This window comes from Callorhinus ursinus, unplaced genomic scaffold (genome assembly GCF_003265705.2).
Source record: "Callorhinus ursinus isolate GAN/ISIS: 27379988/994484 unplaced genomic scaffold, GSC_fseal_2.0 scaffold29, whole genome shotgun sequence".
Lineage (NCBI taxonomy): Eukaryota > Metazoa > Chordata > Mammalia > Carnivora > Otariidae > Callorhinus > Callorhinus ursinus.
The window spans coordinates 567687-638617 of record NW_027397091.1 but is presented as its reverse complement, the minus strand read 5'-3'; the positions used below and the strand labels follow the sequence as shown (position 1 = coordinate 638617).

At 47.0% G+C, this 70931-nt stretch overlaps 3 protein-coding genes across 4 annotated transcripts in view; 2 read left to right on the top strand and 1 right to left on the bottom strand.

Moving 5' to 3' along the window:
* Nucleotides 1-21978, bottom strand: part of TMC2 (transmembrane channel like 2) — a 54994-nt gene extending 33016 nt beyond the window's left edge. Inside the window, exons 1-7 of the mRNA XM_025875713.2 lie at nucleotides 21957-21978; nucleotides 20335-20653; nucleotides 17118-17270; nucleotides 5890-5980; nucleotides 2583-2664; nucleotides 2130-2236; nucleotides 1-36 (exon numbers count right to left, since the gene is read on the bottom strand). The exon at nucleotides 1-36 is cut by the window's left edge and continues 63 nt beyond it. Of these exons, the coding sequence (XP_025731498.1) occupies nucleotides 1-36; nucleotides 2130-2236; nucleotides 2583-2664; nucleotides 5890-5980; nucleotides 17118-17270; nucleotides 20335-20653; nucleotides 21957-21978 (810 nt within the window). The remainder of the gene's footprint in view (nucleotides 37-2129; nucleotides 2237-2582; nucleotides 2665-5889; nucleotides 5981-17117; nucleotides 17271-20334; nucleotides 20654-21956) is intronic.
* Nucleotides 21979-32084: 10106 nt separating this feature from the next.
* LOC112827298 (uncharacterized) lies at nucleotides 32085-59148 on the top strand. The gene is given in 3 exon segments (XM_073878471.1): nucleotides 32085-32235; nucleotides 57745-58338; nucleotides 58433-59148. Coding segments are annotated over 3 exon segments (1296 nt in total). The 3' UTR covers nucleotides 58984-59148.
* A 5327-nt stretch (nucleotides 59149-64475) lies between these two features.
* SNRPB (small nuclear ribonucleoprotein polypeptides B and B1) overlaps nucleotides 64476-70931 on the top strand; it is a 9076-nt gene continuing 2620 nt past the window's right edge. For both annotated transcript variants that reach the window (XM_073878294.1, XM_025876628.2), the window contains exons 1-3: nucleotides 64476-64612; nucleotides 66887-67038; nucleotides 69227-69338. In XM_073878294.1, the coding sequence (XP_073734395.1) occupies nucleotides 64610-64612; nucleotides 66887-67038; nucleotides 69227-69338 (267 nt within the window). In that variant the 5' untranslated portion in view covers nucleotides 64476-64609. The remainder of the gene's footprint in view (nucleotides 64613-66886; nucleotides 67039-69226; nucleotides 69339-70931) is intronic.

The following is a 70931-nucleotide window of genomic DNA, read 5'->3' as shown; positions in this document are numbered from 1 at the left end:
TCTGGGAATACTCCCATAGGGCACGCCCATCAGTACCTTGTGTAGGGACAGGACAAGATGAAGCATGCAGAAAATACGAACACACGGAGACATTCATATACTGGGTGAAACATTTCCCTTCTCAGAGCAGGAAATACCTCCTTTCTTCTTTAGATAACATTAATCACTTTCCTGGTTTTAGAACGATCACATACTCGTTGTAGAAAATGTGAAAAAGTACAGAAGAACATTTGAAAAATTCCCCATCATTTGAGTGTCTGGGTGGCACAGTCAGTCAAGCATCTGACTCTTGGTTTTGGCTCAGGTCAGGATCTCAGGGCCATGAGATGGAGCCCCAAATCCAGCTCTGCGCTCATCACAGAGTCTGCTTGAGATTCTCTCTCCCTATCCCTCTGCCCCTCCTGCTGTGCTCTCTCTCAAATAAATAAATAGTAAATAAATCTTAAAAAAAATTCCCTATCACCTCCATATCCCAAAGATAATGACTGTTAGATATTCATATGTTTCCTTACGGTTGTTTCTGAGTTTTATATATATTTTAGTCTGGTTATTTAGCTTAATAGAATTTTATGACCAATTCTTTATGGCCTATGGTATGTCTCAAAATAAAATGACTTCAAAATATTTATTCCCATATATCTATCATAAATTTACTTAACAAATCACCTGTTGTTGGACATTAGAATATCGCTAGTTCTTCACATGTACATAGTTCTGTTATTAATAACCTAATACATATGCCTGTATTTGCATCCTTAATTCTAAAAAAAAATCAGAATTGTGTGAAGTTTACATATTGATTTAGGAAGGATTGACTTCTTTTTTTTAAGATATTAAGTTTTCCCTTCCAAGAATACATCCTCCTGTGTATTCAGTTGTATTTTGGTCCTGTAATGCTTGATGGTGTTCCTCACAGAAATCTTCTAATTTGTCAGATTTCCCTTGGAAAAGATCCCAGGCCAATACTCTGGAGACCTGTGATCTCATTCACTGCAAACTTACTGTGTGACTTTGCACAAGTTGCTTGCTTATTCCTTTTCTGTCTCTCAATTACTCACCTAGAGGTAGGGATGCACCTACATCCGTAATAAGATTATATCTGGGGGAATAGTGAGGAATACTATTTAAATACAAGGTTCTTTTTTTAAAGATTTTATTTATTTATTTGAGAGAGAGACAGAGCACAGAGGCAGAGGGAGAAGCAGACTCCCTGCTGAGCAGGGAGCCCGACGTGGGGCTCGATCCCGGGACCCTGGGATCATGACCTGAGCTGAAGGCAGATGTTTAACCGACTGAGCCACCGAGGCGTCCCTAAATCCAGGATTCTTAAAAAAAAATAAATTATGATACAATGCATTCTATTTCTTCCTTTTTTCAGGGTAAAGAAAAAAACTTACTAAGATGTTAATTCTCCACTGATCTTAAAGTAAAACAAAAGATAGAAAAATGTAGGATCCACTTCTTAATTTAGAAACACAAATATTTTGAGCACCCCCCCTCCTGTTTGTTTGGCTGGATTGGCCTAGGGGATTGGAGGTGCCCCTCCCCACCCATGGGGCACAGGGGCCACCTGAGACCCTGCGTGGGCCACCGGGCTGCATGGCTGAGCAGGTGACCTCTCTGGGGAAGAACTGGCATCAGCCTTTTGGGAAGTGTGAGAAATGTGGAAAGACTCTGATGTCAGGGGGCCATGCTGAGCATGAAGGCAAACCCTACTGCAATCATTCCTGCCATGCTGCCATGTCTGGGCCCAAAGGCTTTGGGTGGGGTGGAGCTGAGAGTCCCACTTTCAGGAAAACCCAGGTCGTGGAAACGCTATCCCTGGTTGCCCATTGGGCCACTGCCCTTCCAGGCTGATTCCAGGCCTTATCCCCAGGCACCCAGGGCTCCCCTCTAGACTCCCATGCCCTCAAAAAAGCTGAACACTCCGAAAAAAGGGGAAAAAAAAGGAACACAATTATTTTGGTTCCATTCTTTGCCCTGAACTATCTGGGCAATGGATAGGAGTAGAGAACTTAAAATGAATGACTAATTCTTTGTAAAACAGAGAGTATTTGATTAATGTAAATGAGGATGGTGGTCATGATAAGCCTCAACACTACCTAAAGATCTAGGAAGCTCTTTCTTACCTCTGGGATGATAACTAGACCAAATATTAAGCCAAAAAGGACGAGGTTAACTCCATACATCCATCGGAGAAAGATGAAATATGATGCCACAGAAGAACCAAAGTGACCTGGCATAAGAAAACGCAGCAGGGTTTACATGTTGTGGGTGGAGGAAGGTAGCACGACCAAGCACTTTGTGAGTGTGATGGATTCAGTTTGCACATCAGTCTGTGGAACGGATAGTCCAGATAAATAACCTGAGGCTGTGTGGGGCTAACCAATCTACCTATGTTCCCGCAATCAGAAAATGAAGAAACACGATTTAAATCTTGGCCTGACTAGCTCAAAGCCCATTCTGTTTTCTAACACCACAGGACCTGTGAAATAATCTGATCAGTGGGTCAAGGACACAATCCAAGCCCTTGGAAAACTCTTTAGTAAACCAGCTAAACACAGCTACGCCAAAATACTCACTTTCAATGTCCTTGATCTTCATTTCCCAGGGTATACATTGAGTCTTGAAATTATCAAAGTCTCTCTTAAACTTGACCCACTTCTGAAATTAAACAGGTAATATACTCAGTTCACTAACATGTTGCCTTGGGGCCTGGAGGGACACACGGGAGGGACATGTTGTTGCTGACGTGTCAACACCAAAGTCAGGAGCAGGGTGAGAGAGAAGCCAGCACAGCATAATGCCTTGTGTTTGTCTGTAGTGCTGATAAAATTTCACGTTTGGACGGTGTATATATGAACTTAGGAATTCTGTATATACTTTTGGCTTGGGGGATCAAATTGGGTTAGCAACCTCTGATGCAACTTTTTTTTTTTAATCTCAAACATTCAAGGGGGGAAAGAAATCTCACAACTCTCACATCCACATTTGGCAGACAGCCAAGTGCCTAAATCTGATAGGAATTGTTGCTCAAGCCCAGCAGTGTTGGAATTGGTAGAACCTCAGCCCATGGCTTCCATTCTTCTCCTGGTGAGAACAGCCTGTTTTTTTTGTTCTTGTTCTTGTTTTTGTTTTTCCGAAAGGAGTTAGGAAGGCATTTTGCTTCTTTCCATGGTCCCTTCCCAGCTCCAACACTCAGAGTTTGTACCAGTTGGAAACCTGAGTAGCTGTCTGCTGATTGGGTGAAAATTTGTCAGTCTCAAGGGGCTTGCTCTCCAAAAACCCTACTCCTTGGAAATACATCTATTTGGAACTTAAATTAAAAAAACTCATAGAAAACAGTGGACAAAGAGGTAGTGGGGAGAAGATCCTAAGATCAGTTTCTATTACTACAAAGGTCTAAGAACTTGCTCATGAAGGAAGTGAGGTTTCCCGTGTAAATTCACTAAAGGCTCAAAAGGAAAATTTATCTGAAGGGATCAGATACGTTTCCAGACCTGCAGGCTTTGAACGTATCCTGATGGGATGATTGCTATACAAGGAAGGAAGGCACCTGTCGAAAAGGACTGTGGTCAGAGGTGCAGTAGAGAAGAGGAGCCTGGTGGATAACAATAGCAAAGCTATCCCTCAAACAGGAAGGGGTGTGGAAATTAACAGATGGCGGGCATCAGGCATTCCAGTCCCACTGCTTTATCTACCTTCCCTAGCTCTGATTCCACGCTCAAAATTCATCTTTGGTGGCTTATTTGGTTTTCTATGTAAGTCTGTCTATAAAGAAAGCATTGCCTATCACCTGGGCTGTGAGTATTTTGGTTTCTATGGTAGTGATTTGTGGTTGCAAGTTAACCGATTGGAATTGGGATTATGGTCTAGCTACCCACATAAAGTAATTCTACTATCAAAAATAAAAGGTGCAGCTGATGTGAACTCCTCACATTTCCAGTTCTCTCATGGTTATTTCTCCTTGTAAATTAATAATCCAGCACCTGGTTTTACCTATCAGTCTCAGAAGCTTTATTAATATGAGTCTTCCCCTGAGGGATGGATCCCCTGTCAGCGTGCTGATAAAATCAGTACAGAATATAGACTTGCAAGAGCGAGGGCCAAGAGGGATAATGAACATTGTCAAAGGAGGCCCCTGGGGACAGCCTGCCAGTTAGTTGATCACTTGGCAACCATCTGACAGCCCCTCGAGGCTGTGGGCATCTTGGCCTGAAAAGTGATGCCCTGGAGGTGGGGCAGAGGCCAAGAAAGTCTCAGAGAAGCTCAGCATTGAAGCTCTTATCCTTCAATGGTTTAGAGAATCAGAAAACTGGGATGGAGTGTGGCCAGAAGAAGACCCCAGCTCCCTTCCTCAGAGCCACGTGAGATGGTAGCTGCAGTCCCGGGACTGGGCTGTTAAATGTGCAAGTTGTCTTGGTCTCCAGCTCTATATAGAAAAAGGATTTCAGATAGTGGGTGACCAAGACGCGGGCAGGCTACGCATTCTGTGAATGAAATCCAGATCTGAATGACTGAGACACCCAGTGAGGTCTGAGCAATAGTGTCGCAGAACAAGGAAAAGGGGACAAGACTCTGCAATTTTTGAAAAGCACGTAGGCTACATAACTAATTTTGAGAAATGATTCACTATTCTTACTGGGATACAAGAAATAGGGTTTCTAAGTAAAAGATAATTTGGGATTTTAAAAAGAACATAAGTGAAGTGTGGAAGGATTATAAGGTAGCTAAAAGCTCAGTAATCGGGGCGCCTGGGTGGCTCAGTCGGTTAAGCGACTGCCTTCGGCTCAGGTCATGATCCTGGAGTCCCTGGATCGAGTCCCACATCGGGCTCCCTGCTCAGCGGGGAGTCTGCTTCTCCCTCTGACCCTCCTCCCTCTCGTGCTCTCTATCTCTCATTCTCTCTCTCTCAAATAAATAAATAAAATCTTAAAAAAAAATAAAATAAAAGCTCAGTAATCGAAGGAAAATAAGCATTAGATGTAATAAAGACTATAATTGAAACAGAAGGAAATGGATTCAATGATACTGGGAACAAAACTGAGAAATTTCTGAGAATGCAAAGAGAGAAAACAAAGAATTTAAAACAACGAAGGAAGGTAAACACAGACAGGATTGATAGCCATCCTTTTCCTAGGGAAGAAGCTAGAACTATTTGCTAAACAGAATTATTTATTGAAGGTATATTTGAAGAGCACGTTCCTCAGTTGGAGAAAAAGAAGATGTAAGCATGCAGTTAAGTGGTTAATAGTTTCTAGATAAAATTAATAAAATGACCCATGGATAGTCATCAGGCAAAAAAACTGAAAAAAGGAGAAAAAAAATAGTATTAGGAATAAAAAAGACCCAAACCCAACATATACAGAAAGTAATTCCAAAAATTATGGGACCACCATCTTCAACTTTTTGGTAATACATATGAAGATCTTAATGGAATAAATGGGTTTTTGGAAGAATATGAAATATCCAAACGTCCCCCAAGAAAAAGATAAAGCTCAAATGCACCAATGAACAAAGAATACACGAAAAAACTATCCAGGTGTTATATAAAAATGGACGATTTATCAAACAATGTGTCTGGGTTTGGAGCTTGAGAAATAAGATCTCAGTGCTTTAACCTCATCAGTTTTGTGAGTTTACAGTTCTTCACTGGAGAAGAAACGAATCTCAGATACACTGAAGTCCTCGCAGATAAATGTAGAAAAATTGACAGGAGACAGTTTCTATTCCTGGACAAATCAGCTGGTTGGCTGGACCTCACACTGAGGATTCTGGGGGAGCTGAACAGAAATGGAGAGCCTGGGCAGGTGCCTGTGATGGTCACCTGGGTTCAGAGGCTGAGCAAGCCCTTCCGAGGGTTTGGCTTGCTGCCTCTGCACCACCCACCTTAGCCACCAGCATCCTATAGGCATACAGTCGCTTGCCTTTCCCCTTTCCCAAGACTCCTTCGTACTTCTTCACAAATTCTTGGGCCTCCCTGGTTAGGAAAAAAAAGGGGGGGGTGGTAGAGGCAGAACTTCAATTAACACCAAACGAAAAGAAATCTGAACTATGAGAGAGCATATGTATATGTGGCTGAAAGCCTGAAGTGTTTTTATACCCCTAGTTAGAATGTAAGCTCCGTGAAGGCAGGGTATTTTGTCTGTCTCGTTCACGGAAGTTTCCCAAATGCTAAGAAGAGTGCTTAATACATGATAGGCACCTGTAGGCAGAATTTTGGCCCCCACGACTTTCGCCCCCTGGTGGCACACCCATGAATGGCAAAAGGGACTTGGCAGATGGAATTAAAATTCCGGAATTTAAAATTGGGAGATTATCCTGGATTCTCTGAAAGGGCCCAGAGGAATCACATGAGCCCTTAAACCCAGAAGAAGAGAGAGAGTCAGAGAGAGACGTGGCAGAGGGGGAAGTCGGACAAATCAGAAGCAAGAAAATTCTCCACCCTCTGTTGCTGGGTCCCTCGAGAGGAAGCCACATGGAAAGCAAGAGAAGGAAGCAAATTCTGCCAAAACCCAGCGAGCTTGGAAGAAGACCTCTAGCCCCACATGGGAACCTCAGCCCTGCTGATACCTTGATTTTATAGGGGTGAGACCCTGCGCAGGGAATCCAACCATGCCACAGCTGGATTTTTGACCAGCAGCACTGTGAGCTGGTAGCTAAAGGAGTATCGTCTTAAACAGTTATATTTGTGGCCCATTTGTTGCAGCAGCAATAGAAACAGACACAGCAAAACAGGTGAGGGGGACGAAGGGGTCAAAAATTCCAGTTATAAAATAAGTAAGTCATGGGGATGTAAAGTACAGCCTAGGGAATATAGCCAATAATATTGTAATAACGTTGAATGGTGACAGATGGTAGCTAGACTTATCGTGGTGAGCACTGCCTGATGTATACACACGTGGAATCACGCTCTTGCGCACCTAAAACGAATATAATACTGTATGTCAACTCTACTTCAGTGAAGAAAGGGAAAATGAATACAGTATTCAGTAGACATTTGTGGGACTGCATGAATGTTGAATGAGGGAGTGACTATATCCCGGGAAGGCTGGATGAGAAACACATGGATCAGTTTGTCCATTTCGTATCCGGGGTGGTGTGCTGGGGCTGGTGAGAACGGGCTCCCGAGTACCCAGTGTTAAATATTCAGGAACTTGGCCACCCAGCTGTTAAACTGTTGGTAGCTTGAAATTGGCCTGGGTGGGAGTATTTAGACCATGGAAATCAGCAAAGGCTGCAAATCAGGCCCCCTTCATCGCAGCCCCCAGAGAGCCAGTTTTTCAGCAGTCCCTGGATAGAGCCGCACAATTGGAGGAGGATTCCTTTCAGGATGGCCAGGAGAGGGCGCTGTGGAGCTGCGTGTCGGCTGCTACGGCTACAGCCCCCACTGTTTGCTACACGATCCCTAACCCACCTCCAAAGTCTATGTGCAGGCAGAGCAAGCGTCAAAGTCACATTCTAACCTCAGGTTAATCTTGAAGCTGGTTTTATTCCGATGTCTCCCTATTAATGAGGCTGACTGTCTAGCTCCCGAGCCCCCGAGGTCAAAAGCTGGTCTGTAGGGGATTAAGCCTCCTTAATGGGATCAGCTCCCTGTTTCCCCCCCAAGGCAGGACATGTCCTGGCAGTTAGTTATCTGTGGCTACCAACACAGCCATGCCACGAAAAAAAAGTTTTCATGAAATTTGTATTTTTGTTCTCTTCCTGTATTTTACAAGTGAGCAGAGGCTCCTAAGCCCTTGGAGTTTGTGAGTTTAAATGCACCAGCTTTTGGGGCACCTGGGTGGCTCAGTCAGTTGAGCGTCCGACTCTTTGTTTCGGCTCAGGTTATGATCTCCTGGGCCGTGGGATCGAGCCCCACCTTGTCGGGCTCTGCGCTCAGTGGGGAGTCTGCTTGGAGAGTCTCTCCCTCTGCCCCTCTCCCCAGTCTCTCTCTGTCTAGAATAAATAAACAAATCTTTAAATGTGCCAGCTTTTAAGATTTGGGGACTTCAAGTGAGAATTCTCCAAAAAGCCAGCTCATCTTCCTGAGCCATTGGGCCCGGCAGCAAATGTTTCTCTTTTTGATATCCAGACTCTGTGTCTAGACCCCCAGAGAGCCCTCAGGAGAACAGAGGGCCGTGCCCAGCACTGGGTACAAACTCTGAGGACCATTCACTATGAAAAGCCCACCTGGTTTAAGAATTTTGGAGGACACAGAAAGCTTTTCTGGATACAGGGAAGATATGGAAATAGTAACAACTAACTTTTTGCAGCAAACTCCTTTTTAAACATGTTACCTATAATCCAGACTGTCCCATTATTCCTTACCAGAGAGTATTTGGTTTATGGAAACATTGGCTCCTGCCCTGTACTTCCCGATTGTTGCAAATCTTACTTCTGTAAGGTGCTTCTGTCCCCTCCTTGTCACCAAGTGTCCTTTGAAAAGGGAACTTCCCGCAAACTGGCCTCTCTTTTTTCCTCAAACCTGATGGTGTGTGGTAAATGCAGTGAAAAGGCAAGAGAGGAGGCATCCTGTTTTGAGGAAGCTTTTAGGGGTGTGGATCTCAAGGTCACCTTTGGCAGGTGATGATTAACCCCTCAGGCCCCTCCAGCACTCAGCAGAGGAGGAAGTTACTGGAGAAGAGGCTTTCAGGCGCAGACACAACTCAGACCACACTTCAGAATCCCCCCCCGTTTGCCTCCTGGAAGACCCTCCTTGTGAGTAAAGTGAACACAAACCAGTTGGGAAAACACGCTTAGGATGGCCAGTGATGGGGGCACCTGGGTGGCTCAGTCGTTAATCGTCTGCCTTCGGCTCCGGTCATGTTCCCAGCGTCCTGGGATCGAGCCCCGCATCGGGCTCCCTGCTCAGAGGGAAGCCTGCTTCTCCCTCTCCCACTCCCCCTGCTTGCGTTCCCTCTCTCACTGTGTCTCTCTCTGTCAAAGAAATAAATAAAATCTTGAAAAAAAAAAAAAAGGCTAGTCAGTGATGGCTGCTGGGAGGGGAGGAGATGTACTGTGTGGTTTTTAGTGCCAGAGCCCCAGGCAGGATTCTGTGCCTCGCAGGGTGGCAGTTTTCCTCTAGAAATGAGGATAATGATACGAGAATCAGGTGCATGAAGGCACGCACTGTGAACATAGCGATTTCATTCGGCAGGCTTCTGAGGAAGCGGTAGCTCCTAGGGTGGACAGCTGGTCAGACTCTGTTAGCTCAGGGGGCTGGCGTGAGGGGCCCCTGCTCCCCCAGGTGCCTGGACCAGGGGCTTGGTAACGTGGCCTCCCACAATGGGAACACTCTGAAGCTGACCTATGGCATTTCTCAGAGACATTATATACCTCCCCAAACTCCTCCCTGGTGAAAGCGCTCAGGTTCAAAATCACACTTAACTTCGAGATGCAGAGGTAAAAACAGACACAGGGCAGCTCTGTGTTCCTCACAGAACGTGGCTGTCCCATATGGAACACTGGGAGAAAGTAGGAGCCAGCCTAAAATCTAGAAGATGCCTGGAGGTAGGAAGGAAACAATGATGGTCCAAAGGAGGTGGCTAGGGGTTGGTACATAAAGGGTATTGTGACTTCCTTTTCAAATACATCCTCTTCTGAGGGAAGCCAGTTGCCATGTCATGAGGACATTCAAGCAGCTTATGGAGAGAAACTGAGGCCTCTTTCTTTTTTTTTTTTTAATTTTTTTCTTTTTCTTTTTTAAAGATTTTATTCATTTATTTGAGAGAGAGAATGAGATAGAGAGAGCATGAGAGGGGGGAGGGTCAGAGGGAGAAGCAGACTCCCTGCTCAGCAGGGAGCCCGATGCGGGACTCGATCCCAGGACTCCAGGATCATGACCTGAGCCAAAGGCAGTCGCCCAACCAACTGAGCTACCCAGGCGCCCTAAATTTTTTTTTCTTTTTAGATTTCATTTATTTGTTTGAGAGAGAGAGAGACAGAGATAGTGAGAGAGAGCACAAGTGGGGAGGAGAGGGAGAAGCAGGCTCCCCGCAGAGCAAGGAGCCCGATGCGGGGCTCGATCCCAGGACCTCGGGATCATGACCTGAGCCGAAGGCAGTCGCTTAACCGACTGAGCCACCCAGGTGCCCCCTGAGGCCTCTTTCTAACAACCAGCACCAACTTGTCATGCATGTGAGTGAGCCACCTCGGAAGTGGATTCACCAGCCCCATTCAAGCCTTCAGATGACTGCAGCCCTGTCCAACATCTTGACCCAATCTTATGAAAGACTCCAAGTCAGAACTGCCCAGCTAAGCTGCTCTGGACTTCTGATCCATAGAAGATAGTAAATGTTCATTATTGTTTTAAACTACTAAGTTTTGGGATAATTTATTACACATCCCTAGATAATACACTGTAGAACCCAAACCACTTGGTGCTGACACATTTAGGTTTGTTATGTCTTCCTCTTGGTGGATTGACACTTTTATCATTCTGTAATGTTCCTTTCTGTCCCTCTTAATTTCCTTTACTCTGAAGTTGACTTATTTGGTATTTCCATAGCTTCTTCTACTACTTTATTTTGGTTAATGTTTGCATGGTGTATATATTTTTCCCATCTTTATACTCTCAACCTACATATATCATCATATTTAAAGTGAGTTTCTAATGGACTGTATGCACTTAAGTCATTTTTAAAATTACTCTCCTGGTCTGTCTTTTAATTGGTGTATTTAGACCACTTACACTTAATGTAATTACTGATATGTTAACATTTAAACCTACCACTTTACTTTTTGTTTTCTGTTTATTCTTTCTGTTTTTCATCTCTGTATTCCTTTTTCCTGTAGGTTACTTGAATATTTTTTAGGATTCCATTTTGGTTTATCTATGACGCTTTTTAGTGTTATCTCTTTCTATGGTCTTTTCAGTAGTTGCTCTAAGTATTACTGTATATTACCATATAATGTAATATGTAATGTAAGGTGTGTGTGTGTGTGTGTGTGTGTGTGTGTGTGTGTGTGTGTGTGTATGTATTCAATATCTACTGGTGCTGACATTTTACTAGGTAAAGTATAGAAGTGTTACCTCCCTTTATGTCCCTTTGCCCTCCCATTTATAATTGTCTTAAATATTTTCTCTATATTCATTGAGAACCACATTAGATGGTGTTATAATTTTTCTTCAACTGTCAAACATAATTTTAAATACTCAAGAGGAGGGCGCCTGGGTGGCTCAGTTGGTTAAGCGACTGACTTCGGCTCAGGTCATGATCCTGGAGTCCGGGATCGAGTCCGGCATCGGGCTCCCTGCTCGGCAGGGAGTCTGCTTCTCCCTCTGACCCTCTTCCCTCTCGTGCTCTCTATCTCTCATTCTCTCTCTCTCTCAAATAAATAAATAAAAAATCTTAAAAAAAATAAATACTCAAGAGGAGAAGGAAAATCTATGACAGTTTCCAATATTTTTGCTCTTACCATATTCTTCCTTCCTGATGTTCCAAGATTCTTTTATCATTTCCTTTTTATTTAGAGAATTTACTTTAGCCATTCTTTTAGGGTAAATCTGCTGGTAATGAATTCTTCTAGGTTTCCTTCATCTGAGAATGTCTTGATTTCTTCTTATTCTTTTTTTTTTAAGATTTTATTTCTTTGAGAGAGAGCGAGCACGCGTGCACACACATGCACATGAGCAGGGGGAAGGGCAGGACCCTAAGATCATGACTTGAGCTGGTCAGACGCTTAACGGACCGAGCCACCCAGGTTTCCCAATTTCTTCTTCTTCTTCAAAGATAGTTTTGCTGGCTATAGAATTCTGGGCTGACAATTCTTTTATTCAGCACTTGAAAAATTGTGCCACCTTCCTTTGTCCTCTAGGGCTTCTAATAAGAAATTTGCTGTCATTCTAACTGTTTCCCCTTATAGGTAATGCATCATTTCTCTCTGACTGCTGGTAAAAAGTTTGACTATGATGTGTCTTGACATGGATTACTTTGGGTTCATCCTGTGTAGGGTTTATTTAGTTTTCTTGAGCCTGTAAGTTTTGCCAAATTTGAGAAATTTTTAGTCATTATTTCTTTGAAGACTTTTTCAACCCTACCCTCTTTCTTCTCTTTTCTAGGACTCCTCCCCCTACCCTCTCATGTCCAGGATGAGGGACGTGGAAGAAACACTAATGTTTGAGCATTTATTATAGTCCCACATGTCCCTGAGATTCTGCTCATTTTTTTTCCTCCCAGACTATTTTCTCTCTATTGTTCAGATTGGGTAATTTCTCTTACTCTGCCTTCAATTTCATTGATTGTTTGCCTTCTCCATTCTGCTGCTGAGCCCACTAATCCAGGTTTTTATAATTTCACTTGTATTTTTTTACTTCTAAAACTTCTAGTCTTTCTTTACATCTTCTATTTCTTTTCTTAGGCTTTCTATTTCTTCATTAGTTTCATGTGTTCATAATTGCTAGTGAAGCACTTTTATGATAGTTTCTTTAAAATCTTTGCTACGGGGCACGTGGGTGACTCAGTCGTTAAGCGTCTTCCTTCAGCTCAGGTCATGATCCCAGGGTCCTGGGATCGAGCCCCGCATCGGTCTCCCTGCTCAGCGGGAAGCCTGCTTCTCCCTCTCCCACTCCCCCTGCTTGTGTTCCCTCTGTTGCTGTGTCTCTGTCAAATAAATGAATAAAATCTTTAAAAAAATAATAAAATCTTTGCCAGCTAATTCCAGCACATATGTCATCTTGGTGTTAGCATCTTCAGTTGTCTTTTATCATTCAGCTTGGGATCTTCCTCGTTCTTGGTAGGATGAGTGATTTTCAGTTGAAGCCTGGACGCTTTGGATATTATAAGACTCGGGATCTTGTTGAAATCTTCTGCTTTAGCAGGCATCCTCTGCCACTGCTTCAGTGAGTGAAAGGGATGCTGTCTGGTTGCTTCCAGGTGGAAGTCCATGCTCCTCACTTGGCCCACTTTGGCATCCAAGGCTGGGTAGGAGCTCTTCATTACTGCTGAGCAAGGATGGGAGTTCAGGCTTCCAACCAGTTTCTCCTCACATCTTCCTGGCTAGGAGGGATGCCTTGTTACTGCCAGGTGGTGGTGAAAGTCCAGACTTGCCTTGTGGCTTGCACAGACACCAGAGGGAGAGGGACGGTTCCTTACTGCCCGGTGGGGAGGAAAGTCCCTGCTCCCTACTCAGCCTCCTCTGATACCACTCTGGTGGGGGCACTGGGGGCACCAGTTATAACCTGGCAAGGGAGGAAATCTAGGCTTCCCCACTTGGCCTTTGCTGCCAGGGGCAAGGATGGGGCTGCTGTTCCGTTTGTGGGGCTTGGCTAGAGTAGGACTGTTATTGCCTAAGAGTTTTCTGTCTTGCCAGACTGTCCCTTTCCTGGTCCTTTGACTAGAGAGAGCAGATTTTTCTTGAGGTGTTTTTTTGTCTGTGCGTGTCCGTCCATGTTTCTGGGTTGCCAGCTTCTCTAATATCCAGTCTGGGAAATAGAGGGCAAGAAGAAAATCCCAGGGCACCTGGGTGGCTCAGTTGGTTAAGCAGCTGCCTTCGGCTCAGGTCATGATCCTGGAGTCCCGGGATTGAGTCCCACATCAGGCTCCCTGCTTGGCAGGGAGTCTGCTTCTCCCTCTGACCCTCTTCCCTCTCGTGCTCTCTATCTCTCATTCTCTCTCTCAAATAAATAAATAAAATCTTAAAAAAAAAAAAAAGAAGGAAATCCCAGAACTCAATGCCCGATCAATCCTTTGGTCCTGAGGTCCTTAACCAGACCGTCTTCTTCTGTCCACCTTTCTGAGTCTTCTTATGTTTGCTTTACAGATAATGTCCAGGGTTTTAGCTGTACTTAGTGGGAAAAATAGGCAGAAGAATATCTACCCCATCTTCCTGGAAGTGGAATTCTTCAGATCTCTCTGAAGAACGCAAGCAGCTTGGGTAATTTTCTAAGATATCAGGCTTCTGATAAAGTTGAGAAACACACCTGATTAATTCTCTGGTTAAAGCAAACATCCCTGACTCATGGGCCTTAGCAGCTCTTTTGCCAACATCATGGCCTATCTTAGGTTCTTAATAATACCTTTTGCAATATCTTCTCTGATCCATCTTTGTTCCCCTCCTCATCTCCTCTCCACAGAGTCTGCCACAGAAGATGGTCAAGCCTTAATAATGGCAAGAACTACCATTTACCAATTGTACACCGCGTGCTGGACACTTAACATAAATATTTTGAATTGGTCCGAACAACTCTACAAGGTAGATAGTAATTATTATTCCCATTTGTAAATGAGGAAGGTGAGGCCCAGAGGGCTTCTTAAGGGAAGGAAATCATCCTGAGGGCCACTGACTAGCCAGCCAAAGCCACCTGGATGCAGCAGGGGTGGGAGCGCAGGTTTGCCCCAGTTCACCACTGGTGTTCTTCATGTGTTACAGTCCTTCCTTGGTTGTCCCAATAACTATGCCCACGTCAGCCAGCCGCCTGAGTGGGCCAGAGACTGGGGTCTCCACACCATTGCTTCTGAAAAAAAAGATGTAGGGGTGCCTGAGTGGCTCAGTCAGTTAAGCGTCTGCCTCTTGATTTTGGCTCAGGTCATGATGTCAGGGTCATGAGATCGAGCCCCGGGTCGGGCTCTGCGTTCAGTGTGAGTTTTCTTGGGATTCTCTCTCTCCTTCTCCCTCTGCCTCTCCCCCAGCTCTCTCTAAATAAATAAATAAAATCTTAAAAAATAAAAATAATAAAAGAAGACGTAGTCTGGTAATGCTACTTGCAACGGAAGACCTCACTGCCAGAAGAGGAAATCATAGAGGATGCAAAGGGATACATTCTAGAACGTTTAGTAACTCTAGAGAGATGGTTACCAATGGAGAGTGCAGGCACCAGAGCCAGAATCCCTGAGTTCAAATGCTAACTGAGCCACTTAACTCACCTTGCGAACCAGGGGCAAATGACTTGATTGCTCTGTGTCTCAATTTGCTCATCAGTACATGGGGGACAATAAGAATAGTCCCTGTATCACAGGGTGGCTGTAAGGATCAAGTGGGCTGTGACACACACCAGCACTCAGAACAGTGTCTGGGACACAGGAAGCCCTCAGCAAGTGGAGGCAATTTATCAGAAAGAAAGAATCGTGAAAGGTGAATGAGACACAGCTCTGCAGAGCAGAGCATCCCGTCAAGTGAGGACACAGTACCTTGGGGATCAGAGGGACCATAAATAACTCAGCCTGAAAGCAGGGAGGGCACTGGGGAGCTTCCCTGAAGAGGGGACATTGGCCTGAGTCAATGTCAAGCAGCTTTCTGCTGCTGGCAGAAAGCAAAGATCTAGGCAGAGGCGCCAGCTTGCTTCGAGAGAGGCAGAGGCTCCCTGGCCTTAGACTTTGAGTCCGAGAGGAGGAGTCTTGGGAGAGGGAAGAGGAAGGAGGGAGGCCTGCAAGGGAGAGGCCAGTGTTGGCTGAGGATCCCTGCCCCAGGGACAGATGCATGGGTCAGTTCAGCTTCCCAGGCTTTAGCCACTTCCCACTCACCCCAAGAGCAGAAGCTCTGCCCTCGGGCTGGAGGAGATGTCAGACTTCTCCTCTGGGCAGCTAGACAGCCCTCAGGAACTTTCCCAGTCCCTGCAACTTCCAGCTGGCTGGAGATCTCATTTCCATAAGCACTTCGGTCGCTCTTTTTCCACTGTTAATAAAAGATGTGTTCAGGTGACACCTGAGTGGGGGTGAGGCTCTGCGAGGGTGACAGATGGCTGTTCTGCGCCCCCTGACAGGAAAAAGAACCTGGCTCCGAGGGACTAGGGAGAAGGGTCTCGGAAAAAGGGGCTGAGAAGGCAGACAGCCACTGCCTAGAGCTGTCCCTGCCACCCGAACTGTAGCCGCCAGCCGCATGGGATGATTTAATTGAAACAAATTATTATTATTAACATTATTAGTATTATTTTAATAAAACCCAAACCATCTGTGCCTTGGTCACATTCACTACTCTTCAAGCGTTTACTGGCCACGTGCGGCTATTGGCTGCAGTGTTAGTTCGGATTTAGAGTACTCCCATCATCCCCAGCGCTTGTGGGTCCGCACTGGCCGGTGGGTACCACAGGGACGCATTTCTTCCTGTGGCTGTGTAGGACACGATATAATAATTTGCTGGCATGGAGTAAGCTCTGTTTACCAGAACCCTGTCCCGTGTTCGTACAGCCAGCATCTTGGCGGCGCCTCTCGGGGGCAAACCGTGAGGCCCAATGTGTCAAAACACAGCTGCCAAATTGTTCGACGTAATAGAGGGTGAGGCATTTGACTTGAGCGATGGGAAACTCATGTGTGAGAGGAGCCAGGGAAAAGGGCTTCATGAAGAGGGAAGGGGAGAGGGAGTGCCCCCTCCAACCCTGTGGCAGAAAAGCCAGGGGGGAACCTGGGGGGAAATGGTAATGTTGGATGGGTTTTGTTTTAGTTTTTTTTTTTTTTAAGTAGAAAATCAGAAGTTAAGCAATGTGACTCTCACAGCAGGGACGTGAGACTCATAAAATGCTTGGTGGGCCGGCCTTTCATATGGAAGCCGGAGCTGAAAACAGGAGTCAGGGCCTTGGGTGTGAGGCCTGAACAATATTCATGGAGCATCATGGCAGGCTTGGTCCGGGGTCAGGCACTCAGGCCACGACAGTAGCTGAGACAGACCCACTCCCTGCTCCCCCCCGCCCCAATACACACAGGTGAGTGTGCTACACAGGGAGCCGTTCTGGGTGCCTAAAGAACACAGAGGGAGTTCTGAACTTGTCGAGGTGGGGGGGGTGTCACAGAATGCCCCCCAAGGAAGGTATGTCTGTGTTGGGTTGTGAGGGAGGCACAGAAGCCACGGGATGAAGGGGAAGGGGTGTGGGACCGAGGGAAGTCAGGCAGCGTGGAAAGGTCGGCTCTAGGCCAGACCGCCGTGATCCTCTGTCTCTCCCGCCAGACCCTGTTCGGCGCTGGCCAACCGCAGGGCCTCCATCAACAGCCTCCCACTCAGGCTTGTCTGGGCTCTAACAGCCCCCCACTCATGCACTGTGCTTGTGCTGGGGAGCGAGGGTACCAAAGCAGAGCGGGAGGGTGAATCCCCCTTCCTGTCAAGTCTTCTTGGGGCCGAGAAGGGGAAGGGGCTCTGGGGCCATCGGAAGGACCTGAGGCTTTTGGACATCAAAAGGCCCTGGTGGACCACCACCCACTCACCTGAGCTCCCTAAGCTTTTTCGTCATGGGCCAGGGCTTGTTCCGCATGGTGGCAATGAGCTTCTTCGAGTCTTCCACCTGCTCCAGGATCCGGGCCCGTTCCTCCTCTGACAGACACTCTGGTCCAGAAGCGCTGGAGGCCAAGGACGGTGGTCTGGAGGCAGGGCCAGGGCAGAGCAAGGGAGAGTGAAAAGCTGGCAAGTGTCTTCAGGTGCTCTGTGGAATGCAGAGAAGCCCACAGGCAAGGCGAGTGGGCTGTGTTCCCTGGCCCTCCCAGCCCTGACCACCCCTCAGAGGCCCGTGCCTGCCCAGAAGCCCTCAGTGACTCCCCCTGCCTGTCAGAAGAAGCCACCCCTCTGTCCTGTAGCCCAAAGCACCGGGACAGTTGCCTCCTCCGACTCCATTTCTCTGAGTCCTCCCCACCCACCACATTTGAGCACAATTCTCTGCTCAGTAGAAATAACCCGAGGGCGCCTGGGTGGCTCAGTCGTTGAGCGTCTGCCTTCGGCTCAGGTCGTGATCCCGGGATCCTGGGATCGAGCCCCGCATCGGGCTCCCCGCTCCGCGGGGAGCCTGCTTCTCCCTCTCCCACTCCCCCTGCTTGTGTTCCCGCTCTCGCTGTCTCTCTCTCTCTGTTGAAAAATAAATAAAATCTTAAAAATATTTATAAAAAAAAAAAGACATATAACCCGACCCACATGTTGCAATTTAAAATTTTGTAGTAACCACATTAAAATGACAAAAGGAGATGGCCAAGTTAATTTTAATGATACATCTCACTGAATCCAATGTGTCAAAAATTGTCATTTTAACATGTAACCCATATAAAAATTATTAATGGGATATTTTATATTCTTCTTGTACTGTCTTCAAAATCTGGTGCTCATCCCACAACCACTGTGCATGTCAAATCAGACATTAAATTTTCCTCGAACATATTTGATCTGTATCTGGGATTTCATAAAATTTGTAGTTGAAATGGTAGATTCACATACCCAGGTTGTTTTAGACATACTTAAAAGTTTCCCAACAGGGCACCTGGGTGGCTCAGTTGGTTAAGCAACTGCCTTCGGCTCAGGTCATGATCCTGGAGTCCCAGGATCGCGTCCCGCATGGGGCTCCCTGCGAAGCAGGGAGTCTACTTCTCCCTCTGACCCTCTTCCCTCTCATGCTCTCTCTCTACCATTCTCTCTCAATAAATAAATAAAAATCTTAAAAAAAAAAAAAAGTTTCCCAACAAATGAGTCAAGTAGCAAAAGGTCATTTCCCTTTGACATTTGCTTCTGCATTGACAAAAGCAGTTTGCCTTTTATTTTTAAGAGGAAATGCACTGGCTTCAAAGTTAAATTGATTTCAAAGCTATAGCTGTCTGTCCGAGTTAAGTAAATTCACAAACTCTTGTGTCAACCCCCTAGTATTAACACTGCATTAAAAAGAAAGGAAATTAGAAATTCAGTGCCTTGGTCGAGTTGGCCACAGTCCAAGGGTTCAGCACGCCGGCTGGTGGGGACGGTACTGGACGGCACAGGAGCAGGCAGCTTCCAGCTAGAACCCCTCTCCCCACGTGAGGAGCCTCAGCATCTCACAGACAAGACGATGCATTCGCCTTCCACAAAATCCTCGTTCGTGTGTGCGCTCCTTACAGCATCCTTCACTCCCAGACTCAGTGACTCTGGGAGGGACACCAGCCCCCCGAGGTGAGGGGGGGTGCAGGAAAAGGCCAGGCCCCAGCTGCCTTCTTAGCAAATTCCATAAACGGAAACACCAGGATGTGGGCTTGGGTTAGAGAACAATCTACAGCAGTGCCTGTGAGTCTTAATTTCTGAGGAATTCAAAGAGGACAGAGGTGAGAGGCGGGGTCCCAACCCTTCACTGCTGGGAACCCTTGGGCACATCCCATGATGGTTGCCTTTGAGTCTTTCCACGGGGGTTCCCTCAGTCTGGGGCTGGGGAGCATTCAGTCATTGCTTGTTCAAATGCCACCTGTACTTTGAGGACCGGCTGGAACGCTTACCTTCTCCGTGGAGGAATCCTGATGTCCCAGCGCCCCCCCAAGAAGGCATTTCGTTAAATCCTTTCTCAGATACATATTGCTTTCTGCCTTGTCTTGTGATGACTGATGCCCATGGCCTATCTCCGCTGCTAGACTGTCAGCTGCTGGGAACAGGACTGAGTCTTCTCTGTCTCTTTGTGCCCTGCCCCTGCACTCAGCTGACTTTGCATCTGCCATCCAGATATCTGCGGTCTGTTTGCGGGGGGGGGGGGGGGGGCAGCCTCCCTCTAAAGTTCAGGACGCTCCAGGGCCCAATCAACGTGCATTCAAGTTCTCTTTAAATTGCTAAGGGCACCATGCTTTCTTTACCCCCTCAGCTGATGTCCAAGGACAATCAGACAGTAGACAAAAGCCCCAACCAAGCCAGGAATGGTTGGCATGGGTGACAGAAGAAATCAGTGGGCCCTTTTGAGGGCCCCAGTTCCCTCTGTAAAGGTGGAGAGGTCCGGTGGAAGAGCCTAGAACCCTGTGGGAAGGAACATCATCTTCACCGTGACACCAATTCCTTCAACTATTTCAAAACCCTCCCCAGCCATTATCAACGGGAATTCTTAAAACATCCCAAGAAGTGAGTAAAGCCAAGATTAATTAAAAAAAAAAAAAAAAAGCCAAGGTTCATTAAAAGCAGGAGTAAAAAAGCCGAGGGAGGCCAAGAGAAGCTGACGTTCCATCAAAATTTGTAGCCAAGGATGGAACTGATTGGAATCCCTGAAGGTCCTCTAGATCGAAGCCACGTATCACAGAAGAGGACACAGGTCCGGATTGGGGAAATGGTGTGCTTAAGTTCTATGGTGACGGCTAAATCCAATTCTGTTCGTCTCTCTCAGTGCCTCTTCCAGAGCTGTGGTGAGCCACCAGCTGAAATTCAGGAGACTTGGGATCTTATCCCACCTGGCTGCCATGTCACCTCCTGCCAGACAGGGGGCACTGGCCCTGAGAGTACCCAGGGGCCAGTCGGCCTGGGATGACCAAGATCCTCATCCCATTTCTGCCGCAGATGGGGAAGCCAGGGTCGTGGACAGGGCAGGGACAAACAGAAGCAGATGAGAGCGGGGTCACCTCTACCAGGGGAGGGGACCTCAGCCCTTCATCAGGGGAGGGAGCGGGGCCACGGGAGAGGAGGGTGCCCATCGAAAAACGCACCTGAACCAGAATCACAACATACCTGTGTTTCTTCGGCCGCTTCCACATCTCCTCCTGCCTTGACACCTCCTTTTCCGTCTTTGGGGGAGCTCTCTGCTTCTTGAGGGAAGCCCTCCCGTCTCTCTTCCTCCTCCCCTTGGACGTCCTCTCTGCGGAGCTCCGCCCCCGCTCCCCCAGCGGCTCCAGGTGTCTCCTGCACTCCGCCTGCTTCCTCCGGGGAGACCCTGGCCTTGGGCTGCCCCCGGCCTGCTCCTTCTGGCCAGGCTGAGCTCCGCGCCTGCCCGCCGCACCTTCGGCTCGGGCAGCCTGCTTCCGTGAGGGTCTCCTCCCGGACCTGTCACCTGCAGGAACAGGAAAGGGACAGTTCTGGCCTCGCTGGCCTCCACCCCAGGAAAATGTCCCCGGCTGTGAGGAATCAGATGTCCAAGATGCTTCCTGGAGCTTGTTGGCCCCAAAGGCCACTTCTTTGGAGACTCTGGTTTGGGATGAGAATTAATGTCTCCCTCCTCTGACTACTTGGCATTACCAGGCTCTTGCCTAAACCTCAGGTAGAAATCTAGGCACATGCCTTTCCTCTTCTTGGGTGTGTAGTTCCTTGGGGTCAGAACTGAGTCATCTCCTGAGCCCCAGGGCCAGCCAAGCATGGGTCTCTGTTTGGCAAGCCTGGACCACTAGCGAGGAAGGGCTGGGCAGGTTCCTTTCCCCAGGAGCTCCTGCCTGACGTGTCCCTGCCTTTGAGTGTGTGTGTATGTTTGTAAGCCATGACTTCGCGGCATTGGCCAATGGCCTGGTTGGACAGAATGGACAGTATGAAATTTCCTCAACAGTTTGCCCAACAGCTACACTAAGTACAACCCTTCGTATAAGCCTTTACGAATTAAATGCAGGGAAATTATCATGCAGTTCTGGTATTAATAACCAACGTCTCCACCACTTACTAGTTGGGTGTCTTTGAACAGGTCACTTGACTGCTCTGAGTCTCAGCTCATCTCTAACATGGGGGATGTTCATCTTACTCCATTAGCTTGTTAATGAACGCAGAACAGTGACTAGAACAGTGACTGACATCTGAGAATGGATGTCATTACCCTAATACTTTTACCCCGAAATAAGATATTTTTTGCTTATAGGAAAAGCACAGGTTTCGAGCTAGACTGCTTTGCCTGAAAAGATCATTTCTATCATTTCTTATCTCTGTGACCACAGATAAATTACTTTTCTTCACCTCAGCTTCTTCATCTGTAAAATGGCTCTAGTATCTCCCATTTCCTTATGTGGCTGAGGGGCGGGGAGGGTTAATTAAAAGCAGGAGTAAAAGGTCCAGCCGGTGAGAAGTACTCAACAAAGGCCCCCTCCCCTCCTGTCTCCAGCCTGCCTTGCCACTGTTGCACTCTGAGCCCCCACATCCGAGTGGGCAGTGCCTGGAAACAGTATTGTGCAGGGCACTTGTTCTCATTGCCCACACGGGCCCCCATCCAGGCTTTTCTGCCAAGGGCAGGGAGATTTTCCCAGCTGCATTGCCAAAGCCCCAACTTTGGGCAAAGCAGAGGAGAAGTTTGCCACCTGCCATTCCCAGCAACAGTGATAGAGTCTGGGATGTGGAGTCCCAGGTTCCCAAATTCTCACCTCTACCCTCCTCCTTACCCAGCCTCTCACGGTTGTGCATGTAATATGGTGGCCCCAGAGGGATTTCCTCTCCGCTTCCCTGACCCTTGAGATTTTACACTCTGAGAAGCAAGCCACCCTGTCAAACAGCAACCAGAACTAGCCAAGGATAAGTGGGGCTGGGTTTGGGCAGACTGAGCCGGGGATTCAGAGTCTGGCTTTCTGGGCTTGAAGTCTGGTTCTGATGGCTGTTGTCTGGGTAGCTCTGGGCAAGTTGCTTATTCTTTCTGAGTCAGCTTCCTTGTAGATACTCCAGTCAGTGCTGGTGGTGGTCTACCCAGATCCCCATCACCTGGCCACTCCATCCTCCCCTAGCTGCCGTGTGTGGTGGCTCTAATAGTGCACAGGTTCTCCCTTCTTGGTTGATGGGAACCATCTTGCTGGGAAATGTCCGGAAATTTACATCCCTTTCCTCTCTTTGAGTCAGCCCATAGCCACATCCTTGCTTCTCTTGCCCTTCTCTTGCCCTGCCCTGCTTCCCTCACTCCACACCTCCTGAGATCCGCCCTTGATAAATTGCATGCTCAAGAATCCCTATCTCAGGGGCACCTGGGTGGCTCAGTCATTAAGCATCTGCCTTCGGCTCAGGTCATGATCCCAGGGTCCTGGGATGGAGCCCTGCATCGGGCTCCCTGCTCAGTGGGAAGCCTGCTTCTCCCCCTCCCACTCCCCCTGCTTCTGTTCCCTCTCTCGCTGTGTCTCTCCCTGTCAAATAAATAATAAATAAATAAGACGCTTAACCTACTGAAAAAAAAAAAATCCCTATCTCAGGCTCTGCTTCCAGGGAACCTGACCGATCTATAGACACCTATCTCAAAGTGTGGTAGGGAAATCCAACCAAGACAATATCTGTCCAAGTGTGATGGAAGCTGGAGCATGCTAGATTTGTGAATGGAATTTGCACTGAGGTTCAGAGAGAAACTGCTCCAAGTTCTCTTTTTGGGTTTCAAACTAGGATATTGGTGGCATTTTCAAATGGACAAGGTGCCCGCCTGCCTGGCCAGCTGAGTTGGCCAAGAACTCAAAGGTCTTTTATTCACTAATTCACTCACCCATACCAAAACATTTATTGATCATTGACTAAATACTACACAGGCTACAGCAGCAAATAAGACTAACAAGATTCTGTCCCTCAGCACGTTCTGAGTTAGTGAAAGAGACAGTGTGATCAGTTCTATGATTCAAGAAGCACAGGGGTGGGCTTCACCCAGACTTCAAGCAAGGCAGGGGGAGGGACAGTGGGAGAGGGAGAGAGAGAATCTTAAGCAGGATCCACACCCAATGCAGCGGGGCTTGATCCCACAACCCTGAGATCATGACCCAAGCTGAAATCAAATGTCAGATGCTTGACCAGCTGAGCCACCCAGGCGCCCCAGAAGGAAGAAACTTCTAAACTGAGATCTGAGATCTTCTTCTTTTTTTTTTAAAGATATTTATTTATTTATTTATTTATTTAACAGAGAGAGAGAGTGCACAAGGGGGGTGGGGTAGCAGGCAGAGGGAGAAGCAAGCTCCCCACTGCCCAAGGAGCCTGATTGTGGGACTCGATCCCAGGACCCTGGGATCATGACCCAAGCTGAAGGCAGACGCTTAACAGACTGAGCCACCCAGGCGTCCTGAGATCTTATTCTTAACTGATCCAGAGAGTTTGTTTAAAATAATGCTAGCAACAATGTATTGGATGACTGTAGCTTATGGATAAGTGAAATGAATGGCAGCAGCGTTCAAGGGACAGGAAGGAGGAACTGGGAACACTCTGTTATAAGGTACCTGCACTACCCATGAAGTGGTATGGTGTTATTTGGAAGCAGACTAGGATGAACTACAAACGGATATTGCAAACTCTAGTAAAACCACGAAGAAAAGTTTAAACATCTTTTTTTTATAAAGATTTTTATTTATTTATTGAGAGAGAGAGAGAATGGTAGAGAGAGAGCATGAGATGGAGGAAGGTCAGAGGGAGAAGCAGACTCCCTGCTGAGCAGGGAGCCTGATGCAGGACTCGATCCCGGGACCCCAGGATCATGACCTGAGCTGAAGGCAGTCGCTTAACCAACTGAGCCACCCAGGCACCCCACGAAGAAAAGTTTAAAAAAAAGAAGTATAACTGATATGCTAAAAAAAGGAGAGAAGCTGGAATCATATGAAATGCTCAGTCAAAACCACAAAAGGTAGGCGAGTGGAAGACAAAAACAGGAACAAAGAACAGGGGCAATGGATAGAAAACAGCAACTATGGCAAATATCAATCCAGCTATATCAACAATCCCCTTAACAACAATGGTCTAAATACACCAATTAAAGAAAGAGATTGTCAGAGCCGATAGTAAAAAAGGCCCAACGAGAAACTGTGTAGAAGTCCACTTTAAACATAAAGACCAATACAGATTACAAGGAAAAGGTTGTAGGAAAATATGCCATGCTAGCACTAGCCCAAAGAAAGCTAGAGTAACTGTACTAATCTCAGACAAAGCAGATTTTAGAGCAGGGAAAACTACCAGGGAAAAAGTAGAGCATTATATTACATAATGTTAAAGAGATCAGTTCTCCAGGGGCGCCTGGGTGGCTCAGGCGGTTAAGTGCCTGCCTTCGGCTCAGGTCATGATCCCAGGGTCCTGGGATCGAGCCCCGCATCGGGCTCCCTGCTCAGCGGAGAGCCTGCTTCTTCCTCTCCCTCTGCCTGCTGTTTTGCCTACTTGTGCATGCTCTCTCTCTCTGTCAAATAAATAAATAAAATCTTAAAAAAAAAAAAAAAGAGATCAGTTCTCCAAAAAGACATAACAATTTTTTTTAAAGATTTTATTTATTTATTCATGAGAGACAGAGACAGAGGGAGAGAGAGAGAGAGAGAGAAGCAGAGGGAGAAGCAGGCTCCCACGGAGCAGGGAGCCCGATGCAGGACTCGATCCCAGGACCCTGGGATCATGACCTGAGCCAAAGGCAGACGTTTAACCATCTGAGCCACCCAGGCGCCCAAGCCATAACAATTCTTAACATGTATATGCCTAACAACAGAACACCAAAAACTGATAGAACTGCAAGGAGAAATAGGCAAATCCATGATTATAGTTGGAGGGTCCAGCCCCTTTGTCAGCAATCAAGAGATCCAACAGACACAAAGTCAATAAGGACATAGTTAAACTGAACAGCACCGTCGATCAACTGGCTCAAACTGATGTTTATAGAACACTTAATCCAACAACAGCAGAATACACATTCTTCTTGAGCCCACATGGAACATTCACCGAGAGAGACTACATTCTGGCCCATAAAATAAATGAGTAGTCAGATATTGTTTCTAAGACACCCACGATCCTATCTTAAGTGTTCAAATCTGACAACTTTTGATTTCTTTTTTTCTAAGACTGACTCCTAAGTGTAAAAGGAAGTAAAATAACTTTCAGAATAACTTTTGTACCTAAAACTGTCTTTGAGATTTCCCAGAAGGTCCTGGAAAAATCACAAAAACTTATTCTTCCACCTTACGAAAAAGAGAGGTACCAGAAACAATAAGGATTATTTGATATGTTATGTTGGAGTTTCATGAGAAAAGTTATCAAATCAGAAGAGATTCTTAGCCTTTTCTAGGTTAAACTGGTGTAGGTCGAATGTTTAAATGTTTCAGCAACTGTATGCTCTATGACAGTTCCTAGAGATTTGTCATTGCCCTTGCTGTCCATGACCTGTTTCCATAATCAGAGTCTTGAAAGTGCTTTGCCTGATGTTAGGCAACAGTATGATAATCAGGCATAATTCAGGTGTCATTTAAAATGTTTATTTGGTATCAAGTCTTTAATTTGAATCTGGCATCTTTTAAGCCAGTGCTTTTTTTTTTTTTAAGATTTTATTTATTTACTTGAGAGAGAGAATGAGAGAGAGAGAGAGAGAGAGAGAGAGAGAGCACATGAGAGGGGGGAGGGTCAGAGGGAGAAACAGACTCCCCGCTGAGCAGGGAGCCTGTTGCTGGACTCGATCCCGGGACTCCAGGATCACGACCTGAGCCGAAGGCAGTCGCTTAACCAACTGAGCCACCCAGGCGCCCTAGGCCAGGGCTTTTCAACTGGAGATACATATCAGATTTACCTGTGGAGCCTTATTTAAATACACATGCTTAGGGGCACCTGGGTGTCTCAGTTGGTTAAGCATCTGACTTTTTGATTTTGGCTCAGGTCATGATCTCGGGGTCCTGGGATTGAGCCCCATGCCAGGCTCTGTGCTGTCTCTCTCTCTCTCCTTCTGCCCCTCCCCCCACTCACTCACATGCTTAGGACTTACTCTGGACTCGCTGAATCTCTTAATATTCTTGATATCTTTTTCTTATAAGCTTGATATATTCTTGTTATGTTGTATGTATGTCTTTATCTAATTATACATTATACCTCAAGATATTTTCTCTGTAAAGATTATGTTTAACCACCTTTATAAGTCAGAGATAATGTTCCTTGTCTGTAAAAACATGCTTAATCATTATAAACATTTTGCCCAAAACTTTTTGATTGCCTTACTGCGTTTGTTTTGCATCCTATAGGAACGACCAAATTTCCTGGTCAGTTTCATTATTGCTATGAAATATTTCACTTTTGAAAGTTATCAGTAATAAGTTAACCATAGCCATTTTAAGTTTCTGTCACTTACAGATACCACCTGTTTTACCCTGAAAGTTCCTTGAAACCTCAACTGTAGGCTAGAGTTTTTGATTTCAACCAAAAGGACTTTCTCAGAACCCTGATTAGAAGGACTTCAGCGCATACTGCTAACAACTAGCACAGTAGTGAAACTCTCAAGGGATTGATTCTTGGATTCATGTCCTTCATCTGAAGAGACATCCCCATCCTCAAATTACTGAAGACCATCCCTACTGGTGACCTCGGGCTGAGGGTTAAAGCCGACAGTCTCTGGATATAGACAGCTGTGCCCAAGATTCATGGAACAAGACCACAGATTGTCACTTTGTAACCTGTATTCCTCTGTTTTCTATTCCTTAATCTAATTCTATCCTGTGCTAACTTAAGGCTATTTTTGATTGGGTTACTAATAAGCCTCTATTTCTAATATTGTTGTTTGCATCCTTAATCACTCCTTGGAATGAATCCAATACCCAGCCAGTTACAATTCACCCATGAACTGGCTAAAGTACATATTTCCCTTGGGAACCACTCAGCTTTCTTTGGTCCCAGCTCCTTGTAAGAAATCAGTTCCCTGGCTCCCTGGGTAACTGGACTCAACCACTGGGCGATGTATTAGGTGGTAAATTCCACAACGGGCCAGGTGGTGAGAAATCCCAACCCCCATCGCATCTTAGGAGGGCCTTGACTCTGTTGAAACAATATTTCCAGACCTTTTGTGACAGTTTATCTTTGTCACAACTTTGAACTTTCACTGAAATAGAATTTGGAAGGAGATCAGGGAACAGGTGGTGTATTTTTGGAGACTGCCTACTTTCACAGATCTACAAGTAAGACATGTTACTCTTCTTTTTCTTTAGTTCCACCTAATGATCTCGATACTACAAAATTCACCACCCGACACCAAACTACTCTTGATGAACAGTGCCAAAAGATTACAGCGTTATTTCACAATCCCATAGGAGTATTTGGGCCAAAACCAGATCACTATGTGGTCCCCAGTGACTGGTATCGGATCTGGTACAGAAGCCCACTATTACTCTTACAAATCAGACAGGAACTTGTTACTTTGATAGACTAATACCTATTCTCAGGATTGCCTGTGACATCTCCCAGGATCCATTTTAGCCCATTAGTTTGTCTTATAGGAAAACAAGATTAGTAGACAGTTTCACTGAAGAAGGAGAAAAATTGGGCCCTGATTCAAGAACTGACCCTAACTATTCTAGGAGAATTGTGAAATTCAGGACTTTCATTTCCATACTTTACAAGAGGTCTGGATAGTGAAGTGAATCTTATATGTTATGATTAAGAAAATAGCAGGTGAGTAGACAATGCCACCAAGAACCCAACTCCTGAGAGGTTTATGAAATTGGACAGGTGATGATTTAGAACAGAGCTGCCTTATTTTTTATTTTTTTTTAAGTTTTATTTATTTAAGTAATCTCTACACCCAATGTGGGGCTCAAACTCATGACCCCAAGATCAAGAGTCACATGCTCCTCCAACTGAGCCAGCCAGGCGACCCTAGAACAGAGCTGCTTTTGATATATTTTGGCCTTTCTAGGGGAATGTGCAATGTTTCAGGAGAGGAATGTTGTGCTTGCATTCCTGAAGACTTCTCGGAGATCTTTAATATTACTAAAAAGATCCGGGAAGTAAACAAAGATATCAGGAAACTGGGAACTTTGATTAATGATCCCATATTTGGTTCTATGGACTTTTCCGATTGGGCAGGAGATTTGTTCTTTTATTTAGTCTGGGCATTCTTGGCTCCTGGCTGAAAAGTGAACTATACAAACTCTGGTCATAATCCTTCCTCTTCTCATTTGTCTGTATACCAGGGTTCAGTTGGGTGATCCCCAGAGTTTCAAACGCTGTTGTACAGCTGTTGTGTGTCAAATGATTCAGCGAAGGGCCATCCAGAAGAAAGAGCTGGAGAACCTCATATACAGGTTGAAACAATTACCCTCAGAAATTTGGAGGTCCAAACAGCTATCCACAGATAATTGACATGCAATTAGGATTCCTCAAACAGTGGTGAAGATCTGGATTGACGTTCTTCAGTTTGGGCTGAATAATGACCAGAAAGACCAGCTGAGAACTGAAACCCACACTCATCCCAGACACCGAGAACCCAAACTATACCTTAGTGTCTGCACTAAGATGACTTTGTGCTATACCTCTGTCTTCATTAGCATGACTTTATTTTTCCAGGAGTCCCCTGCCCAGGCAAACGGCTTGATTGGTCATTGTAAGATTTCCCCAAAGACTCATGAGCTCTTCAATGGAAGGCATCACAGACAATTTGCACCCTAAGTTTCTTTGAATGCTTTGCCTCAAAATCCTGGCCTTGCTCTTTATTGTGGACTGTTGTACTGTAATTCTTACCCAATCCCAATCAAGCCCCCCACTTCGGAAGTCCTGCCTTAAATCAAACTTTCAATTCTCAAGAAATTCTGACCTTACCTTCCCTTTTCTGAGACCCTGCCAAAGCTTTGCCTGCTGTAAGCCATAAAGCAGCTTTGTCTTATTGATAGGTTGCATTGGTGATATTTAGGAAGCCAGTTTTTGACAATAACTCAAATAAACAAATTTTTGTTTTTAAAAAGAAGGAACAAATGGTGGATTAAAAAAAGCCATGGAAATACAGAGAGTGTGACAAAGTATAATTGGGACTGATGCTTACTCTGATTCTTGAAGGATGGATAGGATTTTGCCAAGAGCAGAAGGGGAGGGGTGGCGGTGCTAGCGAGGTGAGGGGATTCTAGGCAGAGGAAACAGGGCATTGAGGGGCCCCAGTGGAAATGCGAGAGGTCTGAGGTAGGGGTGACAAAGGCAGAGCTGAGTCTCCGGTGGGATCCAGTTGCTGGGGGTGGGGAGTGTGCTAAGGGGAGGTAGCCCAGACAGCTGTACCCATGGGGTAGCGGGGTTGAAATCTGGAGGGTGAGGGTGTGATACTGGAGCCTGTTTTGGAGGATGTGGTCTGCATCCAAGTATCATGTTAGCCGCACTGCAGAGGCTGTTGTGGAGTATGGACACTGGCTCCCAGTCACTGCACACAAAAAGGCACCAAGCAAGGGTCTGACTCTACCATTAACAATCTTTGGGACGCGGTTTCTAATTGGGGCAATTACCGCATGAGCTAACTGGTTGTAAGCACATTGAAAAGCAGTGGGTGCTGTTTACAGATGCAAAGCTAGGTGATTGTAGGTGCCGTGGGACAGGTTTTCTTGGCCCACTCCGGCCCTAATCTTGGTCAGAAAATGTAAAGCAGGATTATTTAAGTGTAATGAGAACTCATCCAAGTTAGGAAGCGGATCAGTATAAGCCAGTGAGAAATGGGTTTGTCCTGTAGATGTTCTTCCCCATGGCTCTGGAAGGCTTTGGCTGCCATCTTGGAGGAGGGATGGAGCCATAAACAAATCCACTCCCTCCAAAGACCTGGGAGTGAGTGTGAGAAAGTGTGTGTCACTGCTGCTGTGACCCCTAGGAGAGTTTTAGAACTGAGAGAGAGAATAGAAGGGCAGAGAGTGTGTGCAAGGGGTGAAGGAGAAGGGTCTCCTGGACCTGCATCCCCTCCTGGCACTATATTGCTTGGAAGAACTGGGTAAGAATGTCAGTATCTGTCTGAATCTTCTTCTGAGCTCTGTGTGTCCTCAGTCAGCTACCAAATGGTCTTCTTTTTGGTAATGAGCTGTACCAAGCATTCATTCAAACACTGTAGATAGAAGTTGGGGGTTCATGCATTTTTTACAGGCTATAATGCCTGTTGTTATCTTATTTCCCAACTGAACGCAATTCATATGGAATGTGGAAAGCAAGCCCGAATTTGTTCTTCAATCTTCCCTAAGCCTCTTCTACACAGAAAATGAGCTGCTTTTTAAATTTTTTTCTTTACAGCCAGTTTTCCATGGACTCCACATAATGAATAATTTAGGAGCCAGGAAAGCAGCTGCTACATTAGGAAGACCTCCAAGTCTAGCACGCTCTCCTTCACATGTCACAGGCCTCCTTGTGTGTACGCACCTGAACCAAGGTGAAAATAGGCTGAGGAGAAGCTGGAAGGCCCAGTGGGTCTGGCTCACCCTCCAACTTGGTGATTTTAACCTGTTAAGTACATTTAGCAAATGATCTGGAAGGAGGAAGAGTCCTAACCCTCCTTGTCAACTAGTGTAATAACAAATTATAATTACTTTGAGAAAATAACTTTGTATTCTCAGACACTTTTTTTTTCTCCTTGTAGACTATAAGCTGAAGGACTAGGCTATCAGGTCCCCTCAGAGGTGACTCCAGAGGAGATTTAAAATGAAAATCTTTATGTAATTGGGTTTCAGTTCATTTAGTGGATTCCCAATATTTAACTTTGTTGTATTCCTTGACCATCTGGACCCCTGAAATGAAAATTCTGACCCATTTCTTCTTTCTTTATGGGGGAAAGAAAGATGGCAAGAGGGATGGGGTGTGAGTGGCATATTTCAGGAAGAAAAGGTTTGCATTTTAGGCAAAATGACTTTCCATTTCAATCCTGCTTAAGGACCATGTGCCTACAGGTGACCCCCAAGCCCAGTGTCTTTGGCTGGGGCAGAGGGGAGCCAGGTTGGGTGCAGAAGGGACAGCAACTGGAAGACTGCAAGGAGAATGGAATGTGGAGAACCAGATCCGAGCATCCTACATCTAGACAACTGTCACCATGAACACTGACCCTCCCATGAGGAAAGCGTTTCTCATCCAGTCACGCTCAGGCACACTTTCGAACACTTGTCCCCATTTCTGGAGGGAAGGAATGATGGGATGGTGGGGGGGGTAGGGAGGACAGACATGGCCAAGGGGCAGCTCTGGGTGCAGGAAGGGGTGTTGAGATGCCAATGCCCCTCCCTCCTGCCCAGGACCCTGGCTTTTCCACAAGTCTTGCTCCTGGGTCTCCCCCTTTGTCATGGAGCTGCCTCAGCAAGGACTCAGGCTCCTGGTGGTGGGGGAGCAGTGGATGACAGGAGGGAAGGGCTTGGCAGAGAAGACAAAGGAGGTGGACCCTGGCCAGCACGTCCAATGTACCTACAGTGTGCCTGAGTGAGAGCAGGACAAGTCCCTCCCCCTTGGAATTGTCCAGGGGGACTCTCTTCCATCCCCCACCCCCAGAAGTCCATTCTTTCCTGAGATTCTGCTTCCTCACTTACTGAAGGGTGCGCAGGCCCCACCTGCGATTCAAGGAGAAAATGGCGTCATGTCTCCAACACGTCTAAGACCTGAAGTGTAGGATGCCTGACCTGTGGCTCCTGCCCTCCTCACGGCAGTGGAAGGTCTTGTCTCCTGCCTATACTTCCTCTGGCTCCTCCCGCAGCAGGTGGCCCCACTCCCGGGAAAGCCCTCTCTGGCTCACAGAAGAGCTGTGGCCACATTCCTAATGGGAAGGTGGCCTAGCACCTGCCCCCAGGGCGCTTTACATAAGAGGGAGGGAGGGGTAGAAGAAGGGAGGAAGGACGATGGACGAGAACTCTCGATGGGGGCTGGACCGGGAATACATCGCCCCATCTCACACACACCCCACCTCACGCATCATCCCGCCTCACCTGTGCCCTGAGAGCCGCTCCTCGCCCGCCCTCTCGCTCCAGGGCCTGTTGGAAGAGATGGCGCGTGACGGATGGCTGACCTCTGGGAGTCCCCCTCCCTGGGTCACCCCCCGTCTCACGGTGGGAACCATCAGCTGGTGACAGCTGCCTCAGACCAGGACCTGGCTCCGATTATTTCACCAACAAGCATCCCCGGTCCTGACATATCTCCGACACCCTGGAGCAGACATGAGGTCAGAACATCCCGCACCCCGCTGCCCCAGACAGACAGACAGAGAGAGACAGACAGAGAAGTCTGCTGAGGGGATTGCTGGGGAGAGGCGATTTTAACCAGGAGAGCAGGAGGCTGAAGGCCCCGGTGGGCTCTGAGGGCCGCCACTGCTCAACACCAGCAAGGGGCGGTGCACGGCATTTTCATCCCCCCAACGGCCCTGCCAGGAAGCAATGTGCCTTCATTTCCTAGAAGAGGCCAGGAGAGGCTGGGTAACCAGACTGGGGTCACTCAGAGAGCAAGTGGCAGGCCCTGGACTCATGCCCGGGCCCTGTGCCTCGAGAGCCCCCCTCTGCTCGTCTGGTCTCCCACTGCTGCTCAGGAACCCCGTGGGTGGGCCCCTCCGAGATGAGGACCACTCACCTTCCTCCCCCCGGCCCTTTAGCCGGTGGCTCATGGTCGGCGGGGCTCCTCAGCCCCCACGCTGGCTCACTCGGCTTGCTGGTCTACACACACCTTCCGCCGGGGATACCTTTCCTCCCTCATGGTAGCTGGGCTTTCTTTCTGGGCCCCGCCAGCAGCCGGGGCTCCTTGGCTTGTTAGAGATTGAACTGGAGGTAGGTGAAGGTTGGGAGAGAGGTGGGTGGGAGGCGGGGAGGTCCCAGCCCTTCAATCCAGCCACACACTCCACCGCTCAGGTTCCCCAGCAAAGAAGAAGCGTGGCCTCACGTTTCAGGCATCACTTACACACGAAGGGGCCCTGGAGGGGCCAGGAGCTGACAGCTCACCTCCCAGCTGTGAGCCACCTGCCCTGGGGGGATGTGAGGAGCGGTCCCGGCTCTTTCCCTCTGCCTTGAGTCTCTGGTCGGGACAAGGCACCAGGGAAGTCCTAGGATGTTGGTGAAAATCAATCACCGGGGCTTCTGTTTAAAATGCAGATTCCCAGGACTGGCATTGGGCATTCCAATCAGTAGGTCTGGGCAGCGCCCAAGGAATCCTGATGCCGAGTCCTGGGTCCCCTCTGATGAGCTGCTCCCCCTCCTGCTGCCTGTCACTTACTCCACAGCTCTTCCCACTGCTGCCCGTCTTCCAAAAGGGCAAATCTGGCTGCTTTAGAAACCAGAGGTTCAGAGTCGGTCCTCTGGAAGGCAGTCACAGGCACTAGGGGGTGGGGTTCTTCACCTGGGGTCCCTGTGAGCAGAAAGTTGGGGGGGAAACATAACAGTTTCATTTTTCTTAGTCTTTGAACTGACATTCAGCATTTCCCTCAAAAATGTGTGTGTCCCCAGGAGAAGTCACAGACATTTTCTCAGCCCATTAAACCGTGGGGGGTTTCTCAAAGTATCATTTATGCTTATATTGCTACTTTGAAAGTATGATAGTTATAAACTTGCTCCTAGACCTTGTTATTTACTTATCAGGAGGGCCCGTGGCCTGGCCACCTTGGTCAAGGGAAGGGGAATAAGAACCATTCCATACGGTAGGTAGCCGCTGAAATGCACACGGTTCAGCGCAGGCTTTAAAACTTTCCTTTTTTTTTTTTTTTTAAGATTTTATTTATTTGACAGAGAGAGAGAGAGAGGGACAGCGAGAGAGGGAACACAAGCAGGGGGAGTGGGAGAGGGAGAAGCGGGCTCCCCGCCGAGCAGGGAGCCCGATGTGGGGCTTGATCCCAGGACCCTGGGATCATGACCTGAGCCGAAGGCAGACGCCCAATGACTGAGCCACCCAGGCGCCCCTAAAACTTTCCTTTTGCCGCCTGGCCTCTCTCATCCTGATGGTTCCTGCAGCACCACCCCAGCCCCAGGGTTCCCAGGGCAGTGAGGGGACTCTGCTGCATTCTGTGGCTTCCATGCTATAGCACTGGGGGGGTTCTAGTGTGCCTGCAGCCAGAGCGAACCCCTGCAGGGTCCCCTGTGCCCACTGCAGCAACCCGCCGTCTCCCCTCCCCTAGCTGAGAGCGCTCCCAGCTCGCCTGCCTGCCTCCCCTGACAAGTGAGGACCCTCCCAGCCCTTCCCACTTCTCTGTTGTCTGAGGAGGAAGGCTTTCTACATCACCTTCATCGCTGGAGGGAAATGCCGTCACATGCCAGCACCTGGCCTGTCTACACCAGGGAACACACCACTTGTCTGCTTCCCACAGAGAATGGCGAGAGCTCACTAGGGCTCGACTCAGTTCTAGGCACAGGGGAACCATCAGTGACTAAAGCAGAGACCCTTGCCTTCGGGGGCTCTTTCTGCTGTTCCTGCTGCTTGGGAGGGGGCTTGGCATCTCAAGGGGCAAGCTGGGAATCCAGAAATATCTTCTCTCTCACAACAAAGCCTATGACAACTATTGCTAGAGAATTCAAAGTCCAAGTTTGGGAGTCAAACTGAACACAGAGTATTTTGCTTTATTGGTTGCACACCACTCACATCAATACTCCTGAGGTGAACACACCCTCGGGTGTCACCCTGCCCTGAGGAAGGGAGGAAGGAGAGTCTGTACTCATCCCCAAGCTCCCAGCCCCCCTCAGGGTTCCTGGGAAGCAGCAGCAGGGGACAGGGGAAGCCAGGGCTTGTGAGGCACAGGGACCTGGGTTTGAGCCACTCGCTCAAGGAGAGACAAAAAGAGATGTCATTAATATTTTATAACTCTTATTCACATTGCACGTGTGTTGCATGGTGCCGTGTGCTCTGTCCTAGCCCGAGCTCTCTGAAAGATCTCTCTTTTCCTTTCTGCCAGGCACTTGCCAAGCCTTTTAAACGACTTATCACCCCAACCATCTGAGGCTGATAGTCTCATTTTCTCCTTCTCTTCCTCCTCCTTCTTTTTTTTTAACAAATGAGGAACCTGAGGTTAAGATCAGTAATGTGTCCCCACAGTCCCCGGGGAACAGGGACCAGCCCTGGTGACTTCTCTCACTCCTAGGCCAGGCTTCTAGCCTCAGCACGCTTCACCTCTCAGGAAAAATCTGGACCACACCACATCCTTCCTTCCAAAGGTCCCTGCATTTGCCTTCCACCTGGCACCGGGCTTCTGGTCCTGCCCCTTCTGTCTCTCTCCTGCACGGTAGCCGGGGGAGCCCCCAAAGCAGAAGTCTGACCACATCTTGACCCTGCTTTAACACCCTGCCTCAGAACTCCCCCCTCCCCAGCCTCAGACTCCCTATCGTGCCAGTTAAGGCCCCCCGAGAGCTCTGGGCCCCTCGGGCTCCCCTCTGCCTCTGCATATCAGTCCCAGTCCAACCTACTAATGCACCTTGCTCTCGGGACGGGACTATGCTTTTCCTTTGCTTTTGCTTCTACTGTCTTTCTGCCTGGAGCACAACTCTGAAGGTTATTGCTCTCAGGATTTGTGACAAGGCCTTGGGCACACTGGTCATTCGACATTTAAAAATATGACTCGGAAAAAAAAAATATGACTTGGAATGACGTTTTCCAATAGACTTCTCTGGCTTTAGCTACTTAAGACTTGAGTTGCATTTATTGGACATTCGACTCAACATAAATATTGTTCTGAAGAGCCATAATGTTGGAGTGGTGTGCTCTCAATGTTTCACCGGGACGGTGACCAATTCTCTTGCTTGGGATGAGCATGGTAAGCTCTGTCATCATTCTCTTTCATTGGGTGCGGCTTGATCCGAGAAATAAAATCCTTAATCCAATATGACAACCACAGAAATAACGTAAGATTTCAACTAAAATTTGCAGGGCATCTAAATGCAGTGGTGCTTTTGTCTCAAAAACCTTTGTTAATGGGGAAGCTTCTTGTGCCATTGTTGATTTCTTTCTCCCATTAAAAAAATATATATATATGATATATAGTTGGCTCTGGGTATCTGCTTACAAAACCACCAGTGTTGCTCACAGGACTCTGTAAAGCAGCACAATGCAGAGACTCCGGTGACAGGCCATAATGACCTAGCTGGATAGTGTGAGCTGACATTGCAACCGGGCGCAGCCCTCCACCTGCTAACCTGCAGCAAAGACCGACTGCTGGGCTTGCTTATGGTGCCGGGGAGCACAGAAGCCATGGAAGATCTGGCCAGTGGCCACATGTCCCGCCCCCCTCCCCAAGATTTGGGGGTGTGTATTATGAACAGAGTATTTCTCAGTTCCTGGACTTTTCTCATTTAGGATTTGAAGGTGGGGCAGAAGGGTCTGGTCTGCAAGGAACTGGGAGAGTTGTCTCTGCCATTTTGGGCTCTTAGTCTGGAAAGGAGACTCACACCCAGGTGTTTGTAATCTGAGGGACAGCAGTCCCAGGGCAGGGGCAATTCCTGCCAGATTAAAGCCAGACAGACCAAGAGCCCTGGCTAGTCACCTCCTACACAGCCCATGAGGAAAAAGCTGCAGCCAGATGGCGTCTATGGGCCACAGATTCTCTGTGTCTGCTTCTTCCTGCCTCCACCCCAGGAAGCAGAGTCAGGGAAAGAGAGCTGGGAGCAGGGATTCCGAGGCTCTGTTACTTCTGCCTGTAGCAGTAAGGGTGATTAACAACTGGAAAACTCTCACAAAAGCAAATGCGTTAAATGAGAAAAGTCAAACCCCATTTACAGGCGGTGATAAATCCTCCTTCAGCCCTCCACTAAGTGTAGGTCATAAACAAGATACTGAAGATTTCTACACCCTCTTTTTCTTCATCTGTTGGATGGAGGTAATTCGGCTACAACCCCTACAAGGGTCCTTTGGGCATAGAGGGAGACAACATGGCTATAAACAGAACACCTCGAAGCGCCCCGAGGAGTTCAGCGGGGTCTCTGGAATGCCTGCCCACTGTCAGTTGGCTCACAGCTGCAGGGCGTGGACCTGTGGTGAATGGCAGGCCCCACTTTTATCAGGCACAGACTGGCCCCTTTTCCTCAGTTCCTCTGTGCACCTGCCACAAAGCCCTTTATGGTGTGCAAGTGCTTCGCAGAGGTGTGGCCACAGTGGCAGAAGGGTCAAACTCACCCTATTACGGCCCCATCTCTCTCTGCCCCTGCCGTGCTCCCTCCAGCTTGTCTGGCTCTGCAGGGGAGCAGTTTCTACTCCATTCCACGGAGCAGCGCTAAGTCCAGGCTGTGGTGTGCAACCACTCTTCATCCACAGGCTGCTGGTCACTGGTTGAGGTTATAGCAAAGCCCAGGGCAGGAAACCCTAAACCGGAAGGCTTTAACAGCTTGAAGATCCTTGGCCACTTGTACCACGGGAATCCCCCCGCCCCATGCCCCATTCCGCAGATGTTTTCTTCTGCCACTTTGTTTCTAGAGCTCCCTCTTCTAGCGAGACAGGGCTCATCTGATAAACTAGAACAGCAGGGTAATTATGCACAGGTTGAGGTGAAGAAAAAGTCCTTATACTGAGCAGGAAATTCTCCCTTTTAAGACTCCCCCGGGAAACCACTAGACCAGTTGGTTGAAATGCTGCCTGACCAGCATGGACCACAGCAAAGAAAGCTGGAAAGGACGCAGAGGGACTTCACGTGAGATGCCTATGTTTGTCAGGGACATCATTTATCTCTCTTAGTCACTTGGGTAAGCGCTCATAAGTCCTCACTTTTTTTGATGTTTGTTTTTATTGTCTGGAGGGCTTTGATTTTAGTCTCTGGAGCCAAAGGTGGGGACTTTGACCATGGTTAAAAATTCCGGATTAGCCTTTGGGGTGAACAGTTCGGAACTCCTGAGGAAACCGTGGGGCCATGGCCCCTTAAGGGAGAGGGGAGGCTAAGCCCTGGGAGTGGTCGGCGGGATTCAGGCAGACTTTGAGCAAGGGACTCAGCTTCTGAATGGAGAATGGGGAAGTTGGCCTCCCGGGTCTGCTGTAAGGAAGGTCCCCCCTAAAAGTCCTCCCCGCACCCCCGCGCTCCTCCCATGTCCCCGCCTTAGACCTCGGGCCAGGTAGGGGAGGGCGCTGTGGGCCAGTGGGGGAGCCGGGTGGGGTCTCGCGTCGCCCGGCACATGCGGCTTCTCCCATCCGCCCGCTTGCGACGTGAGAAGTGGCCCGGGAAGCTGTTGGCCTGCCCGAGTCCTGGCTAGTCCGTCGGGCGCCCCCTGTCGACCAAAGCCGGGCGATTGCGCAGACCGCAGGGCTCAGGGGCAGGGGCGCGCAGTGGGAACCGACCCGGGAGCCAGGACCAGAACCAGCCTCCGCAGAGGTCTGGGGAGACGGGCGAGCTGCAGCACTGGTAGGTACTAACCGGCATGTGTGAAAACAGCCTCAAAATCACACAATTCTTTGCCAAGGTCAGCATTTCTTGTTAGAGCAACTGTAGATGCCTCTGAGCGGTATAATTTAAAAGAGGCTCAGATCTTGGATCTCAAAAGTAGCTTTTAATTTTTATTTATTTTCAAGTTTTTATTAAGTAATCCCTACACCCAACATGGAGCTCAAACTCATGGTCCTGAGATAAAGGGTTGCATGCTCTTCCGACTGAGCTAGCCAGGCACCCCTATTTTTTTTATTCTTAACATTAGAATTTCTCAAGATAAGAGAATAATAGGCTTTAATATTGGCTGCTGTAGTCAATGATTATTTATTTCGGCTGATGATTTCTGGGCTAGGTTATTAGGTATTCCCAAAGAAATTCAGTTGCCAAATATATTTTCCTTAGAATTCATAGGAAAACAAAAGGAAGAACCTGAAACAGTAACAAATTATGTGGATGACTGAAATCAACTTTCTAGGGGCACCTCGGTGGCTCAGTCGGTCGTGTCTGACGCTTGATCTCAGCTCAGGTCTCGATCTCAAGGTAGTGAGTTCAAGCCCCATGCTGGGCTCCACGCTGGGAGCCTACTTAAAAATAAATAAATAAATACATAAATAAATACAATAACGTTCTGATGAGGTTTTGAAATATAGGTGAGGTTCAGTGGGGTGGAGTCCGGAGCTGTCAACCAAGAAAATTCTTGAGACGTCTTTGGTGCAAAATGGTGGTTTATTAAAGAACGGGGACGAAACCCCTGGGCAGAAAGAGCTGCTGCCTTGGGGTTGTGAGGGTTGGCTGATTATATACCATGGGGTGGGGGTGGGGGTGGGGGGTAAGGAAAAGGGAGGTTTTCAAAAGGATTTTCATATGTTAAAGAAGAACTCACAGGATACCGGAGGCCTTGCCATTGTCAAGTTAAGGTTGTTCACCCCTCTAGTAAGGCATTAACATTAAGATAGTTGGGAACTTCCTGGAGGAACATTACACTCTGCCCACTTCAAGTATCTGTCGATGGGCTGCAGGTTATAAAGACATTTAATTGTATCTACATTCCCTTCTGGGAGCTATTGCCAAGGCTTTTGTAAGTAAACTGAGGGAGGCTCGGGTCTTGCAAGATTGTGGTCTCTACAAGTTAACTATTTGTTTTTCCTTTAGGGCAGCCAGGAGTGCCCGAGGAATGTCACATATATCCCATGGTTGGGGGGGGGTTACGGGGTGTCAGCTTCTGCTTTGTCCTCAGCTTGCCTTCTGTTCTCTCATCAGTTCTACTATGGCTTTGGTTGTGACATAAGAACCCAGGACAGGCTTTCACTAGGAAGTTGGAAGTCTAATGCAGACTAGCAGAACTATGTTTTGTTTTTATGGTAAAAGTCACTTCTCAGGGTGCCCGGGTGGTTCAGCTAGTTGAGTGGCTGCCTTCAGCTCAGGTCATGATCCTGGGGGTTCCCCACTGGGCTCCTTGCTCAGCGGGGAGCCTGCTTCTCCCTCTGCCTGCCACTTCCCCTGCTTGTGCTCTCTCTCTCTCTCTCTCTGATTAAAAAAAAAAAAAGTCACTTCTTACTCTGTGTTCAAGCAAATATAAATGTAATTAAGCAGTTAACTAAGCTATATGGACTTCTTATCAGGAGCTAGAGCACATCAGTTCAGAAAGGCAAATTAACAAATTAGCTCAGAAATACACATCTCAAAATAAGTATCTTATTGCAAGTTAAAACAAATTAAGATAAATCTAAGTAGCATTCCTAAACCTAACTTCCTATGGGAAATTAGAACACATTGCATCTCTGTGAAATTGATGAGGGAACAGAAGGCAAGCTGAGGACAAAGCAGAAGCTGACACCCCACAACCCCCCCCCCCAGGATGTATGTGACATTCCTTAGGCACTCCTGGCTGCCCTAAAGCGAAGGAAAGGAAAACAAATAGTTAACTTGTAGAGACCACAATCCTCCAAGACACGACTACTCCCTCAGTTTACAAATGTCTTATCCATTTACAAGAACAAAGCATTTCTATCAATAACCTGGCTTCCAGAAGGAAATGTAGATACAATTAAATGTCTTTATAACCTGCGGCCCATGGACAGATACTTGAAGTGGGCAGCATGCAATGTTCCTCCAGGAAGTTCCCAACTTTCTTAATGTTAATGCCTTACTAGAGGGGCAAACCTTAACTTGACAATGGCAAGGCCTCCGGTATCCTGTGAGTCTTCTTTAGCATATGAAAGTTCTCTTGAAACCTCCCTTTTCCTTACCGCCCCCAACCCCATAGTATATAATCAGCCACCCCTCACAACCCTAGGGCAGCAGCTCCGCCATTTTGCATCAAACATGTCTCAAGAATTCTTTCTTAGTCCTCAGCTCCGGACTCCACCCCACTGAACCTCACCTATATTCCAAAACCCCATCAAAATCAGGCTCAAAATCACGCATTTGTGATCAAATGTATGAGCTTTTTAAAGTGCTATGTAAAAATTTCTACATGTGCAAATAAGCTCAGAAACACACCGTCACCTCCAAAGTTCTTAGTGCAAATTGGAGCAAATTAAGTAGGTTAAGTAAAAACAGCGTCACAAGTAAAAACAGTTTCACATCACACAGTTATATGTAAAGTAAGTCAAAAGTAACACGTTGAGTTAGTGAAAATAAAGTGAAACTGAACTATGCGTATAAGCGAGCAATATGTCTGTAAACAAGCTAAGAATCTGACATTTCCCTCTAAGGAAACGTCTAATGGCGAGAAAGAAAAAAATGAGTCAAAATCAATTTAGATAAATCTAAGCAGTATTAGGGAATATGTCATTATTCCTTGATCTACCTTGTTAGGAGGAATTAGAGTAAATAGATTCAATACGAAGCACTTTTGGTGAAATCAAGGTCCAAATCACTCATTCATTTCAAATGAAACTTCTTACTGCCCCTTAAAGATAATTCATATGTAAAAGTTAATGTTAACACAAGCCCCACTCAAGCGTTCTTGAAAGGGCATTCTTAGAGTAATTTAGAGTGTATCTAAGAGTTTATGTGACATCAAGCTCAAAACCACTCATTCATTTCAAACAAATCTTATAAGCTTCGTAAGTTCTTTGTAAACTTCACCCATGCAAACAAACTCAGAAGCACATTCATCTCAGAATTTTCTGCTTCTCTCACTCGCTAGGGGGAGCTCTTCAGGTCTGGCATAAAGGCCCCTCTTTTCCCCAGACAGAAGCCGTTTTTATTGAGACCACCAGCACCTACGTCCCTGCTTCCCCCCTCCAGAGACTGAGTCCAGATTTCAGCTTCAGAAACTAAGTCCCCATCTCCCATTTGAGGAACGAAGGTCCCACTCCTCACACCAGAGCCTAAGACCCTACTTTTCCATACAGAGGCAAAGACCGCACCACAGGCCCTGCTGGCTAGGTCCACACTTCCCCTTTCAGAGTCTGAGTCTCAATTTGGGCTGTAGCGGTCACCTGTTACCCCAGAGGCTACATCCCCCTTCCTGAACCGAAGTGCTTTCATAGCTAAGGTAACTTCCTATGGTGACTGAGCTAAAACCCATATGAAAATAAGCAGAATAATTGAAAACAGGCAGAAAACCACACCTTCAGTTAAGGTCCAGGTTCAGGTCCAGGAACATTTCAGATGAAATTTCTTATTGTGAGTTAGAGCGTGTTTAGACCCAGACCCTGACCCTAACTTGCACACTAAACCTGACTCTTGACTTGGACCCTGACAGTCACTTTCAGTCACTATTAAATGTCCTTATCACCTGCAGCCCATTGACTGATGCTGTCCCGACTATCTTACTGGTAATGCCTTGCTAGAGAGAAAAAAACCACCTTAACTTGACAATGGCAAGGCCTCTGATATCCTGTTGAGTCTTCTTTAACATACGAAGATCCTTTTGAAAACCTCCCTTTTCCTCCCCCACCCCCACCCCATAGTATATCATCAGCCCCCCCCTCACAACCCCAAGGCAGCCTCTCTTTCTGCCCACGGGTCCTATCCCCGGGCTTTAATAAACCACCATTTTGCACCAAAGACTTCTCAAGAATTCTTTCTTGCTCCTGGGCTCCGGGCCCCACCCCAGCCAACCTCACCTATATTCCAAAACCCCATCACCTGAGACAGGCGGAGTGTGATATTCCTCAAGGAATTTACAACTGCCTTAATGTTAATGCTTTGGAGAGGCAAAAAGCAACCTTAGTTTTGATGTGGTTATGGAATTCTGAGAAGTATAGTTCTGGCGAGGACCGGCCAGGGCCAAGGGCTGGCTGGGCGGACCCCGCCGCGGGCGGTGAGCGAGGCGTGCCAGTGGGGCCAGGAGGGTGGGCAAAGGGCGGGCCAAGGGTTAGGGACCCGGCTAGGGGGGGGCTTCGCGGGCCGGCGGGGGGGGGGGGGGGGTCCCTGTTGGGAGGAGGGGGCGCGCGTTTGGGGCGAGGGAACCCAGTGACCCTCAGCCAGCCTGGAATCCCTGAATTGCGAGGCGCTGCGCGGAACTCCCTTCCCCGGCTGGGGCGAGTGACTTGGAACTCCATAACTTTATTTTTGAAGGGGGTGGACATATTCTGGGCCAAACAATTTCCGAATGGGGGGGCCCCAGCGTGCATTCTCACGGTTTATTTGAGCGTGGGGATGAGTTCAGCCAGGGTCAGATAGCAAACATCCCCCGTGGTGGGGTGGAGGCGAGGCTCGGGCCTTAAAGGCCCAGGTGTGTTTGGGCTAGGGAGCATTTCCTTGGGTCTTCAGCTCTGTGAGTTGTGGAAACCTAGGACTGATGGTGAATGTCAAGTTTTGGGTTGGTTGCTTTTGGTGGGGCTTACTATTCCCGGCCCGTAATCGGGGTGTGTGCGGAGCGTCTCAGGCTCCACTGTGCCTTGGTTTGTTGGGGGGTGGGTGGAGGTGAGCTTGGTGTGGGTGATATACACTTAGGAGGTTATGGGGGAGTGTCTGGAGTCCCTGGGGGCTTTTAGGGGGTGGGGGAGGTTTTGGCCTGGGATGAACATCCTCCAGTGATGGTGCGGTGCACTGCACTGCTGGGGCTTGGCATCTAAGCAGTTTTTGGAGTGGGGACAGGTCTGCTTCTCTGGGACCTGTTGTCCCAAGGTTTTTCTTGGCATGCTGCCTTGTGGCAAAGATCTCGGGTTTGGTTGTAATTTGAATGGCCATTTTGGCGGATCACCCCTTTTTTGCTTTCCCCTTGTGTGTTGGGGGTCAAACCACTGGCATGGAACTTAGTGGGATTAGGTAGGGCGGGGAACTTTGGGGGCTGTTGGCCGACTATCCAAATCACTTCTGGCATCTGACTGGGTTCAGATGTCAGGACTTTAATTTTATTTTAGGTTTTTTGGTAAGGACAAATTGTAAACCTACCGGTAGAATATAGTACAAGGAACCCTCGTGGACCTATCATTATATTCAACATTTATTAATTGGCAGCCAGTCTTGTTTCGTAGGACATCCCCTCAACCCTGTGTGTGGATAACACTTGTTACATCCCACAGGGCTAGACTAGACCACTGCTGACATTACCACTGACCCAAATGGCCTGGCACTCTACAGCTAGAGTTCAAATCTAGGAACTTTCTAGCTTTGTCAACTTGAACAAGATTTATAACTGCCTCAATGTATCACAAGACCTAGCTTATGGAGTCTTCAACAGGTAAAATTTGTACAGTGCCTGGAATTGTCTCTGGTATATAGTAAGGGTTTAGTGAATATTAACTATTTCTGATAATATTACAACTTGAGGCCGAGAGGCATTAAAAAAGATTAATTCCCTATTTAACAGGAGCATATCAGGGCAGGTTGTAGTCTGATGCCCACATCTGACTATGTCCCTTAGAAGCTGTTTACATTCTTCTCTGAGAGATCTGAGCCTTTCTTTTTTCTTTGAAGGAAGAGAAGCATCCCTCATTTAAACTTGGGGATTTCTAGCCTGGCATCTGGGGGCCAGGAGACAGTCCTGAAACTCACACTGCCTCTTTCATCCTCACCACCTGCTTATATATCCCTGTTTGCACAGAGAGGACTGGGTGGAGAAAGAGGACTTCCGGGCTCCTGACAGCTCACTTTCAGGCGCAGACCACCCACCTTTTGCATTCCTACGGTGCTTTCTGAGCTCCAAACCACAGACAAATTTCCTTTGCTTATTCTGACCTCTTGTGTGCTGCAATGTCCCAGTTGAGACTCCGAGGCCTTGCTTGGTTCCCTAGGATCCCAACACTGATATAAGGGCAGGGCCTTTACGGAGACTATTACCCCAGACCAGTTGCCGCCATCCTTGCCCCAGCAACATTTCTCTGTAAGTTTCTTCCTATGCATCTGTGGTTCTTGATGCTTTTGGAAATGCTTTTTAAATATAAGTTTCCAGGGGCATCTGGGTGCCTCGGTTGGTTAAGTTTATCTGACTTTTGATTTTGGCATAGGTCATGATCTCTGGGGACGTAAGATCGAGCCCGGAATCAGTCTCCATGCTTAGCATGGAGTCCGCTTGAGATTCTCTCCCTTTTCCTCCGCCCTCCCCCCAACTCGTGTGCGCACGTGCGCTCTCTCAAATAAATAAAATCTTTTAAAAAAATAAATGTAAGTTTCCAATTGTTTCTATCAGTATTTGTAAGCATAATTGATGTCTGTAGGTTGACCCTTTACATCCTGCCACCTTGCTAAATTTAAATTCATTTTTTTAAGTTTTGTTTTGGTTTTTTGGATTCTAGGACACATTCATGCCAATGTAAATAAAGACAGGTTTATTTCCCATAGGTAATCAGTTTTATTAATTTTCTATGTATCCTTCCAGTATTTTGTTTTTATGAAAAGACTCAAAGATTAAACACATACATACATGTTTATGCCACCCCACCTCTCCTAAAGGTGTCTTTGGTTAAATTGAAGTATTTAATCCATATGTAGTCAGATTTATCCACTTCTTCCTTAATGGCTTCTGGATTTCATATATATATATTTTTTCTTTCTGAAGATCTTTGGTCTTTCCCCAAGGTCCTCCGTATATTCTCCTATATGTTTCTAAATGTTTATATTTTTTGTTTCTGATCTTTAGCTCTTACAATACTTGGAATTTATTTTTATGTAAGGTGTGACCTAGGAATCTAACTTCCAATCAGATAGCAGCTTGTCTCAACTCTGGGAAGAGGCTGTCCTTTCTTGGCTGTGTGAGATACTGTGTTCACCAAACATTAACCCCCAAATACACATGGACTCTCTGTTCTGTTCCATTTACTGTCTGTTACTGCCCTAACACCACAGGTTTATTTTTTGTGCCATTATATGTTTTCTTTTTTATTATAAAATGCAACACAGGGGGGTGCCTGGGTGGCTCAGTTGGTTAAGTGACCGATTTCGGCTCAGGTCATGATCCTGGAGTCCCGGGATCGAGTCCCGCATGGGGATCCAGTCCTGCATGGGGATCCAGTCCCCCATCGGGATTGAGTCCCGCATCGGGCTCCCTGCTCAGCAGGGAGTCTGCTTCTCCCTCTGACCCTCCCCCCTCTCATGTGCTCTCTTTCTCTCTCCCTCTCTCATTCTCTCTCTCTCAAATAAATAAATAAAAGCTTTAAAAAATAAGTAAATAAAATAAAATGCAACACAGGAAACAAAGCCACACAAAAGAGTATAGAATGAGAAGAAAGTGAACACCCAGGGCAAAAAGGTGAACTTTGTTGGTCTCCCCAGATGTTCCTCCCATTTGTTTCATTCCAGTCACAACTTTGTCCCTTCCTTCCAAAAGTAAGCTTTTCCTGAGTTTCACTAAGGTCAGACACCTAAGTATGCACCTCTAAACCTTATGGTTTAGCTTTTTTATCTTAAAAACAAAACAAAACAAAAAACCCGACCTAATTATGATTTTTTAAAAGTGTCTTTTATTTATTTATTTATTTTAAAGATTTTATTTATTTGAGAGTGTGAGAGAGCACCAGCAGGGGGAGGGGCAGAGGGAGAGGGAGAAGCAGGCTCCCCGCTGAGCAGGGAGCCCCACAACGCGGCTGGATCCTAGGAGCCTGAGATCATGACCTGAGCTGAAACAGAGTTAGACGCTGAAACAGAGTTAGACGCCGAACGAAACAGAGTTAGACGCTGAACTGGCTGAGCTGCTCAGGTGCCCCCAAATGTTTGTATTTTTATAAGGAAATAGATTTGTTACAGTGGACTTGGCAAACAGAAAAGGACAGTGAAATGAATCTGGATGCACAGTATATAAATTGTATCATTTGCCATCTCTGAGACACCTGTTAACAATCAAATGGCACTGCCCGAGGATCCGAGGATCCTGTCCGTGTGATAGTGTTGAGGTGTAGGTTTTTGTGACACAAGTTGTGCCTACAAATGTTTGTTTTCTGCAGATTTCATGTTATACTGTCTTTATAGCCATAGATAAATTCTCATTCCTGAGGTCTCTTATAATGGAGTAAGAGAGATTTATTTACTGTTGGGAAAATAAGATAGTGAAAATAATTAAATTGATTTCTCTGGGAAATAGCAATAGGCAGATTGAAGTTGGTTTTTTACAGTCATTTATATATATTGTAAATATTTAAGTCTTTTTGGATCCTATCTTTTCCCCAACATTTTCTTATGACATTTTACATGCATGCAGAGAAGTTGAAAGGTTTGCTACACCGAGTGTCCGTGTACCCACCTTTGTGGATGGATAGATGTGATGAAGCCAGTCCAGCAAAATGTTAACAGTTGGGTCACATGTGAATAAGGAGATTCTCAGGTAGAAATATTTTACCAAAGGTTTATACAGATATTTCGGCACACATGTCTACACACACACACACAGTAGGTTTTCTGATGTTAAACTGTCTTGTCCATTCCTGGGATAAAGTCTGCTTGGTAATGATGTATTATTATTTCTTTAAGGTACAGCTGGATTCAGATTGCTGATGTTTATTTAGGATTTTTGCACCTAGTTTTTTTTTTTTTTTTAAGATCTTGTTTATTTATTTGACAGAGAGAGGGAGAGAGAGACAGCGAGAGAGGGAACACAAGCAGGGGGAGTGGGAGAGGGAGAAACAGGCTTCCCGCTGAGCAGGGAGCCCGATGCGGGGCTCGATCCCAGGACCCTGGGATCATGACCTGAGCCGAAGGCAGACGCTCAGTGACTGAGCCACCCGGGTTAAGATTTATAGTTTTATAAGTAGAATTGATCTCTGTTTTTTTTTTCCTGTAGTGCCCTTGCTTACTTTTGGTGTCCTTGATGAATGAGTTAGGAAACATGTTTTAATGCTTTGGGGCTCTTAATCTTTATTACAGAGTGACCTGTTCCTCAAAGTTTTACTAGAATTGCCCAGTTTAATTGTCTGGGACCAAGGCCTTTGGGAGAGGTCTTTGTCTTTTCGTTTTCTTTTTTGGTTAACAATTTTTCCTTTTTTTTTTTTTTTTACTTGATTTTAGGCTATTTCTATTCTTCTAGGAAATCACCCATTTCTTCTGGTCTTTTCTGTCTCTCCTTCTCCCCGCTCCCTCCCTCTCTCACTTGATCCCACTGTCCCCTTTGCCTACAGTGTTGCTTCTTGGCTGGATGCTCAGACTTCACCTTAGGCTCTGAAGAGCAGCATTGTCTTCATTGCTTTAGATCCCCCATGATAGAGTCCTGGTCTTTCTAAGCTGAGTTAGGTTTTTCTTAGTCAGTATTGCTGCTTGTTCTTAATGGTGCGGCAGGTGTAGGGACCGGCACGTGTCCTTTAGTTTTATGGCCGGGGCCCGGCCCCAGATCCTAACACACTGAAGTCCCAGTCGACAGCCGGACCGGGGCTAGGGGAGAGTCAGTTTATGGCCTTTTGACCTTGTAGTAGTGTCATTTGGTCATTGGCTCTCCTAGCATCCCTCCTGTGTGGCCACTCCCTGTAGGTATATGCCCCTACCCTATTGAACCCAGAAGTGACCACGGGACTTGATTTGCTAATGAGCTGTGGTCCAAGGTATCGCTTCGGGTCAAATTTGTAAGTATGATTCTCCATCTTTCATTTGCCTCTATCACTCCTACTGACCATGTTCCAAACAGAGGCTGCAGGAACAGCCTTGGTCCCAGAGTGAAGACGGCTTTTTTTTTTAAGATTTTTATTTATGTACTTGTCAGAGAGAGAGAGAGAGAGCGCACAAGCAGGGGGAGCAGTAGAGGGAGAGGGAGAAGCAGGCTCCTCATCGAGCAAGGAGCCCGACGCAGGACTCGATCCCAGGACCCCGGGACCATGACCCGAGCCGAAGGCAGACGCTTAACGACTGAGCCACCCAGGCGTCCCAAGACGGCTTTGAGCACAGTTACAGATGGCACATGGTGGACGGGGAGCCGGAGTGAGAAAGAAACTTTTGTTACTTTAAGTTACGGAGATTGTGGAGGGAGTATTCATCATTACAGAAGACCTCGACCCATCCTGACTGATACAGACCTCCCCTCCCCTTCACCGTGAGGGTCCTGTCTTCTTCAGGGTGAACTCTGAACCCTGTGGACATCTGCTTACTCTTGGCGTTTTCATTTAGTCCTTTGTTTGCTGGGCATTATTGTAGACAATGGTGAAGGGGATGGGCTTTGAAACGAGAATTCTGGATTCAGGCTTGGCTCTAATACTTCATAGCTACAATCTTAAGGACACATCAACCGACCTCTTAGTGCCTTAGTTTCCTTCTCTGTGGGATGGAAAGAATAGCAGTGTCTTCCCCTTGGCTGTGTTGTGAAGAAGATTCATAAACTCTGGACAGTACTCGTTTTATAGATGTTAGTATTCCTAGGAGCGGAGATTTATAGAGATTTATTAGCTTAGGCCAAGTTGTCCTGCAGGAACACATGACCCCCCCGGATCTCGGTGGCCCACACAGCAATCTAACTTTAACCCCAGTCTTATTACTCCTCCTTTGTAGGTTGCTTTGGAGTTCTGCACTGTGACCTTGCACAGTTGACCAACACCCCTCTTGGGGACATGCTTCTCTCAGAACAAGGTAGCTGGTGGAATCATGTAGTGCTTAGAAGTAGCACTGTCCCTTTCAGTCACATACCATCACCCAAGGCAAATCACAAGACCAAGCCTGATATCAGCGGCCGGGAAGTATAGTCTTTTTATAGAGAAATAAATAATTGGGAACAATGGTAAAATCTACCACAAAGGCCTACTCATTAGGATTAGCAAAATGACTGAGATGTGTTTCTTCTTACCAGAAGCTCTTAATCTGGTAAAGATAGACAAATAAAGAGAAAAATTGCAACATAGTATGAGTAAGGTGAGATGCCCAGGTTGGATCTATCTGAGAGAGTGACCATCTCTGCCTGTGGAATTAGGGGATGAACCTAGTCAGCCTCCAAAGGGTATCTGGCAACAGTATGACTGCAGTCCTTGGGGCTGAGATCCTGGACAGGGTGTCTGAGGTGCTTCTGAAGGTGGTTCAGCTCCAACATCACCTGCCTCGTTTGGGGCCACGTGGGTGGAAGACTCTCACTTGGGTTCATCTGGAGACACCAGTGCACAGTTCTGATAAGGCCATGTGGGTAGGAAGGTGGGGGTTACCTTCACAGAGTCCTCGTGAAGCCTGGAGACTGACCTAAAGGAAGAAGGACTCCGTTGAGACCCCAAGTCCTCCAGAGTACAGGGACACGGGATAGAACACAGGTGGAACCTCGGGCCAGGGGAGTCAGGAGCTGAGTTCTGCATGCCCAGATTGGTCTGGAAGGAGACATTCTGAGCCTCTTTCTCCACAGGCGTTACGCCATGTCTTCACTGTGACTCAGGCTTCACCATACCACACATGGAGTTTGAATCTGAGGGTGAGGGTGGGAAGTAATTGTACATTTCGACAGATAAGGAAGAGTGGCAGGGGACAGACTTGAGGGTATACAGGCTGGAAAGGGTGACGGAAAGAAATCCAAGGAGGCCCTGGAGCTCGAGACGCCATGTTGAACGAGGAGGTATGAGAGGACAGGGCCCCTGCGGAGGAGGCATGGGCTCAGGGCCCACAGCAAAGCTCCTGGCAATGAACAGCTTCTCCATCGCCCATGTCCTGGCTTCACGGAAGCAAGATGGGCTTTCACAAGTAAGGCTCCAAGGAGTCCCCCCAGTGCGGCAGAAGTTGATCTTGAGGGGAAGTAACTTACACCTGGCCCTCTAGCAGAATGTCACCGCAGACACCGGGCTGACTCTGGGGCCATAACATTGCCTGATCCTTCCGCCCGCCGAGAGCAGGGCCGGGGGCAGGTTTTGCCTCTGGAGGGAGGATGGGCAAGACACGGAGACCAGGAAGGACCGGACTCAAGTTCACCCAGCAGAAGGTGAGAGTTGGTCTGGGTCTAGAGAGGCACTGGGGCTGGGGGCAGGGCTTGGGTTCAGTGAGCACGGCTGTGCCCAGGAGCCCCTTCCTCCCCGACAGGCCTAGAGGAGGTGCTCGGGGAGCAGCCTGGGTGGCCCGGCCCCTCAGAGCTGCTGCTTCTTCCCCCAGGTTTGCCTTCTCGCCCTATTGACTGGCTCCAAAGAACGGAGGACCAGCCCCGAATGCTGGTGAGCTGGCTTACTTTTACTTTTTTTTTCTTTTCCCTGAAATGCTGGCTTGTGTCCCAGAAAATAAGCGGATATTCTCTTTCTTGAAAAGGGGAAAGGCAGTTGCTCATGTCTGTGTCCGGCACTGTCTTGGTCATCTGTGTGTTGGGTTTTCTTTGTTGAAAAATATACCCGAGATTAATATGAAGAGTCCAGGAAACTCTTGAACATAAGTGGTATTTTTGAAAAACAGATTATTAAAAATTTTAAGTGTACTATTGAGTTTTACTCCGTATCTGCCCTAGCTAAGGATACTGTGCACTGGACATCTTGTTACCTTTTTATCACTGAATTTTTTTTGTTAGGTTTTTATTTCAGTTCTAGTTAGTTAACATACAGTGCAATATTGCTTTCAGAAGTAGAATTCAGTGACTCATCAGTCACATATAACACCCAGGGCTCATCACAAGTGCCCTCCTTAACCTTGCCATTTGCAATGACGTGGATGGAACTGGAGGGCGTTACGCTGAGTGAAATAAGTCAATCAGAGAAAGACATGTATCATATGACCGCACTGATATGAGGAATTCTTAATCTCAGGAAACAAACTGAGGGTTGCTGGAGTGGTGGGGGGTGGGAGGGATGGGGTGGCTGGGTGATAGACATTGGGGAGGGGATGTGCTACGGTGAGCGCTGTGAATTGTGCAAGACTGTTGAATCACAGATCTGTCCTTCTGAAACAAATAACGCAACATATTTTAAGAAAAAAGAAAAAGAAGAAGATAACAGGAGAGGAAGAATGAAGAGGAGGAAGTCAGAGGGGGAGACGAACCATGAGAGACGATGGACTCTGAAAAACAAACTGAGGGTTCTGGAGGGGAGGGGGTGGGGGATGGGTTAGCCTGGTGATGGGTATTAAAGAGGGCACATTCTGCGTGGAGCACTGGGTGTTATGCACAAACAATGAATCATGGAACACAACATTAAAAACTAATGATGTAATGTATGGTGATTAACATAACAATAAAAAATTAAAAAAAAACACAAGTGCCCTCCTTAATGCCCATTTACCCAGTTACCTCACCTCCCCATCCACCTCACCTCCAGCAGCCCTTAGTTTGTTCTCTATAGTTAAGCATCTCTCTTTTTTTCTTTTAAAGATTTTGTTTATTTATTTATTTGAAAGAGAGCATGAGGGGCACCTGGATGGCTCAGTCGTTAAGCATCTGCCTTCGGCTCGGGTCATGATCCCAGGGTCCTGGGATCGAGCCCCGCATGAAGCTCCCTGCTCCGCGGGAAGCCTGCCTCTCCCTCTCCCACTCCCCCTGCTTGTGTTCCCTCTCTTGCTGTGTCTCTCTCTGTCAAATAAATAAATAAAAAATCTTTAAAAAAAACAACCACTGGTTGTTTAAAAAAAAATGAAAGAGATCATGAGTGAGAGAGTGCAGGTGGGGGGAGGCACAGAGGGAGAGGGAGAAGTGGACTTCCCGAGGAGCAGGGAGCCTGCCACGAGGCTTGATCCCAGGACCCCAAGATCATGACCTGAGCCAAAGGCAGACGTCTGCTTAACCGACAGCCACCCAGGCGCCCCATATAGTTAAGAGTTTATTATGGTTTGTTTCCCTCTCTCCTTCCCCCCTTCCCCTATGTTCTTCCCTTTTGTTTCTTAAATTCCACATATCAGTGAGATCATATGATACTTGTCTTTCTCTGACTGACTTATTTCGCTCAGCATAATACCCTCTAGCTTCATCCATGTCGTTGCAAATGCAAAATCTTAAAAAAAAAAAAAAAGGAAGTAACTTTATGGAGAATTAAAATTGTGGAGTCTTGGGTGCCTGGGTGGCTCAGTTGGTTAGGCGACTGCCTTCGGCTCAGGTCATGATCCTGGAGTCCCTGGATCGAGTCCCATGTCGGGCTCCCTGCTCGGCGGGGAGCCTGCTTCTCCCTCTGACCCTCCCCTGTCTCATGCCCTCTCTCTCTAGCTCATTCTCTCTCAAATAAATAAAAAATATTTTTAAAAAATTGTGGAGTCTTTCTACTGTTCTCAGTTTCAGGAGAGGTGCACATTGCATACCCCTCATTCCTCTTACACCTGCTTCCGTCTGTAATATCTGTGGTAAGTGGTAACATGCTGTGTGTGGCCCTCAAACGTTACTGTCGCTGTCAGGCCCTGTGTCAGGAACATTCGGTGTGAAAAACATTCTTGTCAGGTGTGTCTCTAGTATTTTCAAGTTAAATACCTACTGAATTTCTTTTTACAAAGATCTAAATTGTGGACACTTAGTTTACGGAGTATTTAAGTATGTGGATCACATCATTTCCCCCTTTTGCACTTTGACCTGCTGCCACTAGTCTCGAGATCGGGCGTGTAAGCCCTCATCGTGCACCACCGCGTATGGGCAGACATTGCAAAGCATAAACAGTTTTCTGGGTAAGAAGCATTTTTTTTTAAGATTTTATTTATTTATCTGACAGAGAGAGACACAGCGAGAGAGGGAACACAAGCAGGGGGAGTGGGAGAGGGAGAAGCAGGCTCTCCGCTGAACAGGGAACCCAATGCGGGGCTCGATCCCAGGACCCTGGGATCATGACCTGAGTCTAAGGCAGACACTTAACTGACTGAGCCACCCAGGTGTCCCTGAATTCCACATACCTTTTATGTATCACAAAACATCGTTATTCTTTTGACTTTTTTCCAACTATTTAAAAATTCAAAAACCATTCTGAAGTTGTGGACTATACAGAAACAGAGGGCCCCCTTGTTCTAGATCAGTGCTGTCCAGTAGAAATATCCTATGATCCAGGTGGGGAATTTTAAATTTCCTAGTAACCGCATTCTACAAAGTAAAAATAAACGGATGAAATTAATTTTAATAACGTTTTCTTTAGCCCAGTGTGTAAAAAATCTTATCGTTTCAACATGTAATCAATATAGAAAAGTTAATTAGATTTTTTTGGTACTGAGTCTTGAAAATCTGGTGTGTATTTTACACTGAATATGTGAAGAATGAGAGGAAAAAAGGCTGATTTTGGAAGAAAAACACTGATCTCAATGTGCAATGAGAGCACAACTTTTTTTTTTCTTTTAACTATTTCATCTATTTATTTGACAGAGAGAGACACAGTGAGAGAAGGAACACAAGCAGGGGGAGTGGGAGAGGGAAAGGCAGGCTTCCCGCTGAGCAGGGAGCCCGATGCGGGGCTCGATCCCAGGACCCTGGGATCATGACCTGAGCCGAAGGCAGACGCTTAATGACTGAGCCACCCAGGCGCCCCAAGAGCACATCTTCATTCAGACTAGCCAGCCACCTTTCAAGTAAACCTGTGTGACTAGTGGCTACAGTATTAGAGAGTGCCGTAAATTTCTAGATAAAGTATGTAGAGAAGGGTCACATTTTTGGAGACACAAACTAGTTTCAGGCAGAAGTTTCTTCAGCAGTTTCCTTCAAATGGCATAGCTATTTCCCTGATTTGAATTAATCACATTTTCTTTGTTCCATTTCCATCTTGTCCCATGTGTTTTGATCTGATTCCATCTATTTTGAGTTCCATCTAACTAAGGACGGGTTCGTCCATTTCAGTGTCGTTCTGTGTGTTTTGATTTGGCCTTAGCTAGGCAGCCTAACTAGATTGTGTTTTTATTTTTATTATTTTATTTTATTTTTTTAAAGATTTTTATTTATTTATTTTGAGAGAGAATGAGAATGAGAGAGAGAGAGAGTACATGAGAGTGGGGAGGGTCAGAGGGAGAAGCAGGCCCCTCGCCGAGCAGGGAGCCCGACGCGGGACTCGATCCCGGGACTCCGGGATCATGACCTGAGCTGAAGGCAGCCACCCAACCAACTGAGCCATCCAGGCGCCCAGTGTTTTTATTTTTAGTTTCCCCTTGTCCTATTATTCTCTTCCTCTGTGTTAATGCATTTAATGGGTTCAGAGGAAAATGTTAAAATGACCTGGTTTAGATTATTCTCAATACTGAAAGTCTTGATTCCTTTATTTTGCTCAACACATAATATTCTACAGTTCTCCAGCCTCTTATGGGCTCTTTTGGGCTTTTCTCTTATTTCTTTCTCTTTTCTTGGGCTGATCTAGAGGACTAGTGTCACATACTTTTCTTTTTTCTGTGTCTCTATTCACACCCTGAAACAGTTTGTGAACTTTGATGATTTTGTCCATCACATACGACAAACCCATTTTCTCTGTCACCTCTGCTTTATCTTTATATTTCTATTAGGTTACACAGCACAAATTAAGTTCTATTTCTGTTAGGTTAAGACGGCCTAAGTTTATTCTCAGACTTGTCAAAAATTGAGATCACACATGAACAGACATTTTTCCAAAGAAGACATCCAAATGGCCAACAGACACACAAGTACTCAACATCGCTCGGCATCAGGGAAATCCAAATCAAACCCTCAATGAGATACCACCTCACACCAGTTGGAATGGCTAAAATTAACAAGTCAGGAAACGACAGATGTTGGCAGGGATGCGGAGAAAGGGGAACCCTCCTACACTGTTGGTGGGAATGCAAGCTGGTGCGACCACTCTGGAAAACAGTATGGAGGTTCCTCAAACAGTTGAAAATGGAGCTACCATACGATCCAGCAATTGCACTACTGGGTATTTACCACAAAGATACAAATGTAGGGATCTGAAGGGGTGCGTGCACCCCAATGTTTATAGCAGCAGTGTCCACAATAGCCAAACTGTGGAAAGAGCCGAGATGTCCATCGACAGATGAATGGATAAAGAAGATGTGGTATATATACACAATGGAATATTATGCAGCCGTCAAAAGGAATGAGATCTTGCCATTTGCAACGACGTGGATGGAACTGGAGGGTGTTATGCTGAGTGAAATAAGTCAATCAGAGAAAGACATGTATCATATAACCTCACTGATGTGAGGAATTCTTAATCTCAGGAAACAAACTGAGTGTTGCTGGAGTGGTGGGGGGTGGGAGGGATGGGGTGACTGGGTGATAGACATTGGGGAGGGTATGTGCTATGGTGAGCGCTGTGAATTGTGCAAGACTGTTGAATCACAGATCTGTACTTCTGAAACAAATAATGCAACATATGTTAAGAAAAAAGAAAAAGAAGAAGATAGCAGGAGGGGAAGAATGAAGGGGAGTAAATCGGAGGGGGAGACGAACCATGAGAGGCGATGGACTCTGAAAAACAAACTGAGGGTTCTAGAGGGGAGGGGGGTGGGGGGATGGGTTAGCCTGGTGATGGGTATTAAAGAGGGCACATTCTGCGTGGAGCAAATGCACAAACTGCACCCACTGTGTGGGTGTTATGCACAAACAATGAATCATGGGACACTACATCAAGAACTAATGATGTAATGTATGGTGATTAACATAACAATAAAAAATAAAAAAAAGAAAACAAAATTCAACCAAGTTAAAAAAAAAAAATTGAGATCATAGTGTTTTTGTTCCCAAATCAGTTTTTTCCCCTTTCATTCTTCACATACTCATGATGTCTCTTCTTCATGGGTACTGTTAGACATAAGTGGGCCAATTTCCACTGAAATAATCTTTAAAGCTTTCCTACGGGGAGTTTTTGAGTTAGCTTAGACTAGGTAATTCTTTGATAACAAATCACCTCAAACTTTGGTGGTTTGTCATAGCAAATGTTCCTTTCTCACTTACACTGCTTGTTGTCTAAGTTCAGCTGCGGCTCAGCTTTTTTGCTTCTGGAATTCAGACAAAAGGAACAGGCTCATCTGAGTCATGGGGTTCTTAAAGAAGAGGGGAAAAAAGCAATGATAGGATCATGTGGTGCTTCTTTTTTTTTCTTAAGATTTTATTTATTTGTTTGAGAGAGAGCACAAGTGGGGCAAAGGGCAGAGGGAGAAGGAGAAGCAGACTCCCTGCTGAGTGCAGAGCCTGATGCAGGGATCAATCCCAGGACTCTGAGATCATGACCTGAGCTGAAGTCAGATGCTTAACTGACTGAGCCACGCAGGCGCCCACATGGTGCCTCTTAAAACTTGTTTGAAGGTGGCACTAGCTTTTCAGTAATCATTGGCCAAAGCAAATCCCATAGCCAAGTCTGATGTCCTTGTGATGGGATTGGTTTGGACATAAGGTGCTGGAATCCTGAAATCATGGACCGTGTTTTTCTTGTCTACTGCTGTGTCCACAGTGCTTGACAGAGAACCTAGCACTTAGACATTTCTAACAAGTATTTGTATGTAGATGGGAAACCTGACAATCAGTTTTATTTCATATATAGTCTCTTTAACCACTGATTCATATACTGTTTCCTACATTTGGAAGCCCTCCAGACCAAGTGGCTTTTTATGTCTATCCGTCTCGTTTTGTAATAAGAAAAGACATGAGGGTGATTTCCACATAGATCACAGAGACTGTTACGTCCAAGTAGAACTGAGTTGTGGACAGTATGTATCGCTGGGACTGTAGATGACTTAGGTCATTTAGTAGAAGGGGAAGGCGAAGGTGATTGAAGCAGTTTATAGCACACAGCGCTTACTTGAAAGGTTCCTGTGTCCCACGTAGAAGATAATTTTGTTATGGATTTTGTGGATCACAGCAGAAGATGGAATGTGCAGAAATGAATGTAAAGGAATTATTGGTGAGAACAAATTGTGTTGTACACGTATCGTTAGTTACAGATGTCCTAGGACAAGGTGGAGCTGCCCAGCGGCCCCACGTAGGACTTCTCTAACTGAAAACTCTCTCTCTCCAGTGGAACCCAAGCCAGAAATCTACCCCTGTGCCTCCTGCCTTCTGGCCTTCTCCTGTCAGCAAGTCCTCAGCCAACATGTGCTTCAGATCTTCCTGGGCTTATGTGTAGAGAATCACTTCCATCCAGGGGATTCCGGCCCCGGGCATCAGGAGCAGCAGTATTCGGCTCAGAGCTGCTGGAGTGGAAACACACAAGGTCACCGGAGGGAAGGTGGCTCTCAACCCTTTTGTGCAAGGACAGGGGAGACAGAGACCTCGGGCGCATTCCCCAGCCTCCCCCGAGGACAGTCAGCAAGAACTAGAGAAGGCACCATGGTGGTGGAAACAGAGCCCACCTCAGCCCAAAGGCTAAACCCTGTGCAAACAGACAGGGGAGTGAGAGAAGCCTCAAAATCGTGAGCGGTCAACTGTACGGAACATGAACTAGATTGTAGCCTGAAATCAGACTCCGTTGCAAAGCAGACGACCCACTTACAGGAGAAACCCTATGTTTGCAGGGAGTGCAGGGGAGGCTTTAAAGTGAGGTCAACTCTCATCAGACACCATTGGACACACTCAGAGGGGAAGCCTTATGTGTGTTGTGAGTGTGGCTGAGGCTTCGGCCAGACGTTGATCCTTATTAATCATCGGATTACACACCGGATCCCACGCTCGGGAGAAGCCATATGTGTGCAAGGGGTGTGGCTGAGGCTTTAGCCAGAAGTCCAACCTCAACAGACTCCTGAGAACACTTTCAGGAGAGAAGCTTTATTTGTGCAGAGAGTGTGGACAGAGCTTGAGAAATAAGTCAATCCTCATTAGACATCAGTGGACTCACTCCGCGGAGAAGCCTTATGTCTGCAGTGAGTGTGGGCGAGGCTTCAGTGAGAAGTCATACTTCATCAGACACCAGAGGGCACACTCAGGGGAGAAACCCTATGTGTGCCTGGAGTGTGGACCAGCCTTTAGTGATAAATGAGCCCTCAGAAAACACCAGAGGACACACTCAGACGAGAAGGCTTATATTTGTGGGGAGTGTGGCCAAGGCTTTTGCAATAAGTCAGGCCTCAGCATACACGACAGGACACACTCGGGGGAGAAGCCTGACTTGTGTGGTGAGTGTGGGCACGCCTTCAGCCAGAAATCCCTCCTCGTTGTTCACCAGAGGACACACTCTGGGGAGAAGTATTTTGTTTTCAGGGAGTGTGGGTGAGGCTTTCGCTGTAAGGCAAATCTTATCGGACACCAGAGGATCCAGTAAGAAGGGGCAAGACTTGAGCAATCAGTCAAACCTCATCCTGCACCAGAGAGCCAGATGGGGAGGAGTCCCTCTCCATGCATGGAGTGTGAGTAGCGCTTCAGAGACGTGTTGGGTCTCGTCAGGCTTCGAGGCACATTCAGGAGAGGAGCATCATCTGTGCGGAACGTGGGCGACTTCGTAGCCGTAAGTCAGCCCTCACTGCACAAAAAGGATGCACTTAGGTGGGAAGTGCTGTGTGTGAGACAGGGACCGGGGGTGGGGCTTTAACAATCAATCCACATTTCCCGAACATCTGGTGGCCGACTTGGGAGAGGTGTCATGGGTTCAGAGGGTACTGGTGGACCTCAGTGAGCAGAACAGGCAGGCAGGCAGGTGCGAGGTGGCGCCCTCAGGGAGGGCTGGCTGCTTGCTGGGAGTGTGGGCAAGACTCTTGCGCTCAGTCAGCCTTCTTCACACACCATAAGGACCATCCGTATGTGGACACCCTGGGGAACTCTGCCCCCATAACTTCTTCAGAGCCAGCACCCCTGCTGCTCCAGATGACTCCTACTGGTGGCTTCACAGAGGCATTCCTCACTATGACTTGTTTTAGCCACGGGCAACTGCCACTTCCCAACGGGTGGCTCCTGATCAATGACTGATTGATCTGGGGAGAACAAAATCTCAACGCTTGACTCAGCCAGACAACTCCAAAGGGTCATCCCAGATCCAGACGTCCCCACTGGACTGAATGACTTCTTGGTTGAGGACATGTTGCAGGTGGGCTTCTTCCTCAGCCCGGTCCTGCCCTCATTCCCCGATAGACCACTCAACTCTCCATTTCATTGTCTCCAGTGAATCTATTCTGAGATAGCTTAGGTGTGCAAGGGGATGTGGACAGGGTTTTGGCCATAAGACGCCCCTCAACAAACCCCAGAGTATACAGAACAGAAGTTCTGCGTGTACAGGGAGGATGGGTCAGGGCTTAGGAAAAATGTGTCTCAGTATCCATCAGGAAACAGCTTTTTTGGGAGAAGCTTTCCAAGGGCAGGAAGGGAGGCTTTAGCAGGATGTGAAGCCTCATCTTGCACCGGAGGACACACTCAAGGAGGGCTCATGGCTGTAGCTTTCTCCTGCTGTCTTCTTCTTCTTCTTCTTTTTTTTTTTAAGATTTTATTTATTTATTTGACAGAGAGAGAGACACAGCGAGAGAGGGAACACAAGCAGGGGGAGTGGGAGAGGGAGAAGCAGGCTCCCTGCGGAGCAGGGATCCCGATGCGGGGCTCGATCCCAGGACCCCGGGATCATGACCTGAGCCGAAGGCAGACGCTCAACCAGCTGAGCCACCCAGGTGCCCCAGTCTCCTGCTGTCTTCTTGACAGACTCCAGGGGACAGAGACTTGTTGCCACAGACCACTACCTCATTCACCCCTGAGGGGCCTTCAGAAGGCGTGAGGAGTGGGAAGATGGCCCTCTCAACTACAGAGACCCAGTTTTCCCCTTTTTTGTAATCAGATGGAGTAAAAATGTAGAAGGCTTTACTTAAGTAATCCAGGAATGGTCTAGTTGTTTCATTTTCATACTCCGATTCTTTCCCAGTTTCTCTTGTCCTTTTGTGCTCGTAAAATCTTTTCTGAGAAGCGCAGGCTCCGTACCTTAGTCTCTCACCTGTCTGGAAAGGAACTCAAATCCAATCCACAACCTGGATTTCCTATATGAATTCAACCCTCGAGAAATAAGAAGTCCCAAATCAATCTAATAGATTTATAGGGGAATCAGAGCCTCTGCGGGGGGGAGGATGACCTAGGTTCTGGAGACGTGCCAGCTGAAGAGAGGGCCTTCCCAGGTCCCCGGGCACCGTAGGGCTGCCGCCTCTCCTAACTGATCTCCCTTTGGCTTCTGGGAAAGCTTTCCCAGGGTTTTCTTCCTTCTTTCCAGTCTCTCTTCAGGTCTCTGCTGAATCCCTCTCTACCCTCTGGAAACACTGCTCTTCCTTGGTGGTCTGTTCACGTCCTCTGGTTCCAGGGACCCTTTAGCCACACTCCCTCTGCGGCCTTCCAGATTCCAGGATCAGGTCCTTTAACCACGCCCAAACTGTTCTCCAGCCAGAAATCACTGTTTTGGGCTTCTTAGCTATTCCCCATGTCAGTTCATAGGTCTAAAGACCCCTAAACATGGCTCTAATACCATGTCCCTTCAGCCCTCCATTCCTTGGGTCCAGTCCTGCTAAGTCACCCCCTCTATCATCCCTCTATTCAGTGGTCCAAGACAACCTAGCCGTACACCTGCCCTTGTTCGTCAGCAATGAGATTCCTAGCATAATCTTTTTCCTAATGGAAATGTAATAGAATACCATGCTATGCTGTTTTTATTTTCTCCTAATATGCATGATATGTATAAAGGATAAAAATCCATGCTCTCCTTATATAAAGATGATTTTTGTCTAGCCCTGTACCCTATTCATTAATTTTAGTCTAGAACTTGTTTTGGAGAATAGCCAAATATGCACTTACTCTTAAAGAGAAGTTTGGCACAAGTTGCAATATGACATTCTAGAATCCTAAAAAGAAAAAAACAAACCAGATTCCTAGAGTTCCATCCACCAGTGTTCTAAAGGATAAAAGCATCCCCTCTCTGAATGTTGGGGCAACAGCTGAGGATCGGAAGATCTTGCAAAGTCAGGTTATACACAGGGACAGGCTTTGCCCTGCTGATGTAGATCACCAGGGCAGTCCCAGCTTACCCTGCTGACCAGGCTCCGAGGCAGAGCTGACTTCATAAAACCCTTGCCACTGCTGCTCATCAGTTCTTTTTCCAACTTCCCGCTTCCTCTGGGAACTAGAAAGCTCCTTGGCCAGTGCAGTTTCCTCCCATGCTAAGTACCTGCAGGACACAGCTTTCTCCAATTGATTGGCCACCATGTTTTCTCTGGCTATCCACTCAGGCAGTGGTGACTTAATCGGGAGCCCAAATAGCACAGGTCTGTGTCCCAGCCCAGGTCGCTTCCCCTGTACCCTCCATTCAGCCCTATGGACACACACCCTAGGGCCCCACTGGGCTGGCTGGCTGGCAGGCAGATCACTTGACCTTCATCCTATGCAGCTGGTTGCTGGTTGCTGCTCTCCAGACTCTCTCCTTAGTTCTGCATATATGGGCCACTGGGGCCCCAAGAGCCACCCCTAGCTGCCCTAGCTCAAGCTGTGCACAGAGTACTAGGTGCTTGCTGCGCTCCACCCTCCATTTCCAACAGCACCTATGGCAGTACCTTGGCCTCTGCTCACCAGCTCATCAGTCTCTACTAACTGTGCCCCAGAGTCTGTTTGCTGCAGCCCTTCAGATGCAGACACTATGTGTCAACATCACCCTGGCTCCCTGTGCACATCTAGCTCCCTCTGTGAACCTGCCTCCCAGCTTTGGCTTGCCTGATGACCAGAGACCGGCTCTGGCCCGTGCAAAGGCCTCCCCCTGCAACTTCTCCATCATCGTGTGGACTGGAACCACATCTTCTCCCGTGAGGGTTGAACCCCAGCCTTGAGGAGGCAGCTCTCCTTCCACGTTTATCCTTCTGAGTACTCTCCCCCAGCTCTGGGTTTTCTCTCAATATTTACAGTTACTCTCCTACCACTGCATATTAATTCTTCATGCTAAGTTTCCCATTGAAATTACTGTGTGGTTTCTGCCTCCTCTTTGGGCCCAGATTGATACAGATGTGAATGTGCATGTGTATAGCTTTTGTACAAGGGCAAAGACATAAACTTTGTACTTGCATTTATTCAGTGAATCCAGTGATAAGCCAAAGAAACAGTGCAAGTCAAAGTTATTATTAATACTAGCTGGGGCTATGGCCCTGAACCCAGACACAGAAATACAATGGTTTGGACCCTGGGATGGCAAACTACAGGCCTGAAGGCCAAATTTGGCCTGCCACCTGTTTTGGTAAGGCCTGTGAAGTAAGAATGATTTTTATATTTTAAATGGTTGAAAAAGAACCAAAAGAAGAATCGTATTTGTAAAGTTTTATTGTGACAGCCATATATTTGTGACGTTGTCTCTAGCTGCTTTCATCCTATCATGGTTCAATTGAGTCATTGCAACAGAGACCATGTGGCCCACAAACCCTAAAGTACTATCTGATCTGACCCTTAACAGGAAAAGTTTGCCAGGTCCTGATCTAGACCGAACCTTAGGAACACTTTACCAAACACAGGCTAGATGAATTCATGACCTCCCTTTTCTTTTCTTTTTCTTAAAGGTTTTATTTATTTATTTGACAGAGAGAGACACAGCAAGAGAGGGAACACAAGCAGAGGGGAGGGGTAGAGGCAGAAGCAGGCTTCCCGCTGAGCAGGGAGCCTGATCCGGGGCTACATCCCAGGACCCTAGGATCACGACCCTAGCCAAAGGCAGACGCTTAACGACTGAGCCACCCAGGCGCCCCACCTCCTTTTTCTTGTTTGTGGAAACTGACAAGCTGATGGTGGCTAGGAGGTTGGTAGCAGTGGAGCAGGTGACAACAGTCAGATTCAAGACACTTTGTAGGTGAGGTGCTCACAATTTGCTGATGGATAAATTATGAGATGGGAGAGGAAGAGAGGACTCAAGGATGCTTCCAAGTTTGTCATTTTGCTTTTTTGTTTTTTAACTAGAGAAACTCCTGAGATGGGGAACACTGGTAAGAAGTGGGTTTGGGAAGAAGAGTGACTACAACAAGAATCCAATTTTCATCATGTTAAATTTAGTATACCTATTAGACTTCCAGGTCAAGCAGGCAGCTGGAGATAAAAGGCCACAAGTTAAACGAAGAGCTCGGGATTAGAGGAATAAATTTGAAATTCCTGAGCATTTACGTAGTATTCACAAGTCCGAGGACTAGTTGGGATTGGTTGATTGACTCATTCATTCATTCAAATATGTTTTGAACCCTTGTTTTGTGTTAAGCAGTATTCTAGGCATTGCAGTAACGAAAAATACACAAAGGAAAATTTATACCCTCAGAATTTCCATTCTAATGGGGAGGAATAATAAAATAACAGAAACATATAGTATATTAGGGATCGATGTTAAGGAGAAAGATTAAAGCAGGGATGGGTGGGAAGGTTGCAGTTTTAATCGGGATGGCCAGCGTAGTCCTCGGTGGGAAAATGTTTGAGCTTAAGTCTCGAAGGAAGTGAGGGCATGAGTCGTGCACACAGCCGGACGATTAGCATCCCAGGAGGGGCAACAGCAAATGCAAAGGTGCTAAGGCAGGAGCACGGCAAGCTAGTTCGCGGAAAAGCTAGGACAGTGGCTGCAAGAGAGCCGACGGAGAGTGGTGGGAGGTGATGACCTAGAGGTAATGGCCGGGGCGCGAAGGGAGGCGTGGAGGAGCAGCTCGGGAACGAGCTGAAACTAGGAAGGTGACCAAACATCTCCGGAAAGTTCAGTTTGATGTTAGCCCCGCCCCAAGCCCCCGTGGTCTCTACGCTCACAGCTCCGCGTTTTGGCCGGAACTTAAGAGCTGCGGCCGGGCCGGAAGTACCTTTTACCCGACCCCATTTTATCCGCGGCCGCACTTCCGGTAGCAGCGGCGGGAAGCGGACTACTGGCGGGCGTCTAGGCCTCTGCTGAAGGGAATCCGGCGGGAATCGGAGCCATCAGAACCGCCACCATGGTGAGGAGGCACAGGCTGGCGGCGCGGGAACTTCCGAGTCTGTCGTGGAGTGCGGACCGCGACTAATGGGGGGAAGCCGTGGGTTGGCCGCTCATGGCGGTGAAGGCCCGGGCCGCGGCCGCCCCGTCTGGGCAGGGGAGACCCGGACCTTGGCCATTCGGTGGGGGAGGGGAAGTCTGGAACCGGGGGACGGGGGCAGGGCTCGCTCGGTGGTGGCGAGGTTAGAACCGCGGCTCTCCACGCCGCCGTCGCTACAGTGCTTGGGGATCCTACAGGCGTTAAGTAAACTTTTGCAGAATAAATGCGTGCCTGGGGGTTCGGAGCAGGCATTAGGGTGCTTGTGGAACGGGGTGAGGGTCTGAGGAGGAGTTGGCGGAAAGAGGTTGGAGGACTTGTGGAAACCAGGGAGCGTGCTTGGGTCCAGTAGGTGGGAGGAGGGAATGGGAGGGTGAAGGAGAATGTTTGGAGGAAGTGTTCAACTCCGTTGAGCATGGCTGTGTGTTTGAGTATGTCTGACTTTTCAGACACTGGGGCTACGTAATGAAATGCTTCCTTCCTTCACCCAGTTCGCTTTCGGTTGGGGGACACAGATACCATAATCCAGAGTGGTAATTAAGCATTACGTAAAAGTAACGGCGAGGGAGGGGCGGGGCGAGAACGCTTTGTGGAGTAGATGATTCCTGAGCAGAGTCCTAAAAGATTGTTAGAGGTGTCTTCCCAGCGAAGATGGAAGGGAGTATTATAGATGGGAAGGACTGCAGGAGCAAAGCCTGAAGGGTGGCACTGTTGAAAGTTCCCGGAGGGGGAAGGGAGGAAGGGGTGGAAAGGAGACATGGGGAGGAATTGGCAGGAACCTGGTTTTTAAAGGCTTTACATAATACCTAGCCCTGTTGGTGATGAGGCATGCTACTGAAGGATTTAGCCAGCAAAATGACTTGAACTTAGTTGTGTTTAGAAAGAGCACTCTGTTCTGTAGTTGGTACGGGTTGGGTGAACTGAAAGCAGGGAATTGTTTGTGGGATTGGTTGGAAGAGTAGGCACTGGATTCAGTCTGTCCAGGTTCCAGCCCAGCTTCCTGGCTGTGAGACAGGGCAAGCTATTAACCTCTCCTGGCTTCAGTGGCTACATCGGTAAAATAGGAATAATAATTAGCCTGATTTCTAGAATTAAATGCGTTCTGTAGTGCTTGTCACGGTGCCTGTTACACAGGGAGCACGCTGGAAGACTTAGCTATTACAAGTCGGATGGACCGGTAAATGTTGCCATAACGGTTCACATCTGTGTGGCTAGAAGCTGTGTGATTACAAGCCTGTTAACATGGTCATTTGAGGGAGAGTGGACCACATAACCTGCGTCTCCAGGGTGTCAGTCAGGTTCTGATCCACACATTGGTAGGTTCAAAAACCCGTTCTTGTCCAAGCTCACAGAGATAACAGCAAGCACAGTGCCTGGCACAGAGAAGGCGCTTGGATGAGTTATGCTTGGCCCACACCAGTCACACCGACGGGAGGCTGATAGACAAATCAAATGCCAGGTTGTTTATTTCTAGAGAGATATAACTGCCAAAGGCACCTGACAATTTGCATTGTGAGATCTATTTAGTCTCCCTTTTAGCAAAGCTACATTGGAAGCCAGGCTACAAAGCAGAAAAGGTTGTTGGATTGATAAATAAGTATAGCAAGTTATGTATGTTCTTAAAGACCATTTCGTGTTCAAACTGATGAGCACCCTGATCACCAGAAAGTTTCTTTCCCAAAGGTAGTCTTGGAGGCACGTTAACATTTATGATGTAGGGATTCTATTCTCCTTGGCTCCAAGCTGATCACCTCCTTTCTGTTGACAAATTCTCGTTGACTGGCTCTTAGTGCCAGTCATTCCAGCTCCTCTTTCACTTGGTCTTTTAAATAGGCTGTCGGTGTCACCTATAATCTGCACAGTGGCAGGTGGCTTATCTGGTATGGGGGGGATTGGATTAGTTTGGAGACACTACACCCTCACCGCTGAAACTTGACAACACAGACACAGGCAGTTGTAATGTGAAAAAGACAACTTTAAGGGAAGGGGAATAACAGTTGTGCGCAGAGGTCAGGGCTGAACGCAGGGCAGTGGGGGGGATTTCCTGGGGGAGGGCTGTGGCCAGAAGACAGAGCTGAGACCCTACTGAGAAAGATAGATAGCCATGTGGAGAAGGAGGCCACAGCTGGTCTTTAGGAAGGACCAGGGATACAGAGGTCCAGAAAGAGCTGCACTCATCCTGCTGATTTCTCCTTGCAGACTGTGGGCAAGAGCAGCAAGATGCTGCAGCACATCGACTACAGGATGAGGTGCATCCTGCAAGACGGCCGCATCTTCATTGGCACCTTCAAGGCTTTTGACAAGCATATGAATTTGATCCTCTGTGACTGTGATGAGTTCAGGAAGATCAAGTGAGAAGTGGGCTGCGTGGGGGTGGGATGTGAGTTTCGAGGGCAGTGGATTGGTGGGTGGGCCCAGCAACAGGTGGTGATGTAGCTAGCTGGTTCCTTGGTTTGCTCTCCTGTGTTAGAGGGCAGATTTAAAGGGGGACACCGGCCTCTTAAGAAATCTCCTTCCTTACTAGCCCGGCAAGCCTTGCTCTCTAGTCCTAGCTGAGTACAAGTTGTAAGGAGGGCTGCTAGGCTTTTTGTTTCTCTGACTTTTGTGTGCCCCTGGGTACTGGGGTAAAGGGCTCTCATGTTCTCCCCACAGGTGTGTAAGGGGGGAGAGCTTGATTTTCTGGCCTCATTGCCTATTTGTAAAGCTGTAGCCTAAAGGGCTCTCCCAATGCAGCCTGGTCTGAAACTGCTTTAAGAAGCCTCTGACCCTCTTCAGGGTAAGTGCTCAGCTTCCCGTGTGGGTTTGGGGCCAGTGATTTTTGTTGGCATTTATAGACACAATTGGAGGTATTTTCTACTTTTCTACAATTCCATATGTAATTGGATCACCCCCTTGTCTTAAGACTCACAGATCTTAAGCTTCTGGCCTATTAAAAAATGTGGGCTATAGCTTTTTGTGCATATTACATTCAAGGCATCCCGAGGCCCAAAGAGGTTATGTGACTTCAACGATCATTCAGCTCTCTTTTGCCACATGCAGTGGTCCATGTTGTGTTGTTGGCAGCTGTGAATTCCCTCTGATTCCCTTTAGGGCTGTTGTTTTGTTTTTGTGGCAAGAGGTCAAGAAGTATAGGACACAATGTGGTAGGGATGGCTGAGTCCCAGGGACACATTGAAGAGGGGCCAGCAGATCAGCAAGGAACTATTCCAAATGGTTCTCCCCTGTTGTTTTTTTAAAATGAAACTATTCTGATAACCTAAAAATTTTGGGGGGGAAATATATTTTAAAAATACATAAAAGTATATGAAGAAAGATTTAAATACCCGGAAGGATTTTTGAGTGTGTGTGTGTGTGTGTGTGTGGTTTTTTTGGTTTGTATTTTTTTGCTTTATTTTGTTTGTTTTTTATGAAAGAGCAATACATGCTTTTATTTAAATATAGATAAGGAAAAAGGAAGAAATGTCCACCCATAGAAAACTTCTTGTTAATTTATTATAAAAAATACCATTAAAAGGAAACCTTTAAGTTTTTAAAAATCAGAGCATTTTGTCTTTCCTTTACTCTTAGGATATTGGTTTTGACTTTTTCTTCCCTTCCCCTATCTGGCTGCAGTTATTTATTTCCCAGTTTACATTTACAGTTGACCCTCAAGCAACCCAGGGGTTGGGGCACTGACTCCACGCAGTCGAAAATCCACGTATAACTTTCGACTCCCCCCAGACCGAATTACTAATGGCCTACTGTTGTCCGGAGGCCTTACTGATGACCTGAACAGATGAACATGTATTTTGTATGTTACATGTATTATATACCATATTCTTACAATAAAGTAAGGTAGAGAAAAGTTACTAAAATCACAAGGGAGAGAAAATACATTTGCAGTACTGTATCAAAAAATTCCCACACAAGTGGCCCTGCACGGTTCAAACCCATGTTGTTCAAGGGGTCAACTACATATTTTGTTCCTCCTTTTCTGGTAGTTGCATTGGGAATGTCTGTTTTTGTGCTTTGAGGACAGAGGTGTAATTTCTGTGTAGTTAATTCTCTTCTTTTATTCTATTTCCGAGGTGAGGTGAGGGCTGTGGTGAATCATTCTACAGGGCTGAGTTGGTAGTGGAAGGGTGCTACGCTGCGTGCAAGAGGGCTGAGTGGGGTTCGGTGGACTTGAGTTGTTCAGACTGCCTCCTCAGACCGACAAGGCCTTAAGCTGAAGGGAGTGAGTAGGGTAATGTCAAAGAAGACTGGACTGAGGAAAGGCCTTCCCGATGGTTAAGGAATTACATTTGAGCCAGGACTGGGCTTTCTTAATTCTCATCCTGTATCTTGGTCGGTGTATCCCCTTGGTGTGGGAGACAACCACTAAGGGGTGAGGAGTTCAGCCTGTGAAGACTATCCAGAGGGGTTGTCTTAAAGTTTTTGTACCATTTGTTGGGAGATACAGTGTAGAACAAATCTCGGAGGCCCCTAGACAGGTGAATGGGAGCTTTACCCTTTTTCTAATGCTTGCTTTTTTATTTCTTTTCCTAAACCTGTCCTCAGGCCAAAGAACTCAAAACAAGCAGAAAGAGAAGAGAAGCGAGTCCTTGGTCTGGTGCTGCTTCGGGGGGAGAACCTGGTCTCAATGACAGTAGAGGGACCTCCTCCCAAAGATGTAAGTCAGTGCAGAGGGCCAGTATAAGGCGGGGGAGCCCTACTGTGAGCCAGGCTCTGTGTTAGGTTCTCTGCATTTCACTGCATTACTCAACAGGCATCCTCTGATTTTTGTCCCCCTTTTACTGATAATAGAATCTCAAAGAGGTTACCCCACAAGTAGGAAGTAGAGATGGGGAACCAGGATGGGAGGGTTTCCAACTTTAAAGCCCTCCCTTCTTCCTCTGCTGATGTACACAGTGAGTCAGGAGAAAAGGCACTTAAGGCCATCTGGTCACTTAATGTGATGGCATTCTAGCTGGACTTTAAAAAGTCTTAAGTCCAAGGAGCGCCTGGGCAGCTCAGTTGGTCAAGTGTCCGACTCTTGATTTCAGCTCAGGTCATGAACTCATGGTTGTTAGATTGAGCCCCGCATCAGGCTCCATGTACAGTGGGGAGTCTGAGATTCCTGCCACCCCTGCGTGCCCACCCCTGCATCGCCCTCCCCTCCTTGTGCTCATTTCCACACTCTCTCTCAAATAAAATAAATAAATCTTTATAAAAGGAGTGGGGGAGCTCTGTTAAGAGGGGATAAAGAAACCAAAGGGTTCCTGAACATTAATTTAAAATGCTGGACTGCAGGGCGGTGCCTGGGTGGCTGTCGATTGAGCTGCCAACTCTTGATTTTGGCTCAGGTCATGATCTCTGGGTCCTGGGATCCCACCCTGTGTTGGGCTCCACGCTTGTTGGGGAATCTGCTTGAGGATTCTCTCTCTTCCCCTCTCACTCATGAGCGCTCTGTCTCCCAAATTAAAAGAAAAAAAAAGTCCTAAATCCAAGCAACAGAATGTATATATTTTACACCGTTAGAGAATAATAGTTAACATTTATTAAGCATCTGCTGTGTGCCAAGCACTTTAATCTTTTAGTTACTCCTTATAAACAGTTTTTTGAGATAAATTATTCGCATTTAACAGATAAAAACTGCGGTTTAGTAACATCCCTTAGTGTCCAGCTGTTACGTGGTGGGGCTGGCATTTGACTGGGTGGTCTTGGTTCTATAAACACCAGCCTACACTTAGAACAGGCTTTAGAGCATCTAAGCAGGTTTTCCCATTTTCATTTTAAGACATTGTCATCAAAGGGATAATCTTCCTTATTTTTGCTTTTTTTCACATGTATATCTGTTTTTTGGTGTTTAACGCATAATACGTATGTAATGCTTTATTCGGCTTTTTCACTTAACATTGTAAACATTTTTCCCGTTTTGGTATACTTTTTAAAAGTCATGTTATTAAGTGAGGATGGAGTAGTTATCCTAGTCATTTCCTTCTTTTTGGATTTGTACATTGAAGCCTTTCCAATGATAAAATGTTTGCAAGGGGTTTACCACATTTTTTGGTTAAAGCATATGTGTGTCTGTATTCGTAACTCTTGGATCTACTTCTAGTAGAAGTCGCTACTCTTATATAGATCATCGTAAGGCTTCATGGCCACAACTGGTTTTGGCATAACCCCATCATTTACAGATGAGGAAGCAGTCCCAGAACTGTGGGATTAGTTGCCCACTGTCACCTACCAGGTGAGAATCAGAGCTGGGACTGGACCTCATTTC